The sequence below is a fragment of the Oncorhynchus tshawytscha genome, linkage group LG13 (assembly GCF_018296145.1).
Source record: "Oncorhynchus tshawytscha isolate Ot180627B linkage group LG13, Otsh_v2.0, whole genome shotgun sequence".
Lineage (NCBI taxonomy): Eukaryota > Metazoa > Chordata > Actinopteri > Salmoniformes > Salmonidae > Oncorhynchus > Oncorhynchus tshawytscha.
The window spans coordinates 94,919,555-94,991,643 of NC_056441.1; the positions used below are offsets into that span (position 1 = coordinate 94,919,555).

General features: G+C 43.9%; 2 protein-coding genes across 3 annotated transcripts; one reads left to right on the forward strand and one right to left on the reverse strand.

Moving 5' to 3' along the window:
- The first annotated feature begins 5,654 nt into the window (after nucleotides 1-5,654).
- LOC112235830 (F-box only protein 40) lies at nucleotides 5,655-16,519 on the forward strand. Of its 2 annotated transcripts, none has more exons than XM_024404360.1 (7): nucleotides 5,655-5,734; nucleotides 6,432-6,471; nucleotides 6,631-6,965; nucleotides 9,098-9,212; nucleotides 9,316-10,782; nucleotides 14,492-14,722; nucleotides 16,342-16,519. In XM_024404360.1, exons 2-6 carry the CDS (start codon nucleotides 6,469-6,471, stop codon nucleotides 14,702-14,704), a joined length of 2,133 nt encoding a protein of 710 aa, XP_024260128.1. In that variant the 5' UTR covers nucleotides 5,655-5,734; nucleotides 6,432-6,468; the 3' UTR covers nucleotides 14,705-14,722; nucleotides 16,342-16,519. The 2 variants fall into 2 exon arrangements, with proteins under 2 accessions (XP_024260128.1, XP_042152483.1); XM_042296549.1 differs by lacking the exon at nucleotides 16,342-16,519 and adding an exon at nucleotides 5,996-6,062 and having other exon boundaries at nucleotides 5,665-5,734; nucleotides 14,492-15,981.
- Nucleotides 16,520-25,793: 9,274 nt separating this feature from the next.
- ttc36 (tetratricopeptide repeat domain 36) lies at nucleotides 25,794-36,635 on the reverse strand. The gene is made up of 3 exons (XM_042296550.1): nucleotides 36,455-36,635; nucleotides 28,909-29,097; nucleotides 25,794-26,178 (listed from the first exon to the last, which is right to left on the reverse strand). Exons 1-3 carry the CDS (start codon nucleotides 36,558-36,560, stop codon nucleotides 25,910-25,912), a joined length of 564 nt encoding a protein of 187 aa, XP_042152484.1. The 5' UTR covers nucleotides 36,561-36,635; the 3' UTR covers nucleotides 25,794-25,909.
- Nucleotides 36,636-72,089: the final 35,454 nt, after the last annotated feature.

Here is a 72,089-nt window from a genome sequence, read left to right on the forward strand (position 1 = left end):
TGAAAACTGAAGTGGACTTTTGACCAATCAGATAAGCATCTGACAAATGTCTGATGTGAGAAGATATGATGTGATTGCTCAAAAGATCAATTCGTGGAAAGAAGATCAGAATCAGAATCAGATTGGGCTGCTTGTTTAAACTGCAGTTTTAGAATCATAAATGAGTGTCTTACGTCATATGAACGACTACTTGAACATTTGTGACACTCTTATGAACAAAAAAACATTGATAGATATGCGTATTTGGGAGGGTTGAATTATGTACATGACAATAACAATAATAAAATATTTCAAAATCAAGTGTCTCAGGCCAAATTAAAGGAAACTTGAAACACACTCAGCATGCAAATATGCACCTAGATGTTTATTAGAGTTTAACCAGACAGGACAGACGGGAGGAGCGAGTGTATTGGCTAATGATTTCAATTAGTGTATTATAAACCAGACAGGAGGAGATTGTTTTGACGAGTGACTTCAACTAGTGTATTATAAACCAGACAGAACAAACAGGAGGAGATTGTATTGGCTCGTGATTTCAAAGATAGGGACAATTTTCACTGAAGACAAATATTGTGTTTTCTGCCGTGGTGCTATCAATTACAGTTTGATGTGTTTGGAAATGGGTTTAGAACCCTCGTAAGCTTGCAAAAACACCAGACAACACAATATGACATGCAATTATTTCACATGATTCAGCATCTAAACTTTCATTGTTTGTCCTGATATGACGCGTAACACAATGCATAACACATAATATCCCTGTGGCTTGACAGGCAAGCCTTTCAGCTACAGGATATTAGCTTGTAAAAACAAGTTCAGTCAAATGCCTCATTCACAATATTCCAGATTCTGTCCCGCTTCAGTGTATTTCTGTATTAATGTAGCAGAGTTAGACAAAGTTCTCTGCCTCAGAGGAAACCTATAAACTCCCCCCATACTAATTAAGTTGTAATAGCTGGAAGACATCTGTACCAGGGGGTTTTAATTACCTGTTTAAATGAAAATGCAGAAGGAATGTAGATTTAGGTGGAGCACGGTTGCCACGTAAACACACAAGTCGATAAACACCTGCACACACGTCCATAAACACCTGTATGTTGCCTGCACGTCCATAAACACCTGCAATGAAACGTCCATAAACACCTGTATGTTGCCTGCCATCCATAAACACCTGTACTAAATGAAGACGTCCTGTATGTTGCCTGCTAAATGAAGACGTCCATAAACACCTGCATGTTGCCAGCTATACGAAGACGTCCATAAACACCTGTATGTTGCCTGCTATACGAAGACGTCCATAAACACCTGTATGTTGCCTGCTATACGAAGACGTCCATAAACACCTGCATGTTGCCAGCTATACGAAGACGTCCATAAACATCTGCATGCAGGCAACAGCGGATTTTCTCCCTCATCAGCTCCATTTTAGCAAGCCTTTACAGGATTTCTCTGTAGAGGTGAGAGGGCCTCGGAGCCTAGAGGGAAGGTGTGTGCTGCAGATTATATGCTTCCTACTGTGACTGACTAGACCTACCAGAGGCATACAGACAGTCATCTCTATGGCTCTCTGGACTGTAATACAAACCATCCAACCAAAACCTTTGATCATTGTAATTCTCTATTCACTATACCTGCTCACCCAAAACCTTTGCAACATAAAACCATGGTCAATCCTGTATTAATTCAACCATGGGTTTGCTGCTATTAACGTTTTAGTTTACCAGGAGCATGGTTGGCTCTGTCAGGTGCAGGGTTGGCTCTGTCAGGTGCAGGGTTGGCTCTGTCAGGTGCAGGGTTGGCTCTGTCAGGTGCAGGGTTGGCTCTGTCCAGTGCAGGGTTGGCTCGGTCAGGTGCAGGGTTGGCTCTGTCAGGTGCAGGATTGGCTCTGTCAGGTGCAGGGTTGCTCTGTCAGGTGCAGGGTTGGCTCTGTCAGGTGCAGGGTTGGCTCTGTCAGGTGCAGGATTGGCTCTGTCAGGTGCAGGGTTGGCTCTGTCCAGTGCAGTGTTGGCTCTGTCAGGTGCAGGGTTGGCTCAGTCAGGTGCAGGATTGGCTCTGTCAGGCTGCTACAATAATCACAAACTGAAGAGCAATTTTTTTTGTGTGTGTACTTATTCCTCTTTTTCTCCCAATTGGTAGTTACAGTCTTGTCCCATTGCCACAACTCCCGTACGAACTCAGGAGAGGCGAAGATGGAGAGCCATGCATCCCCCGAAACACAGCCCTGCCAAGCCCCACTGCTTCTCGACACACTGCTCAATTAACCCGGAAGCCAGCCGCATTAATGTTTCGGAGGAAACACTGTACAACTGGCTCCTGAAGTCAGCGTGCGTGCGCCCGGTGGCCACAAGGAGTCGCTAGAGCGAGATGAGACAAGGGCATGCCAGCCAAACACTCCCCTAACTCTGACGATGCTGGGCCAATTGTGCTCCGCCTCATGGGTCTCCCGGTCACGGACGGCTGCGACACAGCCCGGGATAGAACCCGGGTCTGTAGTGGCACCTCTAGCACTGCGATGTAGTGATGCCTCTAGCACTGCTGTGCCACTCAGGAGGCCAAGGGCATCCTTATAAACTCATACAACCCTAGTATACTGGAGTGGTGAACACATTTCCAGCAGCCACTGGACAGGTCGAGGATGAAGGAAATAGAGGGACAGTTTCAACATGGACATGGATAAGGTTCAATTTGAACAATCAGCCAAAGATTATGGTGTCCTGTAACTACCTAGACTCTAGTCTAGTGCAACATCCTGTATAAAAGGACAAAGTGATGCACTGTACCTATGAATGAAGGTTTTTCTCAGCTGCCAGGTCGTTCTCAGCTGCCAGGTCGTTCTCAGCTGCCACGTCGTTCTCAGCTGCCACGTCGTTCTCAGCTGCCAGGTCTTTCTCAGCTGCCAGGTCGTTCTCAGCTGCCAGGTCGTTCCTAGCTGCCAGGTCTTTCTCAGCTGCCATGTCTTTCTCAGCTGCCAGGTCTTTCTCAGCTGCCAGGTCTTTCTCAGCTGCCAGGTCGTTCTCAGCTGCCCCCTCTTTCTCAGCTGCCAGGTCTTTCTCAGCTGCCAGGTCTTTCTCAGCTGCCAGGTCTTTCTCAGCTGCCACGTCGTTCTCAGCTGCCCCCTCTTTCTCAGCTGCCAGGTCTTTCTCAGCTGCCAGGTCTTTCTCAGCTGCCAGCTCTTTCTCAGCTGCCAGATCGTTCTCAGCTGCCAGGTTGAACGTGTGTTCTAACACTGATGAAAGACACAATTGATCATTAAACAATTGAGGATTATGTTTTCCAATGCAAAAATCCAGTCTGGTCATATTGAGAAAATACCTATACCCAGTTCACATGGACCCGTGCCAGATCCGGGTTCAAGTACTATTTGAAATAATTTCAAATAAGTTAGCTGGGCTTGATTAAGCATTCTTGGCACTATGAAACCAATTGAATAGTCAGTCAGTAAACTGCAACCCACCCCCATCTGGAACTTGAACGAGGATAGAGCAAACGCTCAAACTATATGAAAGATTTCAAATAGTATTTGAGCCCAGGTGTTGTTGACGCTCTATTCAAACACAAAACAACAACATATCTGAATGAAAAGATGAACATACTGCTCCAGACAGAAGTTATTGCATTTTAATCTGTATGACTAATATCCACGAAAATGTGTTGTAATTCACCCAGTCTCAGTTGTTCAATTGTTGTAAAGATAATGGGCTATTTGGAGATTTAAGTGAGATTATCTTCCATTACAAATTATTCTCATAATGATGGGTGGGTCTAATGTACTACTGAAGTCAATAGTAACTCAACCAGCTGCCTCTGGTGTGGGTCCAATGTACCAATAAATGTTTTGTAATAGGTTGTGATGAATGATTGAATCAGTATATTGGGTGTAAAAAAATTTTAGGAACACTTCAATAGTGATTACCCTGCAGATGGTATATTTTTATATTAGTAACTACCCTACTGATGGTATATTATTATATTAGTGACTACCCTACTGATGGTATATTATTATATTAATGACTACCCTACTGATGGTACACCAAACTAGCAACTCCCTCATTACTCTCTCCTCCAATTTCCCCATTAACTCCTTCACAGTCTCTGCTTCGCTCATCTCTAACACCGGCTCTGGTTCTGGTCTCCTCCTAGGCTCCTCACTATAAACACGGAGAGTTGGCTCAGGTCTGACTCCTGACTCTGCCACTCTCTCCCTGAGCCCCCCCCCCAATACATTTTTGGGGCTGACTCTCGGTCTTCCGTCCTCGCCGCCATGCTTGCTTCGCAAGCTTCGCTTGCTTGCATTCTCCGATAACCTATTTTTATATTAGTGACTACCCTACTGATGGTATATTAGTATCATATTTGTGACTACCCTACTGATGGTATATTATTATTATATTAGTGAATACCCTACTGATGGTATATTTTTATTATATTAGTGACTACCCTACTAATGGTATATTATTATATTAGTGACTACCCTACTGATGGTATATTATTATATTAGTGACTACCCTAATAATGGTATATTATTATATTAGTGACTACCGTACTGATGGTATATTATTATATCAGTAACTACCCTACTGATGGTATATTATTATATTAGTGACTACCCTACTGATGGTATATTATTATATTAGTAACTACCCTACTGATGGTATATTATTATATTTGTGACTACCCTACTGATGGTAAATTATTATATTAGTGACTACCCAACTGATGGTATATTATTATATTAGTGACTACCCTACTGATGGTATATTATTATATTACTGACTACCCTACTGATGGTATATTATTATATTAGTAACTACCCTGCTGATGGTATATTATTATATTAGTAACTACCCTACTGATGGTATATTATTGTTATTATCTTTCAGTTAATTAAAACCTTATCTTAAAAATACTGTGCCAGTAGATAATGCAAGGAAGCAATAACGTCATCATTTAGAGAGGGGCTCATGTTGTCTCCAAGTATTGAGATTCTCAGAATATTTTATATTTCTCACACGACTTAATTACTCCTGTACCATTTACACCTTGATTCTGTGAATGATTTCTGACAATGTCCCCAGTTAGATTAGGAACACTGATTTGGTATTGACCGTTTTAGTCTGCAGCTGGCATTCTCATTCACAGTATTAAAAAATCCACGCAAAAACATGATGTTGAGGTGCATTGGTTTGAATCTGAGTACATCTTGTGGATTTTATAGCTTGTTCAAACTAATTCAAACACCACTAGTGACATCTGCTGGTACACTGCTGTAGGAGATGAGTCCATTTAGCAAGTACAGTATACATACATGTGACCTCAAACAACAATACATTTTCCATAAAGAAACAGGAACACAATACAAAGCCACTTCAAAGTTGATACAGAGAATGAATGTTATCTGATTTATTGCATACAACTGTTACTGTATTTGACAAATACTTCATCTGAAGTCATCACGGCTTAAAACAAGCCATGCAACAGACGATTGACTATTGATTGATTATTGGTCAATTGACACTCCACAGACACTTGTCTAGTGGTATCGGAGCCAGTAACTTGACCTTGTCTGTCAAAGGCTTGGTACCAGTGCTCTGTCACAATGGCCTGTCAACCCCTCTGTCTGGCTATTTATAACGCATAGACACACTGCAGAAGCTGATCAGAAAGGTAGGACAGTAGTCAGAAGTGCTTACAAACATAACCCAGACTGACAGAGGGACACGAAGAGTTACAGAGGGTGAGTGGGGACATTATTCTTATTTTTCTGTTGAATTTTGATATGAAATATTACCGGAAAATATTTTGGTACTTTGCTGCACTACTATCCTAAGAACATGTGTGTTTATTTCTATGAGCAAGAGTGAGATGAAAACTGTTTTAAAGTGGTCAAGTACAAGAGATTTGGACAGAATAATAGGATTCATTCAGAAGATGTGAAGATCATGCCCATGACCTTAATTTAGAGTTTTCAACTGTCTGTTTGCTGTGGAGGATATAGGCTACGGGGCAGCAGGGCAGCCTTGTGGTTAGAGCGGTGGACTAGTAACCGGAAGGTTGCTGACAAGGTACAAGGTACAAATCTGTCGTTCTGCCCCTGAACAGGCAGTTAACCCACTGTTCCTAGGCCATCATTGAAAATAAGAATTTGTTCTTAACTGACTTGCCTAGTAAAATAAAGGTAAAACAATAAAAAGTGATACTTGTTATTGTCAGTGGAGGCTGCTGAGAGGAGGACGGCTCTCTGGAACGGAACAAATGGAATGGCATCCAACACATGGAAACCATGAAACCCATGTGTTTGATGTTGTTTATACCTTTCCATTACCACGTGCCCATCCTCCCTAATTAAGGTGCCACCAGCCTCCTGTGGTCTCTGCCTTTAGGTTCAAAGTATACATTCCCATTGATCTATTTTCATTGGTTTACTTTTTCAGATGGTGAAATTCTTCTGAACTAATAATATTTGTCGATATGGTGAGTGTATTTATTAAGATCTCGGTGTCAAACTACACAGTTAATCATCAAACTACAAAGTTCACCAACCCCATACTGTAGGATATTCAACATCACAATCAAAAACGCCAAAAAACAGTATTCCTGAAACTGATGCAAAACCTCTCTCTCCCTCTGTAGGTGAAAGGCAGTATGTACCCAGAAGGGCTTCATCAGCACTGTGAGAGGTGTTACAGCATCCACTGCCATGCCCCTGTGAACACCTCTGTCTCCTGTGTGGTCATTAAGTGTCATCTAGATTGTGGCGCTGCCTTCCATAAGTGTAAGGAGGAGGAGCACCAGTTACTATGTCCCAATGAGATGGTCCCCTGCCTCAACGTTGACTACGGCTGTCCCTTCACCATGCTCCGCCACAGGCTAGCCAAGCACCTGGAGGTCTGTCCCGCTAGCACTGTCATCTGCTCCCAGCAATGGATCCGCTTCCCAGTGGCAGACACAGACTCTTCCATCTACAGGTATGTTGTGCTGTGGTGTAGTATAATGTGCTGTGGTGTGGTGTGGTATAATGTGTTGTGGTGTTGTATAATGTGCTGTGGTGTGGTGTGGTATAATGTGTTGTGGTGTGGTATAATGTGCTGTGGTGTGGTGTGGTATAATGTGCTGTGGTGTAGTATAATGTGCTGTGCTGTGCTGTGGTATAATGTGCTGTGGTGTCGTGTGGTATAATGTGCTGTGGTGTGGTATAATGTGCTGTGGTGTCGTGTGGTATAATGTGCTGTGGTGTGGTATAATGTGCTGTGGTGTCGTGTGGTATAATGTGGTGTGGTGTGGTATAATGTGCTGTGGTGTGGTGTGGTATAATGTGGTGTGGTGTGGTATAATGTGCTGTGGTATAATGTGCTGTGTGGTATAATGTGCTGTGGTGTGGTATAATGTGTTGTGGTGTGGTATAATGTGCTGTGGTGTGGTATAATGTGTTGTGGTGTGGTATAATGTGCTGTGGTGTGGTGTGGTATAATGTGTGTGGTGTGGTATAATGTGCTGTGGTGTGGTATAATGTGTTGTGGTGTGGTATAATGTGCTGTGGTGTGGTATAATGTGCTGTGGTGTGGTATAATGTGTTGTGGTGTGGTATAATGTGCTGTGGTGTGGTGTGGTATAATGTGGTGTGGTGTGGTATAATGTGCTGTGGTGTGGTGTGGTATAATGTGCTGTGGTGTGGTGTGGTATAATGTGCTGTGTTGTGGTGTGGTATAATGTGCTGTGGTGTGGTATAATGTGCTGTACTGTGGTGTGGTGTGGTATAATGCGCTGTTGTGTGGTATATTGTGTTGTGGTATAATGTACTGTACTGTGGTGTGGTATAATGTGCTGTGGTGTGGTGTGGTATAATGTGCTGTGGTGTGGTGTGGTATAATGTGCTGTGGTGTGCTGTGGTATAATGTGCTGTGGTGTGGTATAATGTGTTGTGGTGTGGTATAATGTGCTGTGCTGTGGTATAATGTGCTGTGGTGTGGTGTGGTGTGGTATAATGTGCTGTGGTGTGTTATAATGTGCTGTACTGTGGTGTGGTGTGGTATAATGTGCTGTGGTTTGGTATAATGTGCTGTACTGTGCTGTGGTGTGGTATAATGCGCTGTTGTGTGGTATATTGTGTTGTGATATAATGTACTGTACTGTGGTGTGGTGTGGTATAATGTGCTGTGGTGTCGTGTGGTATAATGTGGTGTGGTGTGGTATAATGTGCTGTGCTGTGGTGTGGTATAATTTGCTGTGCTGTGGTGTGGTATAATGTGCTGTGCTGTGGTGTGGTATAATGTGCTGTGGTGTGGTGTGGTATAATGTGCTGTGCTGTGGTGTGGTGTGGTATAATGTGCTGTGCTGTGGTGTGGTATAATGTGCTGTGGTGTGCTGTGGTATAATGTGCTGTGGTGTGGTATAATGTGTTGAGGTGTGGTGTGGTATAATGTGCTGTGGTGTGGTGTGGTATAATGTGGTGTGGTGTGGTATAATGTGCTGTGGTGTGGTATAATGTGTTGTGGTGTGGTATAATGTGCTGTACTGTGGTGTGGTGTGGTGTGGTATAATGCGCTGTTGTGTGGTATATTGTGTTGTGGTATAATGTACTGTACTGTGGTGTGGTGTGGTATAATGTGCTGTGGTGTGGTATAATGTGCTGTGGTATAATGTGCTGTGGTGTGGTGTGGTATAATGTGCTGTGGTGTGGTATAATGTGCTGTGGTGTGGTATAATGTGCTGTGGTGTGGTATAATGTGCTGTGGTGTGGTGTGGTATAATGTGCTGTGCTGTGCTGTGGTGTGGTATAATGTGCTGTGGTGTGCTGTGGTATAATGTGCTGTGGTGTGGTATAATGTGTTGTGGTGTGGTATAATGTGCTGTGCTGTGGTGTGGTATAATGTGCTGTGGTTTGGTATAATGTGCTGTACTGTGGTGTGGTGTGGTATAATGCGCTGTTGTGTGGTATATTGTGTTGTGGTATAATGTACTGTACTGTGGTGTGGTATAATGTGCTGTGGTGTGGTATAATGTGCTGTGGTATAATGTACTGTACTGTGGTGTGACCCTGAGAAGCAGCTGAACGTGTCCATGGTCCTCTTAATAATGGAGTTTACTGCTATTTCTACAGGACCACCCTGGCTGACCCTGAGAAGCAGCTGAACGTGTCCATGGCCCTGAGAGACCAGGAGCTCCTCTTCAGATGCCTCAAGATGAAGACCGTCTTCCCTGAGCTGATGGAGAAGGTAATGTGATTTTATTTTATACATATTTCTGTTAATATTTTGTTAATAGTTTAGTAAAGTTTTCTGCATCAAACTCCCTAGCTTTGTTGTCTTCTTTCTGAAGGAGAAAGCAGAACCTGCTCAGAAAGAGATAGATGTAGGGGTCACCAGCTCTGCAGGTGAAGGTTGTAGTTCGTTAGACCCCAGTGAAGCAATGGAGGATGGATATAACGGTTCTGGAGATGGGATGGTGCAGGAGAAGGAACTGAGTCAGGAAGAGAGGGAGGCCTTGGCCAAGAACATGGACGTGGCCACTCTCCAGAACTACAGCTCCTATGAGGCCAAGTACAGAAAGGAGATGAAGGGATGCCAACAAACCGTCAAAAACATGGAAAAGAAGTTGAATCCCGGTGATGGTGAAGAAGAGAAAGCATTTAGCTTGTCAAATGGTCATAGAGAGCTGGATGGGGATGAATCATCCAAGGAGTGCCAGGAGAATGGAGCCACTGCACGTGCTGTAGACGTCACCAGGTCTGGCCTTGCACCGTGGCAGGACGGGGTCATGGAGAGACTGCGTAGAGAGGTCACCACTGCAGACTACAACATGTATTTGGTCCACCATGGAGCTATGCTGATCAACTTCGGTCAGCTTGCCGCCTGCACCCCAAGGGACAAGGACTTTGTTTATGGAAAGCTGGAGCCCATAGAGGTTCAAACTGTCAGAACATTCAACGTTCCCACGAGCTACCGGCCGAAACGGATTCACATTCACGACCCTTGGTCACAGATGGTCAACAAAAGTGTTGACACGTCAGATCTAGGCGTGTCCGTAGAAGATCTTCCGAAGTGTGATGAAGTCAATGCAACTTTGTTGTGCTTCTTGGAGAAAGAACTGAAGGGTCACAACATCTCAGAAAGTGGAGGAGCAGACGGCTTCTATGTACACATTGGAACACAGACTTACAACATCCCATCTGCTCCGTTCAAACCTGAAGCCTCTCTGGCAGACATCATCACAGAGACACACAAAGGCCTCTATGTCCAGATCCAAGCTGAGGACATAACCAGAAGACACAACTTTACCAACTCTGCTTTTAGTTACCTCTGTGGCCACGTCTTCCGCCGCGATGAATACCACACTCACTTCAAGAATGTGCACTTGGACATCCAGTCCTGCCTGAACGGCTGGTTCGAGCAGCGCTGCCCTCTAGCGTACCTAGGCTGCAACTACAGCCAGAGGAGGTTCCATCCCGCAGGTCAGAGAGCCACCGTCACCTACCACCAGGATCTCAGCACCTTCAGCCTCAAACCAGAGGGCCCCTCAATGCTGTCCGACTCTGAGAAGACCATCAGCATCACCTCTGACAGGAAGCATCCCCGTAAGCTGGACCCGTTGAGCAGACTTCCCTTTGAGATCCTCCATCACCTGGCAGGGTTCCTGGACAGCTTTAGCCTGTCTCAGCTGTCCCAGGTGTCCCAGTTGATGAGGGAGGTGTGTGTCACACTGCTAGAGGAGAGGGGGATGGTCTATCTAAAATGGGAGAAGAAGACCTACTCCCATGGAGGGTCTTCATGGAAATGTAGAAAAACTGTGAGTACTTTGCCTGAATTAAAGAAAATATACATATATTTTTTAAGGGATGGAAATCATCCCTTTTTGTGGTATTATATTTTCTTGTCTAGTACTATCTGGTATAGAATCCATGGTTATTGCATGTAAATGAACCACCAACATAGTGTCTTAACAGGGCGTTAGGCCACGAACCAGAACAGCTTCAATGCACCTTGGCATAGAGTCTGCATGTGTCTTAACAGGGCGTTAGGCCACGAACCAGAACAGCTTCAATGCACCTTGGCATAGAGTCTGCATGTGTCTTAACAGGGCGTTGGGCCACGAACCAGAACAGCTTCAATGCACCTTGGCATAGAGTCTGCATGTGTCTTAACAGGGCGTTGGGCCACGAACCAGAACAGCTTCAATGCACCTTGGCATAGAGTCTACATGTGTCTTAACAGGGCGTTGGGCCATGAACCAGAACAGCTTCAATGCACCTTGGCATAGAGTCTACATGTGTCTTAACAGGGCGTTGGGCCATGAACCAGAACAGCTTCAATGCACCTTGGCATAGAGTCTACATGTGTCTTAACAGGGCGTTAGGCCACGAACCAGAACAGCTTCAATGCACCTTGGCATAGAGTCTGCATGTGTCTTAACAGGGCGTTGGGCCACGAACCAGCAACAGCTTCAATGCACCTTGGCATAGAGTCTACATGTGTCTTAACAGGGCGTTGGGCCACGAACCAGAACACAATGCACCTTGGCATAGAGTCTACATGTGTCTTAACAGGGCGTTGAACCAGAACAGCTTCAAGGCACCTTGGCATAGAGTCTGCATGTGTCTTAACAGGGCGTTGGGCCATGAACCAGAACAGCTTCAATGCACCTTGGCATAGAGTCTACATGTGTCTTAACAGGGCGTTAGGCCACGAACCAGAACAGCTTCAATGCACCTTGGCATAGAGTCTACATGTGTCTCAAACTCTATGGAGGGATGTGGAACCATTCGTCCATGAGAAATTCCATAAGCTGGTGTTTTGTAGATGGGGGTGGAAAATGCTGTGTCAGGCGTGCTACAGAATCTCCCATAAATGTTCACACACACGCACACACACACGCACACGCACACACACACACACACGCACACACACACACACACACACGCGCGCGCGCACACACACACACACACGCACACACACACACACACACACGCACGCACACACACACACACCATTTAAATCCCCATATTCTCCTTTGAGTCCCCTTTTTCAAAGTTACTGAGATGTCCTCCTCTAGCCACGGTAGCCAAAATAACGGGCAACTGAGCACCAATAATAAGAAGAGACTTGCTTGTTGAGATAATGCCAAGAGTGTGCAAAGCAGTCATCAAGGCACATGGTGGCTACTTTGAAAAAATATATATATTTGTTTAACACTTTTTTGGTTACTACATTATTCCATATGTGTTATTTCATAGTTTTGATGTCTTCACTATTATTCTACAATGTAGAAAATATTTTAAAAAACAAGAAAAACCCTTGAATGAGTAGGTGTGTCCAAACGTTTGACTGGTTCTGTATACAGTGGCAGATGGAGCTTGTATGGCTCCCTGGGAGATCCCACATTCATTGCCCCCTCCCCGGCACCAAAAAGAAAAAAGACCCATTCTGTCAATTTTATTCAGACATTTGAATCAACACAAATAAATAAGCATAACATTTAAAACTACATAAATAAAAAATATATACAAAAAAAGACCCATAAATATCAAAAAGAAGTAACAAAGACAAATAGAAACAAATTTGTGTTGATTTGGCACTCGAGCATCACTATATTACCCATCCCCGCCAACACTGTCAACCAAGAGTCAAGACTACATTTCCCATCCCCAACACTGTCAACCAAGAGTCAAGACTACATTACCCATCTTCCCCAACACTATCAACCAAGAGTCAATACTACATTACTCCTCCCCCAACACTGTCAACCAAGAGTCAAGACCACATTACCCATCCCCCAACACTGTCAACCAAGAGTCAAGACTACATTACCCATCCCCCAACACTGTCAACCAAGAGTCAAGACTACATTACCCATCCCCAAACACTGTCAACCAAGAGTTAAGACTACATTACCCATCCCCCAACACTGTATACCAAGAGTCAAGACTACATTACCCATCCCCCAACACGGTCAACCAAGAGTCATGACTAAACCAGTTCACCTTGGTGGTGTGCAGACTGGTTTTATATTATTCTTAAAGATTTCGCAAAAAAATTTAAAAGAATACAACAAAATGTCTGTGAAACTATATATTCACAGTATTATGAATGAATTGTGGTTTATTTGGTAGCATTTCGTAGTGTGACTGATTTTACTAATTTCATTAGTACTGTACAAAGTTAAAGGTGCGCTATTTGATAGATTCCCCCACTCCCCCTTCCAGAGGAGAGACCTGAGGTCAACCTATCTGTGTCGCCTATACCTATATAATCCACCACTGACTATATATATATATATATATATATATATATATATATATATATATATATACACAACAACAACATAAAGAGTTTCCTATCTCCATCCCCACCCATCCCCTCCAGAGGTAGGCAGGCCTATAGCCTAAATCTGTGGTAGGTCAAATACTGGTGGATGTAGGTCTATTCGTCCTGCCATAAACTTTCAATGGAAAGTGAAAGGCAGAATGAACATGTGTTTGGTTGTAAACATGTCACTGATTCGAAACAAAGCCAAAGGTTCAAGCATACTGTTGTTGTTCGGTCACATCATGTGATTTAGTTCTGTCTACTGACCAGGTGGTTAGGTCCGTCAGTCACTGTGCGGTCACCCTAATATGACCGCCCGGCCCTATATGGCATCCAGCCACATTCTCTACATCTCTTTTGGACAGAGAAATGGATCCAGCCTAGTCTGAGGGTTGCTTCCCAATCTGCACCCTATTCCCTGTAACCTGAACTACTGGACTATGTAGGTAATAGGTTGCCACTTGACTAAATCTCAGTCTTGCCCTAACAGGAACCCTATAGAGCTATGGGCCCTGGTCAAAAGTAGTGCACTATGTAGAGAATAGGATGCCATTTGGGATGCATTTCTAGTCCTATGACAGCTGTTGCATTGTAAAGAGCCCCCTGACTACTCCCTTCATTCCTCTGAGACACGATTATGAGTTGAATGACCCATCCCAGTGTTTGGCACCAACCAATCGGAGAGAGAGAGAGAGCCAGTCTGTGTGTCCACGGGACAAAGAGCATGCCAATGATATCAGTGGTCTGGAATGCCACCAAGCCCTTGTCCCTTTGTAGTGCATTTGTTTTGATTAAGACCTGTAGCACACTATTGTAGGGAATAGGTTTCCAACTGGGATGCACATACAGACAACAGGTTGCTAGGCAGGAAATCCATACACATCAACAACGGGGACAGTATAAACCTGCATACGGAATAAACAGGATTTTGTTACCAATGTAATAGAGCTTCATATCAAGAGGTACCATGCATCAGAACTTAGTATACTAGAGTTATATTATATACATTACATACAATTATATTATTATACTTTACTAGGAGTTTTTCCTGACCACGTGGCTCTAGAGGTCATAGAGTTTACAGTTTTTCCTGGTCAGGTCACATCGTCAGGAAAAACTCCTTGACCCAATCTAATACTCTGTGTAATAAAAAACATTCTCTCTCTCTTTCTCTCTGTGGCTGGTTTCCTAAGGTATGGGAGTTTAGCAGTCTGTTTTCCAAGGTGGACAGGTGGCGCTTTGATGATGTCCCCTCCATGTCTGAGCACCTGAAGGTCTGCCCTTTGTACCAGAGAGAGGAGCTCAGTCAGCCTGTAAAGCTAGCCAGCATGGAGGGGGCCAGAGAGAGACCCCAGGGCCTACTACTCCTGTCCCAGGAGTATGACCTGCCTCTAGCAGACCAATGACATTATAAGGAGTGGGCGGTAGGTAACCCAGCAGCTAAGGATTTGGACCTGTAGCCGAAAAGTCACCGATTTGAATCCTGGGCCGGGCACTCGATTGATCTGAGCACTGGCTTTAAATCCTAACAACAATTCTCTACTGTTCGGCCTTGGAGCAAGGCACTGCACTGCAGCTTGACCCTGTGCTCCTCTCAACTGTGTGCGTGTGATGTATGCTGGGAAAATGAGCAGAAGACTAAGGTCCCTTAATAAACCTCGTAGAAAAATGCTGTAAGAGCTTACAATTAATCACTGTTACTAAAATTATAAATGTCAATAAGCAATTTCTACAAAGTAATTAATGCATTTATAACCACTATTTTACATGATTTATAAATGATTCATAAACACTATTTTACATTATTTATACATCATTTTTAAACACTATTTTAATGATTTATAATTATTTATAAACACTATTTTACATAATTTATAAATTATTAATAAATACTATTTTAATTATAAAAAAATGTCAAACACTATTTTGCGTAATTTATTAATTATTAATAAATACTATTTTACATGATTCATAATTATTTATAAACACTATTTTACATGATTTATAGGATAATGAATACGGTGTTTGATCATAGTATGATAACAATTTGTGTATTATTAATAATGTACCACTAGGGTACTTGAAAACCAGGTATAAATGAGTTATTGTCATCTCATATTAATAATGTACCACCAGGGTACTTATAAACCAGGTATAAATGAGTTATTGTCATCTCATATTAATAATGTACCACTAGGGTACTTATAAACCAGGTATAAATGAGTTATTGTCATCTCATATTAATGATGTACCACTAGGGTACTTATAAACCAGTTATAAATGAGTTATTGTCATCTCATATAAATAATGTACCACTAGGGTACTTATAAACCAGGTATAAATGAGTTATTGCCATCTCATATTAATAATGTACCACTAGGGTACTTATAAACCAGTTATACATGAGTTATTGTCATCTCATATTAATAATGTACCACTAGGGTACTTATAAACCAGTTATACATGAGTTATTGTCATCTCATATTAATAATGTACCACTAGGGTACTTATAAACCAGTTATAAATTAGTTATTGTCATCTCATATTAATAATGTACCACTAGGGTACTTATAAACCAGTTATAAATTAGTTATTGTCATCTCATAAGATTATTTATAAAGTATTTGTTATTTTATTTAGTTTTACCTTTATTTAACTAGGCAAGTCAGTAGAGAACAAATTCTTATTTCAAATGACGGCCTAGGAACAGTGGGTTAACTGCCTTGTTCAGGGGGCAGAATGACAGATTTTTACCTTGTCAGCTCGGGGATTCAATCTTGCAATCTTTCGGTTACTAGTCCAACGCTCTAAAAACTAGTCTCCCTGCCCCCAAGTTAACGGTTGATTAATGGTTTGACTCACCATTTCTACACATATTTACTGTATATGTGTCATAAATGGTATATTTATTGATTGTTAATGAGTGCAGTTGTAAATGTGAGGATATGCACTTACTAATACCTCAGTTGATAATTAATGTAGAGCCTTTTAAACTATGTACTAATTCTTAATGAATTATTTTAATCCCCTAATAACCCTAAAGCGCTGTACACCAGAGGTTGGAACCGGTTCAGGGATGTCTTTTTCTGAGGAACAGATTCAGAACAACGAACGAAAGTGATATCTAGTGGTCTGGACCATAAACTTTATTTTAAAAGTATGGGAACCGGTTAATAACATTTATGTTACCTTCAATCCCACAATAAAGACAACAAAGCACACTTTGTCACTCAGATATGTATTCAAGTCTCTATCTGCCAGCTGATCTTTGCCAGTGTATGTGTGTGTGTTGGCAACCTGCCCGTCCCCTTTGAAGCTTAGGCTACTGTAACCTACTGATGTTTCAGTAATTAGGGAGAAAGATTTTTAATTAGAGAAGAATGGATGAACTTTTTCAATGCTAGTTAGAGATACTATAGTTATTACATTTTATCGGATTTATTAACTACAAAGAGGTAGGACATGCTAATTCTGGTGCCACTCTGCACACACACAATCTTGTTAACTGCCTAGCTAGCTAGCTCTGGTCCAACGTTAAGCCAACTTTTGGAAGTTCCGACATTCAAAGATCCTCCATAGAGGCCAACAGAACAGGGACTGCAAAGTCGACAAAGGCCCAGGCCCAACAAGCTGCAGCTTATGCCATTTTGATGACAACATCTCTCCAGATACCCAGCAACAAGATTCTATCACGGAAATGAGTGTCAGTTTTTTATTACAATCAACAATCGTTTTGATAAGCTCTAAACAAAGTTTGAGTCTCTAAAGACAGCACAGGCCGAACTGAAGGGCCGCATGGACATAGCAGAATGTCCATGTCTGATCATGACACCCTGATAGGAGGCCTGAAAACCCCCTGGGCTCAGCGTAAAAAGAAGAATGAGCTCACCAAGCCAAGGTTCTCGATTTAGAAGGCAAGAGTTGCAGGCTGAACATCAAACTTGTGGAGATTTTGGAGGATGAAGAACAAGGGAAACCCACAAAGTTTGTGTCCAAGCTAATTCCCAAGCTCCTGGGTGACGACAACTTCCCAAAGCCCCTCATTATTGACCTTGCACACCGCTCTCTACAGGTGAAGCCCTCACCAGGTGTCAAGCAGAGCACCATAATCTCAAGGGTACATCACCTTCAGTATAAGGAGCTCATTCTACGAGATATGGAATACAAAGGCCAAAAGGTTTTCATCTTCCCCGACTACACCATGGAGGTGATGGAGCAATGTGATGCAGACCATGAGAGAGGTGGAGGTGAATACAGCCTGCTTTTTCCAGCCAAGCTACATGTTCATCACAACGGCATAACAAGAGTCTTCACCAAGCTACATGTTCATCACAACGGCATAACAAGAGTCTTCACCAAGCTACATGTTCATCACAACGGCATAACAAGAGTCTTCACCAAGCTACATGTTCATCACAACGGCATAACAAGAGTCTTCATAACAAGAGTCTCTTCACCAAGCTAGATGTTCATCACAACGGCATAACAAGAGTCTTCACCAAGCTACATGTTCATCACAACGGCATAACAAGAGTCTTCACCAAGCTACATGTTCATCACAACGGCATAACAAGAGTCTTCACCAAGCTACATGTTCATCACAACGGCATAACAAGAGTCTTCACCAAGCTACATGTTCATCACAACGGCATAACAAGAGTCTTCACCAAGCTACATGTTCATCACAACGGCATAACAAGAGTCTTCACCAAGCTACATGTTCATCACAACGGCATAACAAGAGTCTTCACCAAGCCCGAAGAGGCTGCAAGCTATGTATTAAAAATACAGAAAACCCCTGAAAGGGTGAAGTCCCTTGACACTAATTTCTGGGATATTGACTGAGTAAACAGGGTTTATTCATAAACGGTGACATATTAATTTGTTTTCCAACAATCACAGAGAGGGCTATTGGTTAAGTCTGACTATTGTTAGCTTGCTAGCGTAGTATTGGGTCTGTGCCAGCCATCATGCCCGGCAGTCCTCATTTACGTGATATGGGGAGAACAGTGCTTCATTTGGGGGAACAGTGGGGAGGGCAGGTTTTTCTGGGGAAACAGTGGGGAGGGCAGGTTTTTCTGGGGAAACAGTGGGGAGGGCAGGTTTCTCTGGGGAAGCAGTGGGGAGGGCAGGTTTCTCTGGGGAAGCAGTGGGGAGGGCAGGTTTCTCTGGGGAAACAGTGGGGAGGGAGGGAGGGCAGGTTTCTCTGGGGGAGCAGTGGGGAGGGCAGGTTTCTCTGGGGGAACAGTGAGGAGGGCAGGTTTCTCTGGGGGAGCAGTGAGGAGAGCAGGTTTTCTGGGGAAACAGTGGGGAGGGCAGGTTTCTCTGGGGAAGCATTGGGGAGGGCAGGTTTCTCTGGGGAAACAGTGGGGAGGGCAGGTTTCTCTGGGGAAGCAGTGGGGAGGGCAGGTTTCTCTGGGGAAGTAGTGGGGAGGGCAGGTTTCTCTGGGGAAGCAGTGGGGAGGGCAGGTTTCTCTGGGGAAGCAGTGGGGAGGGCAGGTTTCTCTGGAAGCAGTGGGGAGGGCAGGTTTCTCTGGGGAACAGTGGGGAGGGCAGGTTTCTCTGGGGAACAGTGGGGAGGGCAGGTTTCTCTTGGGGAACAGTGGGGAGGGCAGGTTTCTCTGGGGAAGCAGTGGGGAGGGCAGGTTTCTCTGGGGAACAGTGGGGAGGGCAGGTTTCTCTGGGGAAGCAGTGGGGAGGACAGGTTTCTCTGGGGAACAGTGGGGAGGGCAGGTTTCTCTGGGGAAGTAGTGGGGAGGGCAGGTTTCTCTCTGGGGAAGCAGTGGGGAGGGCAGGTTTCTCTGGGGAAGTAGTGGGGAGGGCAGGTTTCTCTCTGGGGAAGCAGTGGGGAGGGCAGGTTTCTCTGGGGAAGTAGTGGGGAGGGCAGGTTTCTCTGGGGAAGCAATGGGGAGGGCAGGTTTCTCTGGGGAAGTAGTGGGGAGGGCAGGTTTCTCTGGGGAACAGTGGGGAGGGCAGGTGTCTCTGGGGGAACAGTGGGGAGGGCAGGTTTCTCTGGGGAAGCAGTGGGGAGGGCAGGTTTCTCTGGGGGAACAGTGGGGAGGGCAGGTTTCTCTGGGGAAGCAGTGGGGAGGACAGGTTTCTCTGGGGAACAGTGGGAGGGCAGGTTTCTCTGGGGAAGTAGTGGGGAGGGCAGGTTTTCTCTGGGGAAGCAGTGGGGAGGGCAGGTTTCTCTGGGGAAGCAGTGGGGAGGGCAGGTTTTCTCTGGGGAAGCAGTGGGGAGGGCAGGTTTCTCTGGGGAAGTAGTGGGGAGGGCAGGTTTCTCTGGGGAAGCAATGGGGAGGGCAGGTTTCTCTGGGGAAGCAGTGGGGAGGGCAGGTTTCTCTGGGGAAGTAGTGGGGAGGGCAGGTTTCTCTGGGGAAGCAGTGGGGAGGGCAGGTTTCTCTGGGGAAGCAGTGGGGAGGGCAGGTTTCTCTGGGGGAACAGTGGGGAGGGCAGGTTTCTCTGGGGAAGCAGTGGGGAGGACAGGTTTCTCTGGGGAACAGTGGGGAGGGCAGGTTTCTCTGGGGAAGCAGTGGGGAGGGCAGGTTTTCTCTGGGGAAGCAGTGGGGAGGGCAGGTTTCTCTGGGGAAGTAGTGGGGAGGGCAGGTTTCTCTCTGGGGAAGCAATGGGGAGGGCAGGTTTCTCTGGGGAAACAGTGGGGAGGGGGAGGGCAGGTTTCTCTGGGGAAGCAGTGGGGAGGGCAGGTTTCTCTGGGGAACAGTGGGGGGGGCCAGGTTTCTCTGGGAAGAAAGTGGGGAGGGCAGGTTTCTCTGGGGAAACAGTGGGGAGGGCAGGTTTCTCTGGGGAACAGTGGGGAGGGCAGGTTTCTCTGGGGGAACAGTGGGGAGGGCAGGTTTCTCTGGGGGAACAGTGGGGAGGGCAGGTTTCTCTGGGGAAACATTGGGGGAGGAGGGAGGGCAGGTTTCTCTGGGGAAACAGTGGGGAGGGGCAGGGAAGGGGGGAGGGCAGGTTTCTCTGGGGAAACAGTTGGGAGTAGGGGGAGGGCAGGTTTCTCTGGGGAACAGTGGGGAGGGCAGGTTTCTCTCTGGGGAAGCAGTGGGGAGGGCAGGTTTCTCTGGGGAACAGTGGGGAGAGCAGGTTTCTCTGGGGAACAGTGGGGAGGACAGGTTTCTCTGGGGAAACAGTGGGGAGGGCAGGTTTCTCTGGGGAAACAGTGGGGAGGGCAGGTTTCTCTGGGGAAACAGTGGGGAGGACAGGTTTCTCTGGGGAAACAGTGGGGGGAGGGAGGCAGGTTTCTCTGGGGGAAACAGTGGGGAGGGCAGGTTTCTCTGGGGAAACAGTGGGGAGGGCAGGTTTCTCTGGGGGAACAGTGGGGAGGACAGGTTTCTCTGGGGAAACAGTGGGGAGGGCAGGTTTCTCTGGGGGAACAGTGGGGAGGGCACGTTTCTCTGGGGAAACATTGGGGAGGGAGGGAGGGCAGGTTTCTCTGGGGAAACAGTGGGGGGGAGGGAGGGAGGGCAGGTTTCTCTGGGGAAACAGTTGGGAGGGAGGGAGGGCAGGTTTCTCTGGGGGAACAGTGGGGAGGGCAGGTTTCTCTCTGGGGAAGCAGTGGGGAGGGCAGGTTTCTCTGGGGAACAGTGGGGAGAGCAGGTTTCTCTGGGGGAACAGTGGGGAGGACAGGTTTCTCTGGGGAAACAGTGGGGAGGGCAGGTTTCTCTGGGGAAACAGTGGGGAGGGCAGGTTTCTCTGGGGAAACAGTGGGGAGGACAGGTTTCTCTGGGGAAACAGTGGGGAGGGCAGGTTTCTCTAGGGAAACAGTGGGGAGGGCAGGTTTCTCTGGGGAAACAGTGGGGAGAGCAGGTTTCTCTGGGGGAACAGTGGGGAGGACAGGTTTCTCTGGGGAAACAGTGGGGAGGGCAGGTTTCTCTAGGGAAACAGTGGGAGGCAGGTTTCTCTGGGGAAACAGTGGGGAGAGCAGGTTTCTCTGGGGAACAGTGGGGAGAGCAGGTTTCTCTGGGGAAACAGTGGGGAGGGCAGGTTTCTCTGGGGAAACAGTGGGGAGGGCAGGTTTCTCTGGAAACAGTGGGGAGGGCAGGTTTCTCTGGGGAAACAGTGGGGAGGGCAGGTCTCTCTGGGGGAACAGTGGGGAGGGCAGGTTTCTCTGGGGGAACAGTGGGGAGGGCAGGTTTCTCTGGGGAAACAGTGGGGAGGGCAGGTTTCTCTGGGGGAACAGTGGGGAGAGCAGGTTTCTCTGGGGAAACAGTGGGGAGGGCAGGTTTCTCTGGGGAAGTAGTGGGGAGAGCAGGTTTCTCTGGGGAAACAGTGGGGAGGGCAGGTTTCTCTGGGGAAACAGTGGGGAGGGCAGGTTTCTCTGGCGGAGTAGTGGGGAGAGCAGGTTTCTCTGGGGGAGCAGCGGGGAGGGCAGGTTTCTCTGGGGGAACAGTGGGGAGAACAGGTTTCTCTGGGGGAACAGTGGGGAGGGAGGGAGGGCAGGTTTCTCTGGGGGAACAGTGGGGAGGGAGGGAGGGAGGGCAGGTTTCTCTGGGGGAACAGTGGGGAGGGCAGGTTTCTCTGGGGGAACAATGGGGAGGGCAGGTTTCTCTGGGGGAGCAGTGGGGAGGGCAGGTTTCTCTGGGGGAACAATGGGGAGGGCAGGTTTCTCTGGGGGAACAGTGGGGAGGGCAGGTTTCTCTGGGGGAGCAGTGGGGAGGGCAGGTTTCTCTGGGGGAACAATGGGGAGGGCAGGTTTCTCTGGGGAACAGTGGGGAGGGCAGGTTTCCCTGGGGGAACAGTGGGGAGGGCAGGTTTCTCTGGGGGAACAGTGGGGAGGGCAGGTTTCTCTGGGGAAGTAATGGGGAGGGCAGGTTTCTCTGGGGGAACAGTGGGGAGGGCAGGTTTCTCTGGGGGAACAGTGGGGAGGGCAGGTTTCTCTGGGGAAACAGTGGGGAGGGCAGGTTTCTCTGGGGAACAGTGGGGAGGGAGGGAGGGAGGGAGGGCAGGTTTCTCTGGGGGTCTTTTCCTGTGTTCGGTTGTTGTTTTCTGCTGCCAGACAAGTTCTATTTGAATTAATACGTGCATGTTTAAGATGTTTTATTTGAAATGCTCTTGCATATAAATGTCAGGAAACGATCTTGGGAATCAGTCAGATGTATAAGGTGTCACATTAGTCTTGTGGATTGTGCATGTTTCTGGCACTCGCGTAAAAGAGGTATTCTATTTAAGCACTTGAAATCACATGGTGCTCACATAACCCAACTGCATTTCTCAAATTGATGAATCTCCTCCAAGGCAAGTGGTATTGTTATTGTCTTTTGTAAAAAACATTGTTTTCAGCTTTCGTCCTTGTCTACAGGACCCACAAGGTACATCATAGTATCAGGGAACATTAACTCTTTCCCTGTCACCCTATTGAACGTCTATGCCCCAGTGACGACCCACATTTCTTTCGTAATGTTTTTGACTTACTCACAGATCTTAGTACAACTGATCTAATAATCGAAGGCGGTTTTAATTGTTATCTTGATCCGTATCTTGGCAGACTGTCTAAACAAACTCCACCAAATATCACCTCTGTCCAGGTTCTGAATAATCTAATCAAATCCAGGAATCACGTGGACATCTGGAGACTGCAACATCCCACATTAATCTAGAGGACATCTGGAGACTGCAACATCTCACAGGAATCTAGAGGACATCTGGAGACTGCAACATCCCACAGGAATCTAGAGGACATCTGGAGACTGCAACATCCCACAGGAATCTAGAGGACATCTGGAGACTGCAACATCCCACAGGAATCTAGAGGACATCTGGAGACTGCAACATCCCACAGGAATCTAGAGGACATCTGGAAACTGCAACATCCCACAGGAATCTAGAGGACATCGGGAGACTGCAAAATCCCACAGGAATCTAGTGGACATCTGGAGACTGCAACATCCCACAGGAATCTAGAGGACATCTGGAGACTGCAACATCCCACAGGAATCCAGTGGACATCTGGAGACTGCAACATCCCACAGGAATCTAGAGGACATCTGGAGACTGCAACATCCCACAAGAATCTAGAGGATATCTGGAGACTGCAACATCCCACAGGAATCTTATGGACATCTGGAGACTGCAACATCCCACACGAATCTTATGGACATCTGGAGACTGCAACATCCCACAAGAATGTAGTGGACATCTGGATACAACATTCTGATGTATCAGCCTTCTTTGATTATTCCATCAGCCTGGCTTCTAGTTCTGATGTATCAGCCTTCTTTGATTGTTCCATCAGCCTGACTTCTAGTTCTGATGTATCAGCCTCCTTTGATTCTTTCAGCCTGGCTTCTAGTTCTGATGTATCAGCCTCCTTTGATTCTATCAGCCTGGCTTCTAGTTCTGATGTATCAGCCTCCTTTGATTCTATCAGCCTGGCTTCTAGTTCTGATGTATCAGCCTCCTTTGATTATATCAGCCTGGCTTATAGTTCTGATTTATCAGCCTCCTTTGATTCCATCAGCCTGGCTTCTAGTTCTGATGTATCAGCCTTCTTTGATTGTTCCATCAGCCTGGCTTCTAGTTCTGATGTATCAGCCTCCTTTGATTCTATCAGCCTGGCTTCTAGTTCTGATGTATCAGCCTCCTTTGATTCTATCAGCCTGGCTTCTAGTTCTGATGTATCAGCCTCCTTTGATTCTATCAGCCTGGCTTCTAGTTCTGATGTATCAGCCTCCTTTGATTCCATCAGCCTGGCTTCTAGTTCTGATGTATGAGCCTCCTTTGATTCTATCAGCCTGGCTTCTAGTTCTGATGTATCAGCCTCCTTTGATTCCATCACCCAGGCTTCTAGTTCTGATGTATCAGCCTCCTTTGATTATATCAGCCTGGCTTATAGTTCTGATATTTCAGCCTTCTTTGATTCCATCAGCCTGCCAAAACTTGATGACAACTCAGTTATCTCAACAGAGGAATTAATCCAGGCAATGAAAGTTTTCCCACCTGGGAAGAAATCTCAAGGAAAGTGTCAGCTTAGCCCTACCCACCTTTAAGCATTATTACTGGGCTGCAAATGCAAGGGCATCAACATACTGGCAACTGGGTTTCCCTGATAAATTGTACACTGTTGCCTCCCTGTGGCTAAATATGGAAGTCAAATCTGTAACAAATTCCTCTCCTCCAGCTTTGCTTTTCTCCAAAGCAAAGTGCCCAAACAAACAGACAGGAACAACTTTGTTTTGAGAAATTCTTCAAGAATTTGAAACCAGATTTAAGCCTGTTTATAAGGTGTCTGATACCTCTGTATACACCCCGATATGCTCTCCAAAGTACACATATCCCTGGGTCGCTCCTCTTTTCAATTCCCTGCAGCTAGCGACTGGAACGAGCTGTAAAAAACACTCAAACTTCACAGTTTTATCTCCATCTCTTTATTCAGTCTCAATCATGGATACTCTTACTGACAATTGTGGCTGCTTCGCGTGGTGTACTGTTGTTTCTACCTTCTTTCCCCTTGTGTTTTTGTCGGTGCGCAATAATGTTTGTACCATGTTCTGTTGCTACCACGTTGTTGTCATGTTGGTGTTGCTACCATGCTGTGTTGTCATGTGTTGTTGCCATGCCATGTTGTTGTCTTAGGTATCTCTTTATGTAGTGTTGTGGTGTCTCTCTTGTCATGATGTGTGTTATGTTTTATATTTTTATAAAGTGCATGAGCTCTCAGAAATGTGTCTACGTAAAGCCTGCCACGGAGCCAGCCATGGAGCCTGCCACAGAGCCAGCCGCAGAACCTGCCATGGAGCCTGCCACGCCGCCAGCCACAGAGCTAGCCACGGATTCGCCAAGCATCTGCCCTTCCATTCCAGACACTTAGTGGACCACATGGTGATCACATGAGGGATAACAATGCGATGCACTTTCCGTTCCCTTTCCCTTCACAGCCGGGCCAGTTGGAGATAACATGATTTGTTTATCTGGAAAGCATTTTAAACCTCTCCAGAGGTCAGTCTACAATACCATAGGTGCCTAACAGTCACTATTACTGCAACAAACACACTCAACAGGTTTTGCCTCTCCCTCTCTCTCTCTCTCTCTCTCCACCGCACCTGCTGTGTCGACCTCTGAATGCTCGGCTATGAAAAGCCAACTGACATTTACTCCTGGGGTACTGACCTGGTGCACCCTCTACAACCACTGTGATTATTGTTTGATCCTGCTGGTCATCTATGAACGTTTGAACATCTTGAAGAACAATCTGGCCTTAATGGCCATGTACTCTTATAATCTCCACCCAGCACAGCCAGAAGAGGACTGGCCACCCCTCAGAATCTGGTTCCTCTCTAGGTTTCTTCCTAGGTTTCTGTCTTTCTATGGAGTTTTTCCTAGCCACTGTGCCTCTACATGTGTGTTGCTTGCTGTTTTGGGTTCTAGGCTGGGTTTCTGTATAGCACTTTGTGACATCTGCTAACGTAAACAGGGCTATAGAAATACATTTGATTGAATGAATTCCACAGAATGACTCAGGATAACTCAATAAAATCTTTCACCTTCAATAAAACGTAAACGTTTATTAATTAATTTCTCAAGACAACATTTAATGCATGCACAAGTGATACACATGTATTTGGTTTGCCAGTGTTGGGGTGGTAAGTCTTGTCCTTTGACTACTGTGTCTCTGACACCTCCGGGTTGCGAAGCTTGTTGATGACCTCCGTCAGCATGCGGTTGCAGAGGGCAGCGTACGGATTCAGAACCACTACCTGTTGCCGGGCGAACTCACTGCCCAGGACGGCTGCCCTCTCGAAGTCCTCCCGGGCCTTATCATCCTGGCAGGCCAGCCTCAGTAGCAGGCCTCTCTGGACCAGAGCCTGACACGCTGTACGCCCTACACCCCCACTCAGAGCGATGGCACGCTCCAGGTCCTCTAGGGCTCCTGGAGGAATACAGAACCCACAGATAATGATAAGCTCCAGGTCCTCTAGGGCTCCTGGAGGAATACAGAACCCACAGATAATGATAAGCTCCAGGTCCTCTAGGGCTCCTGGAGGAATACAGAACCCACAGATAATTATAAGCTCCAGGTCCTCTAGGGCTCCTAGAGGAATACAGAACCCACAGATAATGATAAGCTCCAGGTGCTCTAGGGCTCCTGGAGGAGTACAGAACCCACACATAATGATAAGCTCCAGGTCCTCTAGGGCTCCTGGAGGAATACAGAACCCACAGATAATGATAAGCTCCAGGTGCTCTAGGGCTCCTGGAGGAGTACAGAACCCACACATAATGATAAGCTCCAGGTCCTCTAGGGCTCCTGGAGGAATACAGAACCCACACATAATGATAAGCTCCAGGTCCTCTAGGGCTCCTGGAGGAGTACAGAACCCACACATAATGATAAGCTCCAGGTCCTCTAGGGCTCCTGGAGGAATACAGAACCCACAGATAATGATAAGCTCCAGGTCCTCTAGGGCTCCTGGAGGAATACAGAACCCACAGATAATGATAAGCTCCAGGTCCTCTAGGGCTCCTGGAGGAGTACAGAACCCACAGATAATGATAAGCTCCAGGTGCTCTAGGGCTCCTGGAGGAGTACAGAACCCACACATAATGATAAGCTCCAGGTCCTCTAGGGCTCCTGGAGGAATACAGAACCCACACATAATGATAAGCTCCAGGTCCTCTAGGGCTCCTGGAGGAATACAGAACCCACACATAATGATAAGCTCCAGGTCCTCTAGGGCTCCTGGAGTAGTACAGAACCCACAGATGATGCCAACGGCGAGAACAAGTGTTTGTATGTAGACTTTAACAGGGTTACTTTCAAGGACGTGGTTTTAAGATGAAAATGTGGTTGATATGATCACAAAAATCCCCATACATTTAATATTAGGTAGAACACTGTCACCGCATGTGGTTGATTTCAGAGACATATTTCATAACGTACTGAACTGTAAATTATGTAGATTGTAAACCACAATGGAAAACTGCATAGTGGGTGATATGAAAGTGAAAGTATGGTGACTGGCCCTTCTACAGTGCCTTGCAAAAGTATTCACCCCCTTGGCGTTTTTCCTCTTTTGTTGCATTACAACCTGTAATATTATTAGATTTTTATTTGGATTTCATGTAATGGACATACACAAAATAGTCCAAATTAAAAAAATAAATAAAAACGGAAAGTGGTACGTGCACATACATTCACCCCTTGAAGCCCCTAAATAAGATCTGGTGCAACCAATTACCTTCAGAAGTCACATAATTAGTTAAATAAAGTCCACCTGTTTGCAATCTAAGTGTCATATGATCTGTCACATGATCTCAGTATATATACACCTCTTCTGAAAGGCCCCAGAGTCTTGGGCCTTTCTGGGGACTTTCAGAAGCGCCACCATGAAGACCAAGGACTTCTCCAAACAGGTCAGGGAAAAGTTGTGGAGAAGTACAGATCAGGATTGGGTTATAAAAAAATATCAGAAACTTTGAACATCCCACAGAGCACCATTAAATCCATAAAAAAATTGAAAGAATATGGCACCACAACAAACCTGCCAAGAGAGGGTCGCCCACCAAATCTCACAGACCAGGCAAGGAGGGCATTAATCAGAGAGGCAACAAAGAGACCAAATATAACCCTGAAGGAGCTGCAAAGCTCCACTGTGGAGATTGGAGTGTCTTGTCCATAAGACCACTTTAAGCCATACACTCCACAGAGCTGGGCTTTACGGAAGAGTGGCCAGAAGAAAATAAGTAAACATGTTTGGTGTTCCCCAAAAGGTATGTGGGAGACTACCTAAACATATGAACAAGGCAGTTAACCCACTGTTCCTAGGCCGTCATTGAAAATAAGAATTTGTTCTTAACTGACTTGCCTAGTTAAATAAAGGTTAAAAAAAAAGAAAAATGGAAGAAGGTCTGGTCAGATGAGACTAAAATGTATTATTTTGGCCATCAAGGAAAATGCTATGTCTGGCGCAAACATAACACCTCTCATCACCCCAGGAATACCACCCCCAAGGTGGAGCATGGTGGTGGCAGCATCATGCTGTGGGGATATTTTTCATCGGCAGGGACTTTGAAACTCATCAGAATTGAAGGAATGATGGATGGCACTAAATACAGGGAAATTCTTGAGGGAATCTGTTTCAGTGTTAAAGAGATTTGAGATTGGAACGGAGGTTCACCTTCCAGCAGGACAATGAACCTAAACATACTGCTAAAGCAACACTTGAGTGGTTTAAGGGGAAACATTTACATGTCTTGGAATGGCCTAGTCAAAGCCCAGACCTCAATCCAATTGAGAATCTGTGGTATGACTTAAAGATTGCTGTATACCAGTGGAACCCATCCAACTTGAAGGAGTTGGAGAAGTTTTACCTTGAAGAATGGGAAAAAATTGCGGTGGCTAGATGTGTCAAGCTTACCCCAAAAGAAAAGGTGGCTCTAAAAAGCATTGACTTTGAGGGGGTGAAAGTTTTTTGTCTGATTTCTTGTTTGTTTCACAATAAAAAAAATTGCACCTTCAAAGTGTGTTGAGTAAATCAAATGATACAAATCCCCCCAAAATCCATTTAATTCCAGGTTGTAAGAAAACAAAATAGAAGATATGCCAAGGTGGTGAATACTTTCCCAAGCCACTGTGTAGGTGGCCTCAGCAGCCTACTACCTTCTGTGTCCTCCTGGAGTCGTCTGGTCTGGGCCCTGTTGTTGTAGCCAGAGGCTCTCTGCGGCAGTGTGTCTATGGCCTGGCTGAACCGTTCCAGAGCTGTGGGTAGATCCCCAGCCTCTGCTGCTGCAACCCCCTCCATCTCCAGCTTTTTGACCTGCAGTAGCAGCCCAACCTCAAAGCCACTGTCTGGAGGAGACAGATAAACAGATGACAGGTGTTATGGTATAGAAGACTGGACAACAATAACAGTGGTGTCACCAGACATTCATACACACAGGAATAATCCAGTTTTGAAATGACTTTAAGAGGAATATAAATGCTCTGGAGTCAGAATAAACCACATATGTTACAAAATGATGAACATGAAACAGCACATCACCCCAACACACAACAACCACCAACACACGACAACCACCAACACACATGATAACTACTAACACACACGACAACCACCAACACACATGATAACTACTAACACACACAACAACCACCAACACACATGATAACTACTAACACACACGACAACCACCAACACACATGATAACTACTAACACACACAACAACCACCAACACACACAACCACCAACACACGACAACCACCAACACACGACAACCACCAACACACATGATAACTACTAACACACACGATAACTACTAACACACACGATAACTACTAACACACACATGATAACTACTAACACAAATGAAAACTACTAACACACACAATAACCCCCACCAACACACATGATAACTACTAACACACACAACAACCACAACAACCACACACAACAGCCAAAAACCTACTAACACACATGATAACTACTAATACACATGATAACTACTAACACACATAACTACTAACACAAATGAAAACTACTAACACACACAATAACCCCCACCAACACACATGATAACTACTAACACACACATGATAACTACTAACACAAATGAAAACTACTAACACACACAATAACCCCCACCAACACACATGATAACTACCAACACACATGATAACTACTAACACACACAACAGCCAAAAACCTACTAACACACATGATAACTACTAATACACATGATAACTACTAACACACATAACTACTAACACACATGATAACTACTAACACACATGATAACTACTAACACACATGATAACTACTAACACACATGATAACTACTAACACACATAACTACTAATACACATGATAACTACTAACACACATGATAACTACTAACACACATGATAACTACTAACACACATGATAACTACTAACACACATGATAACTACTAACACACATGATAACTACTAACACACATGATAACTACTACACATAACTACTAACACACATGATAACTACTAACACACATGATAACTACTAATACACATGATAACTACTAACACACATGATAACTACTAACACACATAACTACTAACACACATGATAACTACTAACACACATGATAACTACTAATACACATGATAACTACTAATACACATGATAACTACTAATACACATGATAACTACTAACACACATAACTACTAACACACATGATAACTACTAATACACATGATAACTACTAACACACATGATAACTACTAATACACATGATAACTACTAACACACATAACTACTAACACACATAACTACTAACACACATAACTACTAACACACATGATAACTACTAATACACATGATAACTACTAACACACATGATAACTACTAATACACATGATAACTACATGATAAACACACATGATAACTACTAATACACATGATAACTACTAACACACATGATAACTACTAACACACATGATAACTACTAACACACATGATAACTACTAACACACATGATAACTACTAACACACGTGATAAACTAATACACATACCTACTAACACACATGATAACTACTAACACACATGACTACTAACACACATGATAACTACTAATACACAAGATAACTACTAACACACATGATAACTACTAACACACATGATAACTACTAATACACAAGATAACTACTAACACACATGATAACTACTAACACACATGATAACTACTAACACATAACTACTAACACATAACTACTAATACACATGATAACTACTAATACACATGATAACTACTAACACGCATGATAACTACTAACACACATGATAGCTACTACACATAACTACAAACACACATGATAACTACTAACACACATAACTACAAACAACACATGATAACTACTAACACACATAACTACCAACACACATAACTACTAATACACATGATAACTACTAACACACATAACTACTAATACACATGATAACTACTAATACACATGATAACTACTAATACACATGATAACTACTAACACACATAACTACTAACACGCATGATCATTACTGACACGCATTATAACTACTAACACACATGATACCTACTAACACACATGATAACTACTACACATACCTACTAACACACATGATAACTACTAACACACATAACTACTAATACACATGATAACTATTAACACACATGATAACTACTAACACACATAACTACTAATACACATGATAACTACTAACACACATAACTACTAACACACATGATAACTAATAACACACATAACTACTAATAACACACATAACTACTAATACACATGATAACTACTAACACACATAACTACTAATACACATGATAACTACTAACACACATGATAACTACTAATACACATGATAACTACTAACACACATGATAACTACTAACACACATGATAACTACTAATACACATGATAACTACTAACACACATAACTACTAACACACATGATAACTAATAACACACATAACTACTAATAACACACATAACTACTAATACACATGATAACTACTAACACACATAACTACTAATACACATGATAACTACTAACACACATGATAACTATTACATGATAACTACTAACACACATGATAACTACTAACACACATGATAACTACTAACACACATGATAACTACTAACACGCATGATAACTACTAACACACATAACTACTAACACACATGATAACTATTAATACACATGATAACTACTAACACGCATGATAACTACTAACACACATAACTACTAATACACATGATAACTACTAACACACATGATAACTACTAACACACATGATAACTACTAACACACATGATAACTACTAACACGCATGATAACTACTAACACACATGATAACTACTAACACACATAACTACTAACACACATGATAACTACTAACACACATAACTACTAATACACATGATAACTACTAACACACATAACTACTAACACACATAACTACTAACACACATGATAACTACTAACACGCATGATAATTACTAACACGCATGATAACTACTAACACACATAACTACTAATACACATGATAACTACTAACACACATGATAACTACTAACACGCATGATAACTACTAACACACATAACTACTAACACACATGATAACTACTAACACGCATGATAACTACTAACACACATAACTACTAATACACATGATAACTACTAACACGCATGATAACTACTAACACGCATGATAACTACTAACACACATAACTACTAACACACATGATAACTATTAATACACATGATAACTACTAACACGCATGATAACTACTAACACACATAACTACTAATACACATGATAACTACTAACACACATGATAACTACTAACACACATGATAACTACTAACACGCATGATAACTACTAACACACATGATAACTACTAATACACATGATAACTATTAACACACATAACTACTAATACACATGATAACTACTAATATACATAACTACTAATACACATGATAACTACTAACACACATGATAACTACTAATACACATGATAACTACTAATACACATAACTACTAATACACATAACTACTAATACACATGATAACTACTAATACACATAACTACTAATACACATAACTACTAATACACATGATAACTACTAACACACATGATAACTACTAACACACATAACTACCAACACACATAACTACTAACACACATGATAACTACTAACACACATGATAACTACTAACACACATGATAACTACTAATACACATGATAACTACTAACACACATAACTACTAACACACATGATAACTACTAACACACATAACTACTAATACACATAACTACTAAAACACATAACTACTAATACACATAACTACCAACACACATGATAACTACTAATACACATGATAACTACTAACACGCATGATAACTACTAACACACATAACTACTAATACACATGATAACTACTAACACACATGATAACTACTAACACACATGATAACTACTAACACACATAACTACTAACACACATGATAACTACTAACACACATGATAACTACTAACACACATAACTACTAATACACATGATAACTACTAACACACATGATAACTACTAACACACATGATAACTACTAACACACATGATAACTACTAACACACATGATAACTACTAACACACATGATAACTACTAACACACATGATAACTACTAACACACATAACTACTAACACACATAACTACTAATACACATGATAACTACTAACACACATGATAACTACTAACACACATGATAACTACTAACACACATGATAACTACTAACACGCATGATAACTACTAATACACATGATAACTACTAACACGCATGATAACTACTAACACACATAACTACTAATACACATGATAACTACTAATATACATAACTACTAACACACATGATAACTACTAACACACATGATAACTACTAACACACATAACTACTAATACACATGATAACTACTAACACGCATGATAACTACTAACACACATGATAACTATTAATACACATGATAACTACTAACACACATGATAACTACTAACACACATGATAACTACTAACACACATGATAACTACTAACACACATGATAACTACTAATACACATGATAACTACTAACACACATAACTACTAACACACATGATAACTAATAACACACATAACTACTAATAACACACATAACTACTAATACACATGATAACTACTAACACACATAACTACTAATACACATGATAACTACTAACACACATGATAACTACTAATACACATGATACCTACTAACACACATGATACCTACTAACACACATGATAACTACTACACATACCTACTAACACACATGATAACTACTAACACACATGATAACTACTAACACACATGATAACTACTAACACACATAACTACTAATACACATGATAACTACTAACACACAACTACTAATACACATGATAACTACTAACACACATGATAACTACTAATACACATGATAACTACTAACACACATAACTACTAATACACATGATAACTACTAACACACATAACTACTAATACACATAACTACTAACACAACACATGATAACTACTAACACACATAACTACTAACACACATAACTACTAACACACATAACTACTAATACACATGATAACTACTAACACACATAACTACTAATACACATGATAACTACTAACACACATAACTACTAATACACATGATAACTACTAACACACATGATAACTACTAACACGCATGATAACTACTAACACGCATGATAACTACTAACACACATGATAACTACTAACACACATGATAACTACTAACACACATAACTACTAACACACATGATAACTACTAATACACATGATAACTACTAACACGCATGATAACTACTAACACACATAACTACTAATACACATGATAACTACTAACACACATAACTACTAATACACATGATAACTACTAACACGCATGATAACTACTAACACGCATGATAACTACTAAAACACATAACTACTAATACACATGATAACTACTAACACACATAACTACTAATACACATGATAACTACTAACACGCATGATAACTACTAACACACATAACTACTAACACACATGATAACTATTAATACACATGATAACTACTAACACGCATGATAATTACTAACACGCATGATAACTACTAAAACACATAACTACTAATACACATGATAACTACTAACACACATGATAACTACTAACACACATAACTACTAATACACATGATAACTATTAACACACATGATAACTACTAACACACATAACTACTAATACACATGATAACTACTAATACACATGATAACTACTAACACGCATGATAATTACTAACACACATGATAACTACTAATACACATGATAACTACTAACACACATAACTACTAACACACATGATAACTAATAACACACATAACTACTAATAACACACATAACTACTAATACACATGAGAACTACTAACACACATAACTACTAATACACATGATAACTACTAACACACATGATAACTACTAACACACATGATAACTACTAATACACATGATAACTACTAACACACATGATAACTACTAATACACATGATAACTACTAACACACATGATAACTACTAACACACATGATACCTACTAACACACATGATAACTACTACACATACCTACTAACACACATGATAACTACTAATACACATGATAACTACTAACACACATAACTACTAATACACATGATAACTACTAACACACATGATAACTACTAATACATGTGATAACTACTAACACACATAACTACTAATACACATGATAACTACTAATACACATAACTACTAACACACATAACTACTAACACACATGATAACTACTAATACACATGATAACTACTAATACACATAACTACTAACACACATAACTACTAACACACATGATAACTACTAACACACATGATAACTACTAACACACATAACTACTAACACACATGATAACTACTAATACACATGATAACTACTAACACACATAACTACTAACACACATGATAACTAACTACTAACACACATGATACTAATAACACACATAACTACTAATACACATGATAACTACTAACACACATAGCTACTAATACACATGATAACTACTAACACACATGATAACTACTAATACACATGATACATAACTACTAATACACATGATAACTACCAACACACATAACTACTAACACACATGATAACTATTAACACACATGATAACTATTAACACACATGATAACTATTAACACACATGATAACTACTAACACACATAACTACCAACACACATAACTACTAATACACATGATAACTACTAACACACATAACTACTAATACACATGATAACTACTAATACACATGATAACTACTAATACACATGATAACTACTAACACACATAACTACTAATACACATGATAACTACTAACACACATGATAACTACTAACACACATAACTACTAACACACATAACTACTAACACACATGATAACTACTAATACACATGATAACTACTAATACACATAACTACTAACACACATAACTACTAACACACATGATAACTACTAACACGCATGATAACTACTAACACACATGATAAATCCATTGTAAAAAAAAAGGTGTTCACCATCGTCTGTCAGTTCCTCCTCTTGGTTTAACCCAGGGACGTCTCCTGGAGGGCTGGTGGGGTTAAAGATGGCCTGAAGTACAGCTCTGTCATGGGCTGAAGCCATTGTTACAGATGGGTGGAAAGCAGAAGGCAGAATAGTGGAATTGCGATCCTAAGTGGTGTGAGAGGGGTGCATTTCCTCCTCAAATTCTCACAGATTTCTCCTCAACCAATCGAAGCAAGGGGTGGAAACAGGCAGACTTTGAGATCATTGGGCAGAGAGGACATCTGTATTTGGTTAACTCAGACATAAACTCTGCTGTGAGTGTGGACACACGCACACAGAGAAATCCCCACCATGGACTGCCCCATGATATTGAGCAACATTGAATGGATATTTATGTTTGTTTTCAGTGTATCAGAGTAAGCATACTGTAGGGCCTTGTTGAATTGAATAAGTTTATATGTTTAAGTTGAAATGATGCTGGAATAGAGGAGGCAGTTCTCCTGTTTCTCTCTCTCTCACACACACACACACACACACACACACACACACACACACACACACACACACACACACACACAGGTATCTTGTTTGTACAGTCCATCTACACTTCAGACAGTCCTCTATATATCTGACCAGACAGGCCTCTATATACCTGACCAGACAGACCTCTATATATCTGCCCAGACAGGCCTCTAGAAATCTGACCAGACAGGCCTCTATAAATCTGACCAGACAGGCCTCTATATACCTGACCAGACAGGCCTCTATAAATCTGACCAGACAGGCCTCTATATACCTGACCAGACAGGCCTCTATAAATCTGACTAGACAGGCCTCTATATATCTGACCAGACAGGCCTCTATATACCTGACCAGACAGACCTCTATATATCTGCCCAGACAGGCCTCTATAAATCTGACCAGACAGGCCTCTATAAATCTGACCAGACAGGCCTCTATATACCTGACCAGACAGGCCTCTATAAATCTGACCAGACAGGCCTCTATATACCTGACCAGACAGGCCTCTATAAATCTGACTAGACAGGCCTCTATATATCTGACCAGACAGGCCTCTATATATCTGACCAGACAGGCCTCTATAAATCTGACCAGACAGGCCTCTATATACCTGACCAGACAGACCTCTATAAATCTGACCAGACAGTCCTCTATATATCTGACCAGACAGGCCTCTATATATCTGATCAGACAGGCCTCTATATATCTGACCAGACAGGCCTCTATATATCTGACCAGACAGGCCTCTATAAATCTGACCAGACATGCCTCTATATATCTGACCAGACAGACCTCTATAAATCTGACCAGACAGTCCTCTATATACCTGACCAGACAGGCCTCTATAAATCTGACCAGATAGGCCTCTATATACCTGACCAGACAGGCCTCTATAAATCTGACCAGATAGGCCTCTATATACCTGAACAGACAGGCCTCTACAAATCTGACCAGACAGGCCTCTATATATCTGACCAGACAGGCCTCTATAAATCTGACCAGACAGGCCTCTATATACCTGACCAGACAGGCCTCTATATATCTGACCAGACAGGCCTCTATATATCTGACCAGACAGGCCTCTATAAATCTGACCAGACAGGCCTCTATAAATCTGACCAGACACAGGCCTCTATATATCTGACTAGACAGGCCTCTATAAATCTGACCAGATAGGCCTCTATATACCTGACCAGACAGGCCTCTACAAATCTGACCAGACATGCCTCTATATATCTGACCAGACAGACCTCTATATATCTGACCAGACAGGCCTCTATATATCTGACCAGACAGGCCTCTATATACCTGACCAGACAGAAAGACAGACCTCTATATATCTGACCAGACAGGTCTATATATCTGACCAGACAGGTCTCTATATATCTGACCAGACAGGCCTCTATATACCTGACCAGACAGGCCTCTATATACCTGACCAGACAGAAAGACAGACCTCTATATACCTGAACAGACAGGCATCTATAAATCTGACCAGACAGGCCTCTATATACCTGACCAGACAGGCCTCTATATATCTGACCAGACAGACCTCTATATACTGTACCTGACCAGACAGACCACTATATACCTGACCAGACAGGCCTCTATTTATCTGACCAGACAGGCCTCTATAAATCTGACCAGACAGGCCTCTATATACCTGACCAGACAGAAAGACAGACCTCTATATATCTGACCAGACAGACGTCTATATATCTGACCAGACAGGTCTCTATATATCTGACCAGACAGGCCTCTATATACCTCACCAGACAGGCCTCTATATACCTGACCAGACAGGCCTCTATATATCTGACCAGACAGACCACTATATACCTGACCAGACAGGCCTCTATATACCTGACCAGACAGGCCTCTATAAATCTGACCAGACATACGTCTATATATCTGACCAGACAGGCCTCTATAAATCTGACCAGACAGGCCTCTATATACCTGACCAGACAGGCCTCTACAAATCTGACCAGACAGGCCTCTATATATCTGACCAGACAGGCCTCTATATACCTGACCAGACAGGCCTCTATATATCTGACCAGACAGACCTCTATATACTGTACCTGACCAGACAGACCACTATATACCTGACCAGACAGGCCTCTATTTATCTGACCAGACATGCCTCTATAAATCTGACCAGACAGGCCTCTATATACCTGACCAGACAGAAAGACATACCTCTATATATCTGACCAGACAGACGTCTATATATCTGAACAGACAGACCTCTATATACTGTACCTGACCAGACAGACCACTATATACCTGACCAGACAGGCCTCTATTTATCTGACCAGACATGCCTCTATAAATCTGACCAGACAGGCCTCTATATACCTGACCAGACAGAAAGATATACCTCTATATATCTGACCAGACAGACGTCTATATATCTGAACAGACAGGTCTCTATATATCTGACCAGACAGGCCTCTATATACCTCACCAGACAGGCCTCTATATACCTGACCAGACAGGCCTCTATATATCTGACCAGACAGAAAGACAGACCTCTATATACCTGACCAGACAGGCCTCTATATACCTGACCAGACAGGCCTCTATAAATCTGACCAGACATACGTCTATATATCTGACCAGACAGGCCTCTATAAATCTGACCAGACAGGCCTCTATATACCTGACCAGACAGGCCTCTACAAATCTGACCAGACAGGCCTCTATATATCTGACCAGACAGGCCTCTATATACCTGAACAGACAGGCCTCTATAAATCTGACCAGACAGGCCTCTATATACCTGACCAGACAGGCCTCCATATATCTGACCAGACAGACCTCTATATATCTGACCAGACAGGCCTCTATATATCTGACCAGACAGACCTCTATATATCTGACCAGACAGGCCTCTATAAATCTGACCAGACAGGCCTCTATATACCTGACCAGACAGAAAGACAGACCTCTATATATCTGACCAGACAGACGTCTATATATCTGACCAGACAGGTCTCTATATATCTGACCAGACAGGCCTCTATAAATCTGACAAGACAGGCCTCTATATACCTGACCAGACAGGCCTCTATAAATCTGACCAGACATGCCTCTATATATCTGACCAGACAGACCTCTATATATCTGACCAGACAGGCATCTATATATCTGACCAGACAGGCCTCTATATATCTGACCAGACAGGCCTCTATAAATCTGACCAGACAGGCCTCTATATATCTGACCAGACAGACCTCTATATACTGTACCTGACCAGACAGACCTCTATATACCTGACCAGACAGGCCTCTATAAATCTGACCAGACATACGTCTATATATCTGACTAGACAGGCCTCTATAAATCTGACCAGATAGGCCTCTATATACCTGACCAGACAGGCCTCTACAAATCTGACCAGACAGGCCTCTATATATCTGACCAGACAGGCCTCTATAAATCTGACCAGACAGGCCTCTATATACCTGACCAGACATACCTCTATATATCTGACCAGACAGGCCTCTATAAATCTGACAAGACAGGCCTCTATATACCTGACCAGACAGGCCTCTATAAATCTGACCAGACAGGCCTCTATATACCTGACCAGACAGAAAGACAGACCTCTATATATCTGAACAGACAGACGTCTATATATCTGACCAGACATGCCTCTATATATCTGACCAGACAGACCTCTATATATCTGACCAGACAGGCCTCTATATATCTGACCCGACAGGCCTCTATATACCTGACCCGACAGGCCTCTATAAATCTGACCAGACAGGCCTCTATATATCTGACCAGACATGCCTCTATATACCTGACCAGACATACCTCTATAAATCTGACCAGACAGTCCTCTATATACCTGACCAGACAGGCCTCTATAAATCTGACCAGACAGGCCTCTATATACCTGACCAGAAAGGCCTCTATATATCTGACCAGACAGACCTCTATATACTGTACCTGACCAGACAGACCACTATATACCTGACCAGACAGGCCTCTATTTATCTGACCAGACATGCCTCTATAAATCTGACCAGACAGGCCTCTATATACCTGACCAGACAGAAAGACAGACCTCTATATATCTGACCAGACAGACGTCTATATATCTGACCAGACAGGTCTCTATATATCTGACCAGACAGGCCTCTATATACCTCACCAGACAGGCCTCTATATACCTGACCAGACAGGCCTCTATATATCTGACCAGACAGACCACTATATACCTGACCAGACAGGCCTCTATATACCTGACCAGACAGGCCTCTATAAATCTGACCAGACATACGTCTATATATCTGACCAGACAGGCCTCTATAAATCTGACCAGACAGGCCTCTATATACCTGACCAGACAGGCCTCTACAAATCTGACCAGACAGGCCTCTATATATCTGACCAGACAGGCCTCTATATACCTGAACAGACAGGCCTCTATAAATCTGACCAGACAGGCCTCTATATACCTGACCAGACAGGCCTCTATATATCTGACCAGACAGACCTCTATATATCTGACCAGACAGGCCTCTATAAATCTGACCAGACAGGCCTCTATATATCTGACCAGACATGCCTCTATATATCTGACCAGACATACCTCTATATATCTGACCAGACAGGCCTCTATAAATCTGACAAGACAAGCCTCTATATACCTGACCAGACAGGCCTCTATAAATCTGACCAGACAGGCCTCTATATATCTGACCAGACATGCCTCTATATATCTGACCAGACAGAAAGACAGACCTCTATATATCTGACCAGACAGACGTCTATATATCTGACCAGACAGGTCTCTATATATCTAACCAGACAGGCCTCTATATACCTGACCAGACAGGCCTCTATATACCTGACCAGACAGAAAGACAGACCTCTATATACCTGAACAGACAGACCTCTATATATCTGACCAGACAGACCTCTATATACTGTACCTGACCAGACAGACCTCTATATACCTGACCAGACAGGCCTCTATATACCTGACCAGACAGGCCTCTATAAATCTGACCAGACATATGTCTATATATCTGACCAGACAGGCCTCTATAAATCTGACCAGACAGGCCTCTATATACCTGACCAGACAGGCCTCTACAAATCTGACCAGACAGGCCTCTATATATCTGACCAGACAGGCCTCTATATACCTGACCAGACAGGCCTCTATATACCTGACCAGACAGGCCTCTATATACCTGACCAGACAGGCCTCTATATATCTGACCAGACAGACCTCTATATATCTGACCAGACAGGCCTCTATAAATCTGACCAGACAGGCCTCTATATATCTGACCAGACATGCCTCTATATATCTGACCAGACATACCTCTATATATCTGACCAGACAGGCCTCTATAAATCTGACAAGACAGGCCTCTATATACCTGACCAGACAGACCTCTATAAATCTGACCAGACAGTCCTCTATATACCTGACCAGACAGGCCTCTATATATCTGACCATACAGGCCTCTATATATCTGACCAGACAGGCCTCTATATACCTGACCAGACAGGCCTCTATATATCTGACCAGACAGACCTCTATATATCTGACCAGACAGGCCTCTATAAATCTGACCAGACATGCCTCTATATATCTGACCAGACAGACCTCTATATATCTGACCAGACAGGCCTCTATATATCTGACCAGACAGACTTCTATATATCTGACCAGACAGGTCTCTATATACCTGACCAGACAGGCCTCTATATACCTGACCAGACAGAAAGACAGACCTCTATATACCTGAACAGACAGGCCTATATATATCTGACCAGACAGGCCTCTATATACCTGACCAGACAGACCTCTATAAATCTGACCAGACAGTCCTCTATATACCTGACCAGACAGGCCTCTATAAATCTGACCAGACATGCCTCTATATATCTGACCAGACAGACCTCTATATATCTGACCATACAGGCCTCTATATATCTAACCAGACAGGCCTCTATATACCTGACCAGACAGGCCTCTATATATCTGACCAGACAGACCTCTATATACCTGACCAGACAGGCCTCTATAAATCTGACCAGACATGCCTCTATATATCTGACCAGACAGACCTCTATATATCTGACCAGACAGGCCTCTATATATCTGACCAGACAGACTTCTATATATCTGACCAGACAGGCCTCTATATACCTGACCAGACAGGCCTCTATATACCTGACCAGACAGAAAGACAGACCTCTATATACCTGAACAGACAGGCCTATATATATATGACCAGACAGGCCTCTATATACCTGACCAGACAGACCTCTATAAATCTGACCAGACAGTCCTCTATATACCTTACCAGACAGGCCTCTATAAATCTGACCAGACATGCCTCTATATATCTGACCAGACAGACCTCTATATATCTGACCATACAGGCCTCTATATATCTGACCAGACAGGCCTCTATATACCTGACCAGACAGGCCTCTATATATCTGACCAGACAGACCTCTATATACCTGACCAGACAGGCCTCTATAAATCTGACCAGACATGCCTCTATATATCTGACCAGACAGACCTCTATATATCTGACCAGACAGGACTCTATATATCTGACCAGACAGACTTCTATATATCTGACCAGACAGGCCTCTATATACCTGACCAGACAGGCCTCTATATACCTGACCAGACAGAAAGACAGACCTCTATATACCTGAACAGACAGGCCTATATATATATGACCAGACAGGTCTCTATATATCTAACCAGACAGGCCTCTATATACCTGACCAGACAGGCCTCTATATACCTGACCAGACAGAAAGACAGACCTCTATATACCTGAACAGACAGACCTCTATATATCTGACCAGACAGACCTCTATATATCTGACCAGACAGGCCTCTATATACCTGTCCATACAGACCTCTATATATCTGACCAGACAGACCTCTATATACCTGACCAGATAGACCTCTATATACCTGACCAGACAGACGTCTATAGATCTGATCAGACAGACCTCTATATATCTGACCAGACAGACCTCTATATACAGTGCCTTGCGAAAGTATTCGGCCCCCTTGAACTTTGCAACCTTTTGCCACATTTCAGGCTTCAAACATAAAGATATAAAACTGTATTTTTTTGTGAAGAATCAACAACAAGTGGGACACAATCATGAAGTGGAACGACATTTATTGGATATTTCAAACTTTTTTAACAATCAAAAACTGAAAAATTGGGCTCAAGGAGGGAATGAGAAAAGGCTAAACTTTGAATAAATGTGTACAGAACCCCATTTTGAGAAAACAAAGTTTGTGTCTTTAGATATTTTTGTCAGACGTTACTATTGAATACTGAAGTATAATTACAAGCATTTCGTAAGTGTCAAAGGCTTTTATTGACAATTACAGGAAGTTGATGCAAAGAGGCAATATTTGCAGTGTTGACCCTTCTTTTTCAAGACCTCTGCAATCCGCCCTGGCATGCTGTCAATTAACTTCTGGGCCACTGATGGCAGACCATTCTTGCATAATCTATGCTTGGAGTTTGTCAGAATTTGTGGGTATTTGTTTGTCCACCTGCCTCTTGAGGATTGGCCACAATTTCTCAATGGGATTAAGGTCTTGGGAGTTTCCTGGCCATGGACCCAAAATATCGATGCTTTGTTCCCCTAGCCACTTAGTTATCACTTTTGCCTTATGGCAAGGTGCTCCATGATGCTGTAAAAGTCACTGTTCGTCACCAAACAATTCCTGGATGGTTGAGAGAAGTTGCTCTCGGAGGATGTGTTGGAATTCTTTATTCTGAATTCTTTATTCATGGCTGTGTTCTTAGGCAAAATTGTGAGTGAGCCCACTCCCTTGAATGAGAAGCAACCCCACACATGAATGGTCTCAGGATGCTTTACTGCCATTTGGCCACTCTACCATAAAGGCCTGATTGGTGGAGTGCCGCAGAGATGGTTGTCCTTCCGAAAGGTTCTCCCATCTCCACAGAGGAACTCTGTAGCACTGTCAGAGTGACCATTGGGTTCATGGTTACCTCCCTGACCAAGTCCACTGTGATGGAGGCCACTGTGTTCTTGGGGACCTTCAGTGCTGCAGACATTTTTGGTACCCTTCCCCAGATCTGTGCCTCGACACAATCCTGTCTCGGAGCTCTACGGACAATTCCTTTGACCTCATGGCTTGGTTTTTGCTCTGGCATGTACTGTCAACTGTGAGACCTTAGATAGACAAGTGTGTGCCTTTCCAAATAATGCTCAATCAATTGAATTTACCTCAGATGGACTCCAATCAAGTTGTAGAAACATCTCAAGTATGATCGCTGGAAACATGATGCACCTGAGCTCAATTTCGAGTCTCATAGCAAAGGGTCTTACGTAAATAATAAAATACATTTTTAAAATGATTTGTAATACATTTCTCAAAACCTGTTTTCACTTTGTCATTGTGGGGTATTTTGTGTAGATTGATGAGGAAAAACATTTGATTAATATATTTTTTAATAAGGCTGTAGCGTAACAAAATGTGGAATAAGTCCTCTCTCCCTGTCACACCCTGACCATAGTTTGCTTTGTATGTTTCTATGTTTTGGTTGGTCAGGGTGTGAGCTGGGTGGGCATTCTATGTTACATGTCTAGTTTGTCTAGTTCTATGTTTGGCCTTATATGGTTCTCAATCAGAGGCAGGTGTTCGTCATTGTCTCTGATTGGGAACCATATTTAGGTAGCCTGTTTGGTGTTGGGTTTTGTGGGTGATTGTCCTTAGTGTCTTGATGTCCTTGTTCTGTGTGTATGTGCACCAGTATTAGGCTGTTTCCGTTTTCGTTACGTTTATTGTTTTGTAGTGTTTGTATTTAGATTCGTGTTACTTCAGTTAAATAAACATGGATCGCAATCTACACGCCGCATTTTGGTCCGACTCTCTTTCCCATACAGAAAACCGTTACACTCCCTCTCTCCCTCGGTCCCTCTCCCTCTCTCTCTCCCTCGGTCCCTCTCCCTCTCTCCCCCTCGCCCCCACTCGCCCCCTCCCGCTCTCTCCCCCTCTCTCCCCCTCTCCCTCTCTCCCGCTCTCCCTCTCTCTCCCTCTCTCTCGCCCTCTCTCCCCCTCTCCAATACCTGCAGGGGCAAAAACAAACCAACAACTTTTATAATACATCATGAAGCACTTAACTAGAGGAGGATTCTCAGCCCTGCAGATTTCCCCCAGCTAAATCTCTATTCACTCTAACAGTTATTGTCATCTCTTGATTGAAATGGGAGAAGACTCCGCTCACTGGTGGGTATTCATATCCAGGTATTCATCCGCTCTCTCAGCTCCGAAGTGTTTTATATGCAAACACAACACCATTCAAAAACAAATCTTTTTCCAATCTTCAAGCTATCAGACAAAGGTCATGTCCTATTTTATACCCTCTTGATATCCACTTGATACACCGCAGGAGAAAATAAATAGTTATTACAGATAAAGCTATGACGACTTGTCTGCCTATCTGAGACTGGAGTCAGTAACACATTGTGGGTTACAGCCCAGATAACATCTAGGATCCACTGAAGAGGACAGAGACTCCCAGTATCATCCCAGATAACATCTAGGATCCACTGAAGAGGACAGAGACTCCCAGTATCATCCCAGATAACATCTAGGATCCACTGAAGAGGACAGAGACTCCCAGTATCATCCCAGATAACATCTAGGATCCACTGAAGAGGACAGAGACTCCCAGTATCATCCCAGAAAACATCTAGGATCCACTGAAGAGGACAGAGACTCCCAGTATCATCCCAGATAACATCTAGGATCCACTGAAGAGGACAGAGACTCCCAGTATCATCCCAGATAACATCTAGGATCCACTGAAGAGGACAGAGACTCCCAGTATCATCCCAGAAAACATCTAGGATCCACTGAAGAGGACAGAGACTCCCAGTATCATCCCAGATAACATCTAGGATCTAATGAAGAGGACAGAGACTCCCAGTATCATCCCAGATGACATCTAGGATCACTGAAGAGGACAGAGACTCCCAGTATCATCCCAGATAACACCCAGGATCCACTGAATCCACTGAAGAGAACAGACACATGGAATCTAACGTCACACTATATTCCTCATAGTGCATCTCCGAAGACGAAAATCAATAGTTAACCCTCAAAGTCACAGTGTACAGAAATAAAAACATAGCAAACCACTTACTGCAGCAGTTGTGCAGTATAGTATGAAAGCTCAAAGGCTAGTTATATTACCAATTAGTGCATCTAAAGGAACATAGCATGACTTAAAAGGTACATCTGAGAAAACAATTATATAGCTTCCCCTCTCCCTTTGACAAAGGAAACATAATGAATATGAGAGGACTTAGCCCAAGGTCCAACACACTGATAACAAATATCCTGGTTATAAATGCAATGTATGCACAGATAATTATCCTGGTTATAAATGCAGTGTATTCACACATAATTATCCTGGTTATAAATGCAATGTATTCACACATAATTATCCTGGTTATAAATTCAGTGTGTTCACTGAAAAAACTCTCATTTGTATATATCCATTAAGACACTATTTAGAATGTAGAGGTTCTGACAAAATTTTTATTAAAAAAGAAATGTATTTTAGGTGAAAACGGCAACTGCCAGGACAACATTTTTCATAGTACAATATAATCAAGGTAAATTAGTATACTTTTTATTCAAAGTTATTTGATATTAGAGGTAATGAAGCATCCAAATCAAATCAAATCAAATGTATTTATATAGCCCTTTGTACATCAGCTGATATCTCAAAGTGCTGTACAGAAACCCAGCCTAAAACCCCAAACAGCAAGCAATGCAGGTGTAGAAGCACGGTGGCTAGGAAAAACTCCCTAGAAAGGCCAAAACCTAGGAAGAAACCTAGAGAGGAACCAGGCTATGTGGGGTGGCCAGTCCTCTTCTGGCTGTGCCGGGTAGAGATTATAACAGAACATGGCCAAGATGTTCAAATGTTCATAAATGACCAGCATGGTCGTATAATAATAAGGCAGAACAGTTGAAACTGGAGCAGCAGCACAGTCAGGTGGACTGGGGACAGCAAGGAGTCATCATGTCAGGTAGTCCTGGGGCATGGTCCTAGGGCTCAGGTCCTCCGCGAGAGAGAAAGAAAGAGAGAATTAGAGAGAGCATATGTGGGGTGGCCAGTCCTCTTCTGGCTGTGCCGGGTGGAGATGATAACAGGTACATGGCCAAGATGTTCAAATGTTCATAAATGACCAGCATGGTCGAATAATAATAAGGCAGAACAGTTGAAACTGGAGCAGCAGCACGGCCAGGTGGACTGGGGACAGCAAGGAGTCATCATGTCAGGTAGTCCTGAGGCATGGTCCTAGGGCTCAGGTCCTCCGAGAGAGAGAGAGAAAGAAAGAGAGAATTAGAGAACGCACACTTAGATTCACACAGGACACCGAATAGGACAGGAGAGGTACTCCAGAAATAACAAACTGACCCTAGCCCCCCGACACATTAACTACTGCAGCATAAATACTGGAGGTTGAGACAGGAGGGGTCAGGAGACACTGTGGCCCCATCCGAGGACACCCCCAGACAGGGCCAAACAAGAAGGATTTAACCCCACCCACTTTGCCAAAAATAAGCCCCCACACCACTAGAGGGATATCTTCAACCACCAACTTACCATCCTGAGACAAGGCTGAGTATATCCCACAAAGATCTCCGCCATGGCACAACCCAAGGGGGGGCGCCAACCCAGACAGGATGACCACATCAGTGAATCAACCCACTCAGGTGACGCACCCCTTCCAGGGACGGCATGAGAGAGCCCCAGTAAGCCAGTGACCCAGCCCCTGTAATAGGGTTAGAGGCAGAGAATCCCAGTGGGAAGAGGGGAACCGGCCAGGCAGAGACAGCAAGGGCGGTTCGTTGCTCCAGAGCCTTTCCGTTCACCTTCCCACTCCTGGGCCAGACTACACTCAATCATATGACCCACTGAAGAGATAAGTCTTCAGTAAGGACTTACAGGTTGAGACCGAGTTTGCGTCTCTGACATGGGTAGGCAGACCGTTCCATAAAAATGGAGCTCTATAGGAGAAAGCCCTGCCTCCAGCTGTTTGCTTAGAAATTCTAGGGACAATTAGGAGGCCTGCGTCTTGTGACCGTAGCGTACGTGTAGGTATGTACGGCAGGACCAAATCAGAGAGATAGGTAGGAGCAAGCCCATGTAATGCTTTGTAGGTTAGCAGTAAAACCTTGAAATCAGCCCTTGCTTTGACAGGAAGCCAGTGTAGAGAGGCTAGCACTGGAGTAATATGATCAAATTGTTTGGTTCTAGTCAGGATTCTAGCAGCCGTGTTTAGCACTAAGTGAAGTTTATTTAGTGCTTTATCCAGGTAGCCGGAAAGTAGAGCATTGCAGTAGTCTAACCTAGAAGTGACAAAAGCATGGATTCATTTTTCTGCATCATTTTTGGACAGAAAGTTTCTGATTTTTGCAATGTTACGTAGATGGAAAAATGCTGTCCTTGAAATGGTCTTGATATGTTCTTCAAACGAGAGATCAGGGTCCAGAGTAACGCCGAGGTCCTTCACAGTTTTATTTGAGACGACTGTACAACCATTAAGATTAATTGTCAGATTCAACAGAAGATCTCTTTGTTTCTTGGGACCTAGAACAAGCATCTCTGTTTTGTCCGAGTTTAAAAGTAGAAAGTTTGTAGAGTACATGTGGACATTGATGTAAATCAACCTGCATACTGAGTACCACAGAGCTGTCTCTAATCAACCTGCATACTGAGTACCACAGAGCTGTCTCTAATCAACCTGCATACTGAGTACCACAGAGCTGTCTCTAATCAACCTGCATACTGAGTACCACAGAGCTGTCTCTAATCAACCTGCATACTGAGTACCACAGAGCTGTCTCTAATCAACCTGCATACTGAGTACCACAGAGCTGTCTCTAATCAACCTGCATACTGAGTACCACAGAGCTGTCTCTAATCAACCTGCATACTGAGTACCACAGAGCTGTCTCTAATCAACCTGCATACTGAGTACCACAGAGCTGTCTCTAATCAACCTGCATACTGAGTACCACAGAGCGGTCTCTAATCAACCTGTATACTGAGTACCACAGAGCGGTCTCTAATCAACCTGCATACTGAGTACCACAGAGCTGTCTCTAATCAACCTGCATACTGAGTACCACAGAGCTGTCTCTAATCAACCTGCATACTGAGTACCACAGAGCTGTCTCTAATCAACCTGCATACTGAGTACCACAGAGCTGTCTCTAATCAACCTGCATACTGAGTACCACAGAGCTGTCTCTAATCAAACTGCATACTGAGTACCACAGAGCGGTCTCTAATCAACCTGCATACTGAGTACCACAGAGCTGTCTCTAATCAACCTGCATACTGAGTACCACAGAGCTGTCTCTAATCAACCTGCATACTGAGTACCACAGAGCTGTCTCTAATCAACCTGCATACTGAGTACCACAGAGCTGTCTCTAATCAACCTGAGCTGGCTCTCTAATGTAACACCCTCCTATAAACTGTAGACACACATACAGCATTGATTTATCCAATCAACTTTAGACTATTCACAAGTAATCAATCAAACCATTTTAAAACATTTTTTTAAATGTAATTTTTTAAATATATTTTCTATCTCATTTTCAGTTTTTTGTGTATGTCTGGTCATTGAAATGCTGTGTAGAACTGTCCAACAGCCCATCCTCCCAAATTAATTGCCACCAGCCACCTGTGAACAATATATTATTGCTGTTCAATATTTTTACTGTATATTTTAATTTGTCAATCATTTACTGTAATATCAGATAAATATCTAGGTTGTATCTAATACACCCAGATGTATTTCCAGAGATACTGCACTGATTGTATTCAGACCTGGAAAGCAGCTGGGCGTTTCCATCCTCCTATAGTAAATCAAAAATATCTCATGCATTTTTTACAGCCAACTACTCTCATGCCAGGATGCACTCCAGATACCCTATCTAGTTGTGGCAAAGAGCCATCTGCATTGAAAATTTAAATGAGCAACACAGAATATCCCTAGAGCGTTTACCTGAACGGGTGTGGAAAATACGATTTTTATGGAAGAGCAGACTGGCTGTGGTAAAGTAGAATAGATTGCCTGGGTCCAAAGGCCTATTTAACAGGTGATGTCGTGCAGCTACATCATTTGTGCAGGCGGCACAGCTCGTTTGGAAGATGTAAGTTCCTTGAATTGCTGCGGGGGGAGATCTAATCGGTCTGCAGTAGAAGAGAGCCTGCAGATTAACCATGTCTGTCACAGCCCTGGGATGCTGCATCTACAATGTCTATAGTGTCTTTAAAAGGACTGGGGCAGTGAAGGGACACATTCGTTTTGAATAAATGGCCAATCATCTTGTAATAGGGAGATGTGGTTCCCAGTATCCTGGTATTTAAAGAGAAGCAAAGATAATGTTTTCCAACTGCAGACCATCCAGGTCAACCTGACATTGTTTTACTCAGGAACAGATAAAACATCAACAACATTGTGTTGATAAAGTGGACTCGTGTATTATTCTAGAGACAGGAGTGTCTATGTATTATTGGAGAGACAGGAGTGTCTAGTGACCAGGAATTATTCTAGAGACAGGAGTGACCATGCATTATTCTAGAGACATGAGTGTCTATGTATTATTCTAGAGACAGGAGTGTCTATGTATTATTATAGAGACAGGAGTGTCTATGTATTATTCTAGAGACAGGAGTGTCTATGTATTATTCTAGAGACATGAGTGTCTATGTATTATTCTAGAGACAGGAGTGTCTATGTATTATTCTAGAGACAGGAGTGTCTATGTATTATTATAGAGACAGGAGTGTCTATGTATTATTAGAGAGACAGGAGTGTCTATGTATTATTCCAGAGACAAGAGTGTCTATGTATTATTCTAGAGAATCAAATCAAATCAAATCAAATTTCAAATCAAATCAAATCAAATTTTATTTGTCACATACACATGGTTAGCAGATGTTAATGCGAGTGTAGCGAAATGCTTGTGCTTCTAGTACCGACAATGCAGTAATAACGAGCAAGTAATCTAACTAACAATTCCAAAAAAACTACTGTCTTATACACAGTGTAAGGGGATAAAGAATATGTACATAAGGATATATGAATGAGTGATGGTACAGAGCAGCATAGGCAAGATACAGTGGATGATATCGAGTACAGTATATACATATGAGATAAGTATGTAAACCAAGTGGCATAGTTAAAGTGGCTAGTGATACATGTATTACATAAGGATGCAGTCGATGATATAGAGTACAGTATCAACGTATGCATATGAGATGAACAATGTAGGGTAAGTAACATTATATAAGGTAGCATTGTTTAAAGTGGCTAGTGATATATTTACATAATTTCCCATCAATTCCCATGATTAAAGTGGCTGGAGTAGAGTCAGTGTCATTGACAGTGTGTTGGCAGTAGCCACTCAATGTTAGTGGTGGCTGTTTAACAGTCTGATGGCCTTGAGATAGAAGCTGTTTTTCATTCTCTCGGCCCCAGCTTTGATGCACCTGTACTGACCTCGCCTTCTGGATGACAGCGGGGTGAACAGGCAGTGGCTCGTGTGGTTGATGTCCTTGATGATCTTTATGGCCTTCCTGTAGCATCGGGTGGTGTAGGTGTCCTGGAGGGCAGGTAGTTTGCCCCCGGTGATGCGTTGTGCAGACCTCACTACCCTCTGGAGAGCCTTACGGTTGAGGGCGGTGCAGTTGCCATACCAGGCGGTGATACAGCCCGCCAGGATGCTCTCGATTGTGCATCTGTAGAAGTTTGTGAGTGCTTTTGGTGACAAGCCGAATTTCTTCAGCCTCCTGAGGTTGAAGAGGCGCTGCTGCGCCTTCCTCACGATGCTGTCTGTGTGAGTGGACCAATTCAGTTTGTCTGTGATGTGTATGCCGAGGAACTTAAAACTTGCTACCCTCTCCACTACTGTTCCATCGATGTGGATGGGGGTGTTCACTCTGCTGTTTCCTGAAGTCCACAATCATCTCCTTAGTTTTGTTGACGTTGAGTGTGAGGTTATTTTCCTGACACCACACTCCGAGGGCCCTCACCTCCTCCCTGTAGGCCGTCTCGTCGTTGTTGGTAATCAAGCCTACCACTGTTGTGTCGTCCGCAAACTTGATGATTGAGTTGGAGGCGTGCATGGCCACGCAGTCGTGGGTGAACAGGGAGTACAGGAGAGGGCTCAGAACACACCCTTGTGGGGCCCCAGTGTTGAGGATCAGCGGGGAGGAGATGTTGTTGCCTACCCTCACCACCTGGGGGCGGCCCGTCATGAAGTCCAGTACCCAGTTGCACAGGGCGGGGTCGAGACCCAGGGTCTCGAGCTTGATGACGAGCTTGGAGGGTACTATGGTGTTGAATGCCGAGCTGTAGTCGATGAACAGCATTCTCACATAGGTATTCCTCTTGTCCAGATGGGTTAGGGCAGTGTGCAGTGTGGTTGAGATTGCATCGTCTGTGGACCTATTTGGGCGGTAAGCAAATTGGAGTGGGTCAAGGGTGTCAGGTAGGGTGGAGGTGATATGGTCCTTGACTAGTCTCTCAAAGCACTTCATGATAACGGATGTGAGTGCTACGGGGCGGTAGTCGTTTAGCTCAGTTACCTTAGCTTTCTTGGGAACAGGAACAATGGTGGCCCTCTTGAAGCATGTGGGAACAGCAGACTGGTATAGGGATTGATTGAATATGTCCGTAAACACACCGGCCAGCTGGTCTGCGCATGCTCTGAGGGCGCGGCTGGGGATGCCGTCTGGGCCTGCAGCCTTGCGAGGGTTAACACGTTTAAATGTCTTACTCACTTCGGCTGCAGTGAAGGAGAGACCGCATGTTTCCGTTGCAGGCCGTGTCAGTGGCACTGTATTGTCCTCAAAGCGGGCAAAAAGTTATTTAGTCTGCCTGGGAGCAAGACATCCTGGTCCGTGACTGGGCTGGGTTTCTTCCTGTAGTCCATGATTGACTGTAGACCCTGCCACATGCCTCTTGTGTCTGAGCCGTTGAATTGAGATTCTACTTTGTCTCTGTACTGGCGCTTAGCTTGTTTGATAGCCTTGCGGAGGGAATAGCTGCACTGTTTGTATTCAGTCATGTTACCAGACCCCTTGCCCTGATTAAAAGCAGTGGTTCGTGCCTTCAGTTTCACACGAATGCTGCCATCAATCCACGGTTTCTGGTTAGGGAATGTTTTAATCGTTGCTATGGGAACGACATCTTCAACGCACGTTCTAATGAACTCGCACACCGTATCAGCGTATTCGTCAATGTTGTTGTCTGACGCAATACGAAACATCTCCCAGTCCACGTGATGGAAGCAGTCTTGGAGTGTGGAGTGTCACAGGAGTGTCTAGTGACCATGTATTATTATAGAGACAGGAGTGTCTATGTATTATTAGAGAGACAGGAGTGTCTAGTGACCAGGAATTATTCTAGAGACAGGAGTGACCATGCATTATTCTAGAGACATGAGTGTCTATGTATTATTCTAGAGACAGGAGTGTCTATGTATTATTATAGAGACAGGAGTGTCTATGTATTATTAGAGAGACAGGAGTGTCTATGTATTATTAGAGAGACAGGAGTGTCTATGTATTATTATAGAGACAGGAGTGTCTATGTATTATTCTAGAGACAGGAGTGTCTATGTATTATTCTAGAGACAGGAGTGTCTATGTATTATTCTAGAGACAGGAGTGTCTATGTATTATTCTAGAGACAGGAGTGTCTAGTGATCATGTATTATTCTAGAGACAGGAGTGTCTATGTATAATTGAGAGACAGGAGTGTCTAGTGACCAGGAATTATTCTAGAGACAGGAGTGACCATGTATTATTCTATAGACAGGAGTGTCTATGTATTATTCTAGAGACAGGAGTGTCTATGTATTATTCTAGAGACAGGAGTGTCTATGTATTATTCTAGAGACAGGAGTGTCTATGTATTATTCTAGAGACAGGAGTGTCTATGTATTATTCTAGAGACATGAGTGTCTATGTATTATTCTAGAGACAGGAGTGTCTATGTATTATTCGAGAGACAGGAGTGTCCATGTATTATTCTAGAGAAAGGAGTGTATATGTATTATTCTAGAGACAGGAGTGACCATGTATTACTCTAGACACAGGAGTGTCTATGTATTATTCTAGAGACAGGAGTGTCTAGTGACCATGTATTATTCTAGAGACAGGAGTGTCTATGTTTTATTCTAGAGACAGGTGTGTCTATGTATTATTCTAGAGACAGGAGTGACCATGTATTATTCTAGAGACAGGAGTGTCTAGTGACCATGTATTATTCTAGAGACAGGAGTGTCTATGTATTATTCTAGAGACAGGAGTGTCTATGTATTATTCTAGAGACAGGAGTGTCTATGTATTATTCTAGAGACAGGAGTGTCTAGTGATCATGTATTATTCTAGAGACTGGATTGACTATTTATTATTCTAGAGACAGGAGTGACCATGTATTATTCTCCATTCTGCTTGTTTATGTTTTATCTTTCGGCCCTAGCCAGAATCAAGCTCTGTGTGTAGTTAATCCGACCCTCCCTGCCTAGTCAACGCCATTTTACCTGCTGTTGTTGTGCTAGCTGATTAGCTGTTGTTGTCTCACCTACTGTTTTAGCTACTGTTTTAGCTAGCTCTCCCAATTCAACACCTGTGATTACTGTGCCTCGCTGTATGTCTCTCTCAAATGTCAATATGCCTTGTATACTGTTGTTCAGGTTAGTTATCATTGTTTTAGTTTACAATGGAGCCCCTAGTTCCACTCTTCATACCCCTGATACCTCCTTTGTCCCACCTCCCACACATGCAGTGACCTCACCCATTACAACCAGCATGTCCAGTGATACAACCTCTCTCATCATCACCCAGTGCCTGGGCTTACCTCCGCTGTACCCGCACCCCACCATACCCCTGTCTGCGCATTATGCCCTGAATATATTCTACCATGCCCAGAAATCTGCTCCTTTTATTCTCTGTCCCCAACGCTCTAAGCGACCAGTTTTGATAGCCTTTAGCCGCACCCTCATTCTACTCCTCCTCTGTTCCGCGGGTGATGTGGAGGTAAACCCAGGCCCTGCATGTCCCCAGGCACCCTCATTTGTTGACTTCTGTGATCGAAAAAGCCTTGGTTTCATGCATGTCAACATCAGAAGCCTCCTCCCTAAGTTTGTTTTACTCACTGCTTTAGCACACTCTGCTAATCCTAGTGTCCTTGCCGTGTCTGAATCCTGGCTCAGGAAGGCCACCAAAAATTCTGAGATTTCCATAACCAACTATAACATTTTCCGTCAAGATAGAACTGCCAAAGGGGGAGGAGTTGCAGTTTACTGCAGAGATAGCCTGCAAAGTAATGTCATACTTTCCAGGTCCATACCCAAACAGTTCGAACTACTAATTTTGAAAATTACTCTCTCCAGAAATAAGTCTCTCACTGTTGCCGCCTGCTACCGACCCCCCTCAGCTCCCAGCTGTGCCCTGGACACCATTTGTGAATTGATCGCCCCCCATCTAGCTTCAGAGTTTGTTCTGTTAGGTGACCTAAACTGGGATATGCTTAACACCCCGGCAGTCCTACAATCTAAGCTAGATGCCCTCAATCTCACACAAATCATCAAGGAACCCACCAGGTACAACCCTAAATCTGTAAACAAGGGCACCCTCATAGACGTCATCCTGACCAATTGGCCCTCAAAATGCACCTCCGCTGTCTTCAACCAGGATCTCAGCGATCACTGCCTCATTGCCTGTATCCGCTACGGAGCCGCTGTCAAACGACCACCCCTCATCACTGTCAAACGCTCCCTAAAACACTTCTGTGAGAAGGCCTTTCTAATCAACCTGGCCCGGGTATCCTGGAAGGACATTGACCTCATCCCTTCAGTTGAGGATGCCTGGTCATTCTTTAAAAGTAACTTCCTCACCATTTTAGATATGCATGCTCCGTTCAAAAAATGCAGAACTAAAAACACATATAGCCCTTGGTTCACTCCAGACCTGACTGCCCTCGACCAGCACAAAAATATCCTGTGGCGGATTGCAATAGCATCGAATAGTCCCCGCGATATGCAACTGTTCAGGGAAGTCAGGAACCAATACACGCAGTCATTCAGGAAAGCTAAGGCCAGCTTCTTCAGGCAGAAGTTTGCATCCTGTAGCTCCAACTCCAAAAAGTTCTGGGACACTGTGAAGTCCATGGAGAATAAGAACACCTCCTCCCAGCTGCCCACTGCACTGAGGCTAGGTAACACGGTCACCACCGATAAATCCATGATTATCGAAAACTTCAACATGCATTTCTCAACAGCTGGCCATGCCTTCCGCCTGGCTACCCCAACCTCGGCCAACAGCTCCGCCCCCCCTGCAGCTACTCGCCCAAGCCTCTCCAGGTTCTCCTTTACCCAAATCCAGATAGCAGATGTTCTGAAAGAGCTGCAAAACCTGGACCCGTACAAATCAGCTGGGCTTGACAATCTGGACCCTCTATTTCTGAAACTATCCGCCGCCATTGTCGCAACCCCTATTACCAGCCTGTTCAACCTCTCTTTCATATCGTCTGAGATCCCCTAGGATTGGAAAGCTGCCGCAGTCATCCCCCTCTTCAAAGGGGGAGACACCCTGGACCCAAACTGTTACAGACCTATATCCATCCTGCCCTGCCTATCTAAGGTCTTCGAAAGCCAAGTCAACAAACAGGCCACTGACCATCTCGAATCCCACCATACCTTCTCCGCTGTGCAATCTGGTTTCCGAGCCGGTCACGGGTGCACCTCAGCCACGCTCAAGGTACTAAACGATATCATAACCGCCATCGATAAAAGACAGTACTGTGCAGCCGTCTTCATCGACCTTGCCAAGGCTTTCGACTCTGTCAATCACCATATTCTTATCGGCAGACTCAGTAGCCTCGGTTTTTCGGATGACTGCCTTGCCTGGTTCACCAATTACTTTGCAGACAGAGTTCAGTGTGTCAAATCGGAGGGCATTCTGTCCGGTCCTCTGGCAGTCTCTATGGGGGTGCCACAGGGTTCAATCCTCGGGCCGACTCTTTTCTCTGTATATATCAATGATGTTGCTCTTGCTGCGGGCGATTCCCTGATCCACCTCTACGCAGACGACACCATTCTATATACTTCCGGCCCGTCCTTGGACACTGTGCTATCTAACCTCCAAACGAGCTTCAATGCCATACAACACTCCTTCCGTGGCCTCCAACTGCTCTTAAACGCTAGTAAAACCAAATGCATGCTTTTCAACCGTTCGCTGCCTGCACCCGCACGCCTGACCAGCATCACCACTCTGGATGTTTCCGACCTTGAATATGTGGACATCTATAAGTACCTAGGTGTCTGGCTAGACTGTAAACTCTCCTTCCATACTCATATCAAACATCTCCAATCGAAAATCAAATCAAGAGTCGGCTTTCTATTCCGCAACAAAGCCTCCTTCACTCACGCCACCAAACATACCCGAGTAAAACTGACTATCCTACCGATCCTCGACTTCGGCGATGTCATCTACAAAATGCTTCTAACACTCTACTCAGCAAACTTGATACAGTTTATCACAGTGCCATCCGTTTTGTCACTAAAGCACCTTATATCACCCACCACTGCGACTTGTATGCTCTAGTCGGCTGGCCCTCGCTACATATTCGTCGCCAGACCCACTGGCTCCAGGTCATCTACAAGTCCATGCTAGGTAAAGCTCTGCCTTATCTCAGTTCACTGGTCACGATGGCAACACCCATCCGTAGCACGCGCACCAGCAGGTGTATCTCACTGATCATCCCTAAAGCCAACACCTCATTTGGCCGCCTTTCGTTCCAGTTCTCTGCTGCCTGTGACTGGAACGAATTGCAAAAATCGCTGAAGTTGGAGACTTTTGTCTCCCTCACCAACTTCAAACATCTGCTATCTGAGCAGCTAACCGATCGCTGCAGCTGTACATAGTCTATCGGTAAATAGCCCACCCATTTTTACCTACCTCATCCCCATACTGTTTTTATTTATTTACTTTTCTGCTCTTTTGCACACCAATATCTCTACCTGTACATGACCATCTGATCATTTATCACTCCAGTGTTAATCTGCAAAATTGTAATTATTCTCCTACCTCCTCATGCCTTTTGCACACAATGTATATAGACTCCCCTTTTTTCTACTGTGTTATTATTCTAGAGACAGGAGTGACCATGTATTATTCTAGAAACAGGAGTGACCATGTATTATTAGAGAGACAGGAGTGTCTATGTATTATTAGAGAGACAGGAGTGTCTATGTATTATTATAGAGACAGGTGTGTCTATGTATTATTCCTGAGACAGGAGTGTCTATGTATTATTCTAGAGACAGGAGTGACCATGTATTATTAGAGAGACATGAGTGTCTATGTATTATTCTAGAGACAGGAGTGACCATGTATTATTAGAGAGACATGAGTGTCTATGTATTATTCTAGAGACAGGAGTGTCTATGTATTATTAGAGAGACAGGAGTGTCTATGTATTATTCTAGAGACAGGAGTGACCATGTATTATTTGAGAGACAGGAGTGACCATATATTATTCTAGAGATAGGAGTGACCATGTATTATTCTAGAGACAGAAGTGTCTAGTGACCATGTATTATTCTAGAGACAGGAGTGTCTAGTGACCATGTATTATTCTAGAGATAGGAGTGACCATGTTTTATTAGAGAGACAGGAGTGTCTAGTGACCATGTATTATTCTAGAGACAGGAGTGACCATGTATCATTCTAGAGAAAGGATTGACCATATATTATTCTAGAGACAGGAGTGTCTAGTTACAATGTATTATTCCAGAGACAGGAGTGTCTAGTGACCATGTATTATTATAGAGACAGGAGTGTCTAGTTACCATGTATTATTCTAGAGACAGGAGTGTCTAGTGACCATGTATTATTCTAGAGATAGGAGTGACCATGTTTTATTAGAGAGACAGGAGTGTCTAGTGACCATGTATTATTCTAGAGAAAGGAGTGACCATGTATCATTCTAGAGACAGGATTGACCATATATTATTCTAGAGACAGGAGTGTCTAGTTACAATGTATTATTCCAGAGACAGGAGTGTCTAGTGACCATGTATTATTATAGAGACAGGAGTGTCTAGTGACCAGGAATTATTCTAGAGACAGGAGTGACCATGTATTATTCTAGAGACAGGAGTGTCTAGTGACCATTTATTATTCCAGAGACAGGAGTGTCTATGTATTATTCTAGAGACAGGAGTGACCATGTATAATTCTAGAAACAGGAGTGACCATGTATTATTAGAGAGACAGGAGTGTCTATGTATTATTCTGGAGACAAGAGTGTTTATGTATTATTAGAGAGACAGGAGTGTCTATGTATTATTAGAGAGACAGGAGTGTCTAGTGATCATGTATTATTCTAGAGACAGGAGTGTCTATGTATTATTCTAGAGACAGGAGTGACCATGTATTATTCCTGAGACAGGAGTGACCATATATTATTCTAGAGACAGGAGTGTTTATGTATTATTAGAGAGACAGGAGTGTCTATGTATTATTAGAGAGACAGGAGTGTCTATGTATTATTCTAGAAACAGGAGTGTCTATGTATTATTAGAGAGACAGGAGTGTCTATGTATTATTCTAGAGACAGGAGTGTATATGTATTATTCTAGAGACAGGAGTGTCTATGTATTATTAGAGAGACAGGATGTAGAGACAGGATCTATGTATTATTCCTGAGACAGGAGTGACCATATATTATTCTAGAGACAGGAGTGTTTATGTATTATTAGAGAGACAGGAGTGTCTAGTGACCATGTATTATTCTAGAGACAGGAGTGTCTATGTATTATTCTAGAGACAGGAGTGACCATGTATTATTCCTGAGACAGGAGTGACCATATATTATTCTAGAGACAGGAGTGTTTATGTATTATTGGAGAGACAGGAGTGTCTATGTATTCTTCTAGAGACAGGAGTGTTTATGTATTATTCTAGAGACAAGAGTGTCTATGTATTATTCTAGAGACAGGAGTGTCTATGTATTATTCTAGAGACAGGAGTGTCTAGTGATCATGTATTATTCTAGAGACAGGAGTGTTTATGTATTATTCTAGAGACAGGAGTGTCTGTGTATTATTCTAGAGACAGGAGTGTCTAGTGACCATGTATTATTCTAGAGACAGGAGTGTCTAGTGACCATGTATTATTCTAGAGACAGGAGTGTCTAGTGACCATGTATTATTCTAGAGACAGGAGTGTCTAGTGATCATGTATTATTCTAGAGACAGGAGTGACCATGTATTATTCCAGAGACAGGAGTGTCTAGTGATCATGTATTATTCTAGAGACAGGAGTGTCTATGTATTATTCTAGAGACAGGAGTGTCTATGTATTATTCTAGAGACAGGAGTGTCTATGTATTATTCTAGAGACAGGAGTGTCTATGTATTATTCTAGAGACAGGAGTGTCTATGTATTATTCTAGAGACAGGAGTGTCTATGTATTATTCTAGAGACAGGAGTGTTTATGTATTATTATAGAGACAGGAGTGTCTATGTATTATTCTAGAGACAGGAGTGTCTATGTATTATTCTAGAGACAGGAGTGTCTATGTATTATTCCAGAGACAGGAGTGTCTAGTGACCATGTATTATTATAGAGACAGGAGTGTCTAGTGACCCTGTATTATTATAGAGACAGGAGTGTCTAGTGACCATGTATTATTATAGAGACAGGAGTGTCTAGTGACCATGTATTATTCTAGAGACAGGAGTGTCTATGTATTATTCTAGAGACAGGAGTGTCTATGTATTATTCTGGAGACAAGAGTGTCTAGTGACCATGTATTATTCTAGAGACAGGAGTGTCTATGTATTATTCTAGAGACAGGAGTGACCATGTATTATTCTAGAGACAGGAGTGTCTAGTGACCATTTATTATTCCAGAGACAGGAGTGTCTATGTATTATTCTAGAGACAGGAGTGACCATGTATTATTCTAGAGACATGAGTTTATATTAATTATTAAAGAGACAGGAGTGTCTAGTGATCATGTATTATTCTAGAGACAGGAGTGTTTATGTATTATTCTAGAGACAGGAGTGACCATGTATTATTAGAGAGACATGAGTGTCTATGTATTATTCTAGAGACAGGAGTGACCATGTATTATTAGAGAGACATGAGTGTCTATGTATTATTATAGAGACAGGAGTGTCTATGTATTATTCTAGAGACAGGAGTGTTTATGTATTATTCTAGAGACAGGAGTGACCATGTATTATTAGAGAGACATGAGTGTCTATGTATTATTATAGAGACAGGAGTGTCTATGTATTATTCTAGAGACAGGAGTGTTTATGTATTATTCTAGAGACAGGAGTGACCATGTATTATTAGAGAGACATGAGTGTCTATGTATTATTCTAGAGACAGGAGTGACCATGTATTATTAGAGAGACATGAGTGTCTATGTATTATTCTAGAGACAGGAGTGTCTATGTATTATTAGAGAGACAGGAGTGTCTATGTATTATTCTAGAGACAGGAGTGACCATGTTTTATTTGAGAGACAGGAGTGACCATATATTATTCTAGAGATAGGAGTGACCATGTATTATTCTAGAGACAGGAGTGTCTAGTGACCATGTATTATTCTAGAGACAGGAGTGTCTAGTGACCATGTATTATTCTAGAGATAGGAGTGACCATGTTTTATTAGAGAGACAGGAGTGTCTAGTGACCATGTATTATTCTAGAGACAGGAGTGACCATGTATTATTCTAGAGACAGGATTGACCATATATTATTCTAGAGACAGGAGTGTCTAGTTACAATGTATTATTCCAGAGACAGGAGTGTCTAGTGACCATATATTATTCTAGAGACAGGAGTGTCTACGTATTACTCTAGAGACAGGAGTGTCTAGTTACCATGTATTATTCTAGAGACAGGAGTGTCTATGTATTATTCTAGAGACAGGAGTGTCTATGTATTATTATAGAGACAGGAGTGTCTATGTATTATTCTAGAGACATGAGTGACCATGTATTATTATAGAGACAGGAGTGTCTAGTGACCAGGAATTATTCTAGAGACAGGAGTGTCTAGTGACCATTTATTATTCCAGAGACAGGAGTGTCTATGTATTATTCTAGAGACAGGAGTGACCATGTATTATTCTAGAAACAGGAGTGACCATGTATTATTCCTGAGACAGGAGTGACCATATATTATTCTAGAGACAGGAGTGTTTATGTATTATTAGAGAGACAGGAGTGTCTATGTATTATTAGAGAGACAGGAGTGTCTAGTGATCATGTATTATTCTAGAGACAGGAGTGTCTATGTATTATTCTAGAGACAGGAGTGTCTATGTATTATTCTAGAGACAGGAGTGTCTATGTATTATTAGAGAGACAGGAGTGTCTATGTATTATTCTAGAAACAGGAGTGTCTATGTATTATTAGAGAGACAGGAGTGTCTATGTATTACTCTAGAGACAGGAGTGTCTATGTATTATTAGAGAGACAGGTGTGTCTATGTATTATTCCTGAGACAGGAGTGACCATATATTATTCTAGAGACAGGAGTGTTTATGTATTATTAGAGAGACAGGAGTGTCTAGTGACCATGTATTATTCTAGAGACAGGAGTGTCTATGTATTATTCTAGAGACAGGAGTGACCATGTATTATTCCTGAGACAGGAGTGACCATATATTATTCTAGAGACAGGAGTGTTTATGTATTATTGGAGAGACAGGAGTGTCTATGTATTATTCTAGAGACAGGAGTGTTTATGTATTATTCTAGAGACAGGAGTGTCTATGTATTATTCTAGAGACAGGAGTGTCTATGTATTATTCTAGAGACAGGAGTGTCTAGTGATCATGTATTATTCTAGAGACAGGAGTTTTTATGTATTATTCTAGAGACAGGAGTGTCTATGTATTATTCTAGAGACAGGAGTGTCTATGTTTTATTCTAGAGACAGGAGTGTCTATGTATTATTCTAGAGACAGGAGTGTCTAGTGACCATGTATTATTCTAGAGACAGGAGTGTCTAGTGACCATGTATTATTCTAGAGACAGGAGTGTCTAGTGACCATGTATTATTCTAGAGACAGGAGTGTCTAGTGATCATGTATTATTCTAGAGACAGGAGTGACCATGTATTATTCCAGAGACAGGAGTGTCTAGTGATCATGTATTATTCTAGAGACAGGAGTGTCTATGTATTATTCTAGAGACAGGAGTGTCTATGTATTATTCTAGAGACAGGAGTGTCTATGTATTATTCTAGAGACAGGAGTGTCTATGTATTATTCTAGAGACAGGAGTGTCTATGTATTATTCCAGAGACAGGAGTGTCTAGTGACCATGTATTATTATAGAGACAGGAGTGTCTATGTATTATTATAGAGACAGGAGTGTCTATGTATTATTCTAGAGACATGAGTGTTTATGTATTATTATAGAGACAGGAGTGTCTATGTATTATTCTAGAGACAGGAGTGTCTATGTATTATTCCAGAGACAGGAGTGTCTAGTGACCATGTATTATTATAGAGACAGGAGTGTCTATGTATTATTATAGAGACAGGAGTGTTTATGTATTATTCTAGAGACAGGAGTGTCTATGTATTATTCTAGAGACAGGAGTGTCTATGTATTATTAGAGAGACAGGAGTGTCTAGTGACCATGTATTATTATAGAGACAGGAGTGTCTATGTATTATTCTAGAGACAGGAGTGTCTATGTATTATTCCAGAGACAGGAGTGTCTAGTGACCATGTATTATTCTAGAGACAGGAGTGTCTATGTATTATTCTAGAGACAGGAGTGTCTATGTATTATTATAGAGACAGGAGTGTCTATGTATTATTATAGAGACAGGAGTGTCTATGTATTATTCTAGAGACATGAGTGACCATGTATTATTCTAGAGACAGGAGTGTCTATGTATTATTCTGGAGACAAGAGTGTCTAGTGACCATGTATTATTCTAGAGACAGGAGTGTCTATGTATTATTCTAGAGACAGGAGTGTCTATGTATTATTAGAGAGACAGGAGTGTCTAGTGACCATGTATTATTCTGGAGACAAGAGTGTCTAGTGACCATGTATTATTATAGAGACAGGAGTGTCTATGTATTATTCCAGAGACAGGAGTGTCTAGTGACCATGTATTATTCTAGAGACAGGAGTGTCTATGTATTATTCTAGAGACAGGAGTGTCTATGTATTATTATAGAGACAGGAGTGTCTATGTATTATTATAGAGACAGGAGTGTCTATGTATTATTCTAGAGACATGAGTGACCATGTATTATTATAGAGACAGGAGTGTCTATGTATTATTCTGGAGACAAGAGTGTCTAGTGACCATGTATTATTCTAGAGACAGGAGTGTCTAGTGACCAGGAATTATTCTAGAGACAGGAGTGACCATGTATTATTCTAGAGACAGGAGTGTCTATGTATTATTCTAGAGACAGGAGTGACCATGTATTATTCTAGAGACAGGAGTGTCTAGTGACCATTTATTATTCCAGAGACAGGAGTGTCTATGTATTATTCTAGAGACAGGAGTGACCATGTATTATTCTAGAGACATGAGTTTCTATTAATTATTAGAGAGACAGGAGTGTCTAGTGATCATGTATTATTCTAGAGACAGGAGTGTTTATGTATTATTCTAGAGACAGGAGTGTCTATGTATTATTAGAGAGACATGAGTGTCTATGTATTACTCTAGAGACAGGAGTGACCATGTATTATTAGAGAGACATGAGTGTCTATGTATTATTATAGAGACAGGAGTGTCTATGTATTATTCTAGAGACAGGAGTGTCTATGTATTATTAGAGAGACAGGAGTGTCTATGTATTATTATAGAGACAGGAGTGTCTATGTATTATTCTAGAGACATGAGTGACCATGTATTATTCTAGAGACAGGAGTGTCTATGTATTATTAGAGAGACAGGAGTGTCTATGTATTATTCTAGAGACAGGAGTGACCATGTATTATTCTAGAGACAGGAGTGTCTAGTGACCATGTATTATTCTAGAGACAGGAGTGTCTAGTGACCATGTATTATTCTAGAGATAGGAGTGTCTAGTGACCATGTATTATTCTAGAGACAGGAGTGACCATGTATTATTCTAGAGACAGGATTGACCATATATTATTCTAGAGACAGGAGTGTCTAGTTACAATGTATTATTCCAGAGACAGGAGTGTCTAGTGACCATGTATTATTCTAGAGACAGGAGTGTCTACGTATTACTCTAGAGACAGGATTGACCATATATTACTCTAGAGACAGGAGTGTCTAGTTACCATGTATTATTCTAGAGACAGGAGTGACCATGTATTATTAGAGAGACAGGAGTGTCTAGTGAAAATGTATTATTCTAGAGACAGTGTCTAGTGACCACGTGACTTTGTGCTATAGTAACTCAGTAATATTAGGGGATTTATCAACCCTGGGCAGGTCTGGTGGTCTGGAAAATCCCCTGAACCAAGGTGTGTTCCAAATTGCACCATATTCCCTTGTAGTGGTGGCGCTGGTCAAATTGCAGTCCAATATAAAGGATAGGCTAATAGGTAGGACAGACTGTAAAGTCACCTAGTTTCATTATATCGAGTCATTGCGTCCACCACCATCATAAACCAGCATCATTTGGGGCCAGGATTTTATTAGATCACGCTCTGTTGGCTTTGCAACTTTTAAAAAACAATGTTCCTTCATTGGCAGGGCCATTATCATGGTATATGTTGTATTTGGTGGCTCAATTGGAAATGACCTTTAAAAAGCCTAATATAACACTGATTTACCTCTCATGTGATTGAATCAAGGCCTAAATCCCTGCTCTGCAGCTTTCCCATGCGTGTTTATTGTTGTACTTACTCATCTGCACCAAGAGATGGAGACAAAACACAGTTCTAAGACAGTGATGTTCTCCTGCATTTCTGCACTGGGAGAAACCCTAGCTCTAAGACAGGGGAGAGGTCTGTTCTGTATTTTCAAAACTTGCTGTATATATTAACGAAGTAGTGATTAATTAGCTGTCTAGAGATGCTCTTTGATAACGTTTTGTTTGATCTACATGCCAATCACAACACAGTGTTCAACCATCAAGGAGACCATGCTATCTCATCTGACCACCAAGGCAGCAGCAGGAGACCATCCTATCCCATCTGACCACCAAGGCAGCAGCAGGAGGCCATGCTATCCCATCTGACCACCAAGGCAGCAGGAGGAGGCCATGCTATCCCATCTGACCACCAAGGCAGCAGCAGGAGACCATGCTATCCCATCTGACCACCAAGGCAGCAGCAGGAGGCCATCGTATCCCATCTGACCACCAAGGCAGCAGCAGGAGACCATGCTATCCCATCTGACCACCAAGGCAGCAGCAGGAGGCCATCGTATCCCATCTGACCACCAAGGCAGCAGCAGGAGACCATGCTATCCCATCTGACCACCAAGGCAGCAGCAGGAGGCCATCCTATCCCATCTGACCATCAAGGCAGCAGCAGGAGACCATGCTATCCCATCTGACCACCAAGGCAGCAGCAGGAGGCCATCGTATCCCATCTGACCACCAAGGCAGCAGCAGGAGGCCATCCTATCCCATCTGACCACCAAGGCAGCAGGAGGAGGCCATCGTATCCCATCTGACCACCAAGGCAGCGGCAGGAGGCCATCCTATCCCATCTGATCACCAAGGCAGCAGCAGGAGGCCATCCTATCCCATCTGACCACCAAGGCAGCAGCAGGAGGCCATCCTATCCCATCTGACCACAAAGGCAGCAGCAGGAGGCCATCCTATCCCATCTGACCACCAAGGCAGCAGCAAGAGACCATGCTATCCCATCTGACCACCAAGGCAGCAGCAGGAGACCATCGTATCCCATCTGACCACCAAGGCAGCAGCAGGAGACCATGCTATCCCATCTGACCACCAAGGCAGCAGCAGGAGACCATGCTATCCCATCTGACCACCAAGGCAGCAGCAGGAGACCATGCTATCCCATCTGACCACCAAGGCAGCAGCAGGAGGCCATCGTATCCCATCTGACCACCAAGGCAGCAGCAGGAGACCATGCTATCCCATCTGACCACCAAGGCAGCAGCAGGAGGCCATCCTATCCCATCTGACCACCAAGGCAGCAGCAGGAGACCATGCTATCCCATCTGACCACCAAGACAGCAGCAGGAGGCCATCGTATCCCATCTGACCACCAAGGCAGCAGCAGGAGACCATGCTATCCCATCTGACCACCAAGGCAGCAGCAGGAGGAAATCGTATACCATCTGACCACCAAGGCAGCAGCAGGAGACCATGCTATCCCATCTGACCACCAATGCAGCAGCAGGAGGCCATCCTATCCCATCTGACCATCAAGGCAGCAGCAGGAGACCATGCTATCCCATCTGACCACCAAGGCAGCAGCAGGAGGCCATCGTATCCCATCTGACCACCAAGGCAGCAGGAGGCCATCCTATCCCATCTGACCACCAAGGCAGCAGCAGGAGGCCATCGTATCCCATCTGACCACCAAGGCAGCGGCAGGAGGCCATCCTATCCCATCTGATCACCAAGGCAGCAGCAGGAGGCCATCCTATCCCATCTGACCACCAAGGCAGCAGCAGGAAGCCATCCTATCCCATCTGACCACCAAGGCAGCAGCAGGAGGCCATCCTATCCCATCTGACCACCAAGGCAGCAGCAGGAGGCCATCGTATCCCATCTGACCACCAAGGCAGCAGCAGGATGCCATCGTATCCCATCTGACCACCAAGGCAGCAGCAGGAGACCATCCTATCCCATCTGACCACCAAGGCAGCAGCAGGAGGCCATCCTATCCCATCTTACCACCAAGGCAGCAGCAGGAGACCATGCTATCCCATCTTACCACCAAGGCAGCAGCAGGAGACCATGCTATCCCATCTGACCACCAAGGCAGCAGCAGGAGACCATGCTATCCCATCTGACCACCAAGGCAGCAGCAGGAGACCATGCTATCCCATCTGACCACCAAGGCAGCAGCAGAAGCCATCCTATCCCATCTGACCACCAAGGCAGCAGCAGGAGGCCATCCTATCCCATCTGACCACCAAGGCAGCAGCAGGAGGCCATCGTATCCCATCTGACCACCAAGGCAGCAGCAGGATGCCATCGTATCCCATCTGACCACCAAGGCAGCAGCAGGAGACCATCCTATCCCATCTGACCACCAAGGCAGCAGCAGGAGGCCATCCTATCCCATCTTACCACCAAGGCAGCAGCAGGAGACCATGCTATCCCATCTGACCACCAAGGCAGCAGCAGGAGACCATGCTATCCCATCTGACCACCAAGGCAGCAGCAGGAGACCATGCTATCCCATCTGACCACCAAGGCAGCAGCAGGAGACCATGCTATCCCATCTGACCACCAAGGCAGCAGCAGGAGGCCATCGTATCCCATCTGACCACCAAGGCAGCAGCAGGAGGCCATCCTATCCCATCTGACCACCAAGGCAGCAGCAGGAGGCCATCCTATCCCATCTGACCACCAAGGCAGCAGCAGGAGGCCATCCATCCCATCTGACCACCAAGGCAGCAGCAGGAGGCCATCCTATCCCATCTGACCACCAAGGCAGCAGCAGGAGGCCATCCTATCCCATCTGACCACCAAGGCAGCAGCAGGAGGCCATCCTATCCCATCTGACCACCAAGGCAGCAGCAGGAGGCCATCCTATCCCATCTGACCACCAAGGCAGCAGCAGGAGGCCATCCTATCCCATCTGACCACCAAGGCAGCAGCAGGAGGCCATCCTATCCCATCTGACCACCAAGGCAGCAGCAGGAGACCATGCTATCCCATCTGACCACCAAGGCAGCAGCAGGAGGCCATCCTATCCCATCTGACCACCAAGGCAGCAGCAGGAGGCCATCCTATCCCATCTGACCACCAAGGCAGCAGCAGGAGGCCATCCTATCCCATCTGACCACCAAGGCAGCAGCAGGAGGCCATCCTATCCCATCTGACCACCAAGGCAGCAGCAGGAGACCATGCTATCTCATCCAAGGCAGCAGCAGGAGGCCATCTGACCACCAAGGCAGCAGCAGGAGGCCATCCTATCCCATCTGACCACCAAGGCAGCAGCAGGAGACCATGCTATCCCATCTGACCACCAAGGCAGCAGCAGGAGACCATGCTATCCCATCTGACCACCAAGGCAGCAGCAGGAGGCCATCCTATCCCATCTGACCACCAAGGCAGCAGCAGGAGGCCATCCTATCCCATCTGAACACCAAGGCAGCAGCAGGAGGCCATCCTATCCCATCTGACCACCAAGGCAGCAGCAGGAGGCCATCCTATCCCATCTTACCACCAAGGCAGCAGCAGGAGGCCATCCTATCCCATCTGACCACCAAGGCAGCAGCAGGAGGCCATCCTATCCCATCTGACCACCAAGGCAGCAGCAGGAGGCCATCCTATCCCATCTGACCACCAAGTCAGCAGCAGGAGGCCATCCTATCCCATCTGACCACCAAGGCAGCAGCAGGAGGCCATCCTATCCCATCTGACCACCAAGGCAGCAGCAGGAGGCCATCGTATCCCATCTGACCACCAAGGCAGCAGCAGGAGGCCATCCTATCCCATCTGACCACCAAGGCAGCAGCAGGAGGCCATCCTATCCCATCTGACCACCAAGGCAGCAGCAGGAGGCCATCCTATCCCATCTGACCACCAAGGCAGCAGCAGGAGGCCATCCTATCCCATCTGACCACCAAGGCAGCAGCAGGAGGCCATCCTATCCCATCTGACCACCAAGGCAGCAGCAGGAGGCCATCCTATCCCATCTGACCACCAAGGCAGCAGCAGGAGGCCATCCTATCCCATCTGACCACCAAGGCAGCAGCAGGAGGCCATCCTATCCCATCTGACCACCAAGGCAGCAGCAGGAGGCCATCCTATCCCATCTGACCACCAAGGCAGCAGCAGGAGGCCATCCTATCCCATCTGACCACCAAGGCAGCAGCAGGAGACCATGCTATCCCATCTGACCACCAAGGCAGCATCTGACCACCAAGGCAGCAGCAGGAGGCCATCGTATCCCATCTGACCACCAAGGCAGCAGCAGGAGGCCATCCTATCCCATCTGACCACCAAGGCAGCAGCAGGAGGCCATCCTATCCCATCTGACCACCAAGGCAGCAGCAGGAGGCCATCCTATCCCATCTGACCACCAAGGCAGCAGCAGGAGGCCATCCTATCCCATCTGACCACCAAGGCAGCAGCAGGAGGCCATCCTATCCCATCTGACCACCAAGGCAGCAGCAGGAGGCCATCCTATCCCATCTGACCACCAGGCAGCCATCCTATCCCATCTGCAGCAGCAGGAGGCCATCCTATCCCATCTGACCACCAAGGCAGCAGCAGGAGGCCATCCTATCCCATCTGACCACCAAGGCAGCAGCAGGAGGCCATCGTATCCCATCTGACCACCAAGGCAGCAGCAGGAGGCCATGCTATCCCATCTGACCACCAAGGCAGCAGCAGGAGGCCATCGTATCCCATCTGACCACCAACGCAGCAGCAGGAGGCCATCCTATCCCATCTGACCACCAAGGCAGCAGCAGGAGGCCATCCTATCCCATCTGACCACCAAGGCAGCAGCAGGAGGCCATCCTATCCCATCTGACCACCAAGGCAGCAGCAGGAGGCCATCCTATCCCATCTGACCACCAAGGCAGCAGCAGGAGGCCATCCTATCCCATCTGACCACCAATGCAGCAGAAGGAGGCCATGCTATCCCATCTGACCACCAAGGCAGCAGCAGGAGGCCATGCTATCCCATCTGACCACCAAGGCAGCAGCAGGAGGCCATGCTATCCCATCTGACCACCAAGGCAGCAGCAGGAGACCATGCTATCCCATCTGACCACCAAGGCAGCAGCAGGAGGCCATCCTATCCCATCTGACCACCAAGGCAGCAGCAGGAGGCCATCCTATCCCATCTGACCACCAAGGCAGCAGCAGGAGGCC

What these genes read in the sequence shown, in the direction of transcription:
- LOC112235830 (XM_024404360.1), top strand. An exon ending in ACAGACTCTTCCATCTACAG is followed by an intron (nt 6,966 to 9,097) that starts GTATGTTGTGCT and finishes CTATTTCTACAG; the next exon opens with GACCACCCTGGCTGACCCTG. An exon ending in CATGGAAATGTAGAAAAACT is followed by an intron (nt 10,783 to 14,491) that starts GTGAGTACTTTG and finishes TGGTTTCCTAAG; the next exon opens with GTATGGGAGTTTAGCAGTCT.
- ttc36 (XM_042296550.1), bottom strand. Translation starts at nt 36,560, where the DNA reads ATGGCTTCAGCCCATGACAGAGCTGTACTTCAGGCCATCTTTAACCCC. An exon ending in GGAGGAACTGACAGACGATG is followed by an intron (nt 29,098 to 36,454) that starts GTGAACACCTTT and finishes TGTCTCCTCCAG; the next exon opens with ACAGTGGCTTTGAGGTTGGG. An exon ending in ACTCCAGGAGGACACAGAAG is followed by an intron (nt 26,179 to 28,908) that starts GTAGTAGGCTGC and finishes GTATTCCTCCAG; the next exon opens with GAGCCCTAGAGGACCTGGAG.